Source organism: Tiliqua scincoides, chromosome 8 (genome assembly GCF_035046505.1).
Source record: "Tiliqua scincoides isolate rTilSci1 chromosome 8, rTilSci1.hap2, whole genome shotgun sequence".
NCBI classification, from domain to species: Eukaryota; Metazoa; Chordata; class Lepidosauria; order Squamata; family Scincidae; genus Tiliqua; species Tiliqua scincoides.
This window is the reverse complement of record NC_089828.1, coordinates 30799064-30869571: the sequence shown is the minus strand read 5'-3', so window position 1 is coordinate 30869571 and position 70508 is coordinate 30799064. Positions and strand designations below refer to the sequence as shown.

The following is a 70508-nucleotide window of genomic DNA, read 5'->3' as shown; positions in this document are numbered from 1 at the left end:
GCAGGTTTCCATTGGGGTTTCTGATTGTGATTGTTGGAAACAGGATGCTGAACCAGACAGAGCCATGCTCTGATCTAGCAGGGCTCGGCTTATGATAGTTAAATGAAACCTCCATATCCAAAGGCAGTGTACCACTGCGTACAAGATTCTGGAGACAAACAGCAGAGGATTATTTTTCCTGGAGATACCTGGTTGGCCATTGGGGCAAGCAGGATTCTGGGGTAGACAGAGCTGTTTTGTTGTGGTTGTTATTCTTATCATACAGAAATGTTTATTTTCAACTTTTCCGCCTTCCATGCAAGAATTGTATTAAGGTAGGATGCGCCCCCTCCAGTCCTCTTCAGAAGTCACTCCTCTTTGTGTGTCTGCCAAGGGCTGTTAAAGAGAAGCAAAATGGAAACAGAACATAAAAACCATTAGAACCTTCTCTGCAGGCCTGACCACGGGGAACATCCTGCACCTCCTACCCAGATCTTCCTGAAGATCTAAGTGGGGCCAAGCTGGTGGATGCAACTGGAAGAGCCAAGATGGGCTAGATCTGGCAGCCAGAGAGACTGGAATGGGGGAGGAAGGTTGGAGAGAGAAAGAAGTATTTTAAAAAGAAATACTCCATCTTAAAAATACTCCATTTTAAAAAGCAGCTCCATCTAGGAGGGTCACCTGAGGACAGGGACACTCTGCAGAGTACAAGTTGTTAAGCATCTAATGTTGGGGGCAGAGTGTGTGGAGTGGGGGATGGTCCAGGAGAGGGGCATTCCAGGACTCTTGTATTCTCTTACCCTGCAGATGCCTGATCTCGGAAGCTAAGCAAGGTTACGCCTGGTTAGTACTTGGATGGGAGACCACCTGGGAATAAGCTGTAGGCTTATACCATAGTCTTTCGAGACTGAAGGTTGCCAACCATTTGTATTCTCTTGCCAGTTCTGGATGAGAGCCCCTGAAGGTATGGGAGTGAGTGAGAGCACAAATCAAGGGTGTTTAATATACCTGCTCTTGAGATGTATGCACTGGAGAGCTTTTCTCTTTTTCTCCTTTGTGACAGATGAGGATTTCTCCAGCCTGGCAGGGATACAAGATACAAACTTGCCTGTGGGATTTCTGCTCCTAAGGTGTAGGAGCCTAGCTAAATATAAAATCAGATGCCCATCAGAAAGCTTTTCTTCATTCTGGGATTCTGGGAAACTGTCGCCATTTTGGAGACCTCCCAGTGATCTCAAGCCCCAGTACCTCTTATTTTCAAAAACACAGTGGCAAGGCCACATCTCAAAACTGCTCTGCACAAGCGTATTGGCCCAGTTTCCCTTTCCCTTTGGTTTTCTTCCTCCATTGTCAAAATGTTGATTGGATGCATCATGGGGCAGGGGCTTGTTTTCCTAGCGGTGGTGATGTAGCCCCATAAAGTGTCATGTCTGTTGATCGTGCTACACAAATGAGAGTACGCAGAATGGAATTCTGTGTGTTCCCTTGTCAGGAGTGGAAAGCAGCCTGTTGTGTTGGAAGTTAAGTCTGTAGAGGATCCATTGACCAGAGGGCATCTTACCCCACAGGGTATGTTAGTTGCTTTGGTAAACCGGTCATCTGTATTTGTCAGTGGTGGCTAGAATCTCACCAGAGTTCTCATTTTTCCCCAGACATTTGGGGAAATGATAAGACCCGGCTTACACACACAGGAGAATAGAGTAGTAGAGTCCAGACATAGGAGAACAGACTGCTACTTCAGGGTGCAAGGCTAGACCATTCATGAAGCTATCTGAGGCAGTCACCTCAAATGCTCAGCACCCACCTCCACACTTTCTCCTCCTCCTGTTCCCTGGATTCAAAAACAGAGTGGAAGAGGGAGTGTGGAGAAGGGTGGTGGGCTAGAGTATTGGAGACATTCTAGCCCATGACTCTCCTCTCCTCCACACTTCTTCCTCTCTGTTCCCCTCTTCCTTTTCAAATCCAATGCATGGGGGGGGGGGCACAGTGGTGGCAGCAGCTGGTGCAACACCATGAAAGAGCCGGCTGCCTCAGAGACCAGGAGGTCTTGTACTCTTCATGTGCAGGTCCACAGGCCATCACAGTTGACCAAATCAGCACACTAGGCAAAGGCCTGTGCTATAGCCTCTCATTTTCTGCTTCTAGGGAAATCTTTCTGTACAGGAGCATTCCAAAGTGGTATATATCCCACTCACAGCCTGAAGTGATACAGGCCACTCAACCACCTCAACATGACGGGTCTGATTTCTTTCATAGCTAGCTTAACAAATGGTTTCCCACACATCCACAGGAAGTGACCATGTGGCAAACGGTTGTCTGTATAGCGTGTGTGCATGAGACACGAATCTGGCTGGGTGCTCAACAGTGACATGGGTTGCTTTGGAGAGACCCTTCAAGTATATGCACACAGGCTGGATCCTGGAGTCAGTGGTGTAGCTAGAGAGGGTGCAAAGCACTAAGTTTTGCAGGGCGCCTCACCACAGTGAGCCAATCCCAGTGAGCCAACCCCAGTGAGCAGGGGAGGGCACCAGGATGAGGTCTCTTGTTATCTGGTGTGCTCCCTGGGGCATTTGGTGGGCCGCTGTGAGATACAGGAAGCTGGACTAGATGGGCCTATGGCCTGATCCAGTGGGGCTGTTCTTATGTTCTTAACTACAATTCCCAGGAAGCCTTGCATGTCTCTTGTTATCTGGTGTGCTCCCTGGAGCATTTGGTGGGCCGCTGTGAGATACAGGAAGCTGGACTAGATGGGCCTATGGCCTGATCCAGTGGGGCTGTTCTTATGTTCTTAATCCCCTTCGGGAGCCATTCCAAGCAAGGGGGGGGGTGGGGAAACAGAGGCATTCACCTGGAATGACTCCAAAGGGGAGGGCCCCTTGCACACTGCCATGAGGTGGCCTGCAAAACATAGTGCTTTGACCCCCCCCCCTCTAGCAACGCCACTGTCTGGGGTTCCCAGGTAGCATTCAGGGGGGGCAGAAGAGGTCAGAATGCTTAAATAGCCCTCCGAAGGGCCACATGGAAGCATGAAAGGCTTGAGGTGGGGCAGGAGAGGCAGCTGCACCCTAAGTGTGCAGGAGAGCTAAAGGGGAAGGAAAGTTACCCAACGTCTCCAAGAACGCACAAAGCGGTGCTTTCCCTGACTGGGCGGCGCACAAGGGGGGGGGGCTGGAGATCTTCCCTCCTCCTGCCCAGAGGCTGCTACTTTGGGGGTAGTAGTAGTGTAATAGTAGAATAGTGGTGTAGTAGGGAGGTGCAGTAATAGCCACCGCCTCCAGGACTCCCTAGAGGACGCCTGGCTCAAGCACAGACGTGCAGGGAAGCCGGGGGCACGTGGCCGCGGGAGCGGAGGGGGCGAGGGGGAGCGGGTGGAAATTTTTCCGAGGGGCGGAGCAGGCGGGGGGCGGGTCCCGGGAGCCGATTAAGCCTGGGCAGCGGCATCGGGTGCGCTGCGTAGGAGGCGCGCTGCGGACCGGTGTTAGAGTGGAGTGGAAGGAGCGCAACGGGACCTACCTGAATCAGGCAGGCTACTGCGGTGGGCTGGGAGGGGCTGAGCGGACGCCCCCTTCCTCCGGGGCCCCCCGCCTGCCCTTTGTCCTTCCACTGCCCTGGCTGGAGCCTCCTCCTTCCCCACCCCGCCGGCTAGGGCTGGAGTCTGGTCGGGCATCTGTAGGTGTGGGGGGTTCCGGGAGGGGGATCAGGACGCCCGGCTTCATTGCTTCTCCGCAGGGGGGTGGCTCCTGGCGGGTCTCCCCCGGGGTTCCTTCCTTGAACTTGAAAAGGGGAGTGGGCAGACCTGGGAGCTTTTGCGGACAGAACTGCGGCGGAGGGAGGCTTGTGTTACCTGTGCCCGGACGCCTGGGTTCTCTGGTTAGAAAGGGGGTGTGGCCCTGGAGTGGATGCTCTTGAGAGCCAGCCCTCTTGGAGTCTTTCTCCAGATCTGCAAAAGTGGCTGTGGGTTAGAGTAGGAAACAAGCTACCTCTGCTGGGGGGTGGGTGGGCGACTAACCTGGTTGCCTGCCTGCCCGACTGCCCTGATCCACTTTCTCTGCCTGGGACTGTGATGTCCTTTCCTTCTCTCCTTCTAACCCTAATGGCCATCCTGCCCTGCTTCTGTTGAAACTGGCACAATCCTGGAAAGGGAAGTGTGTGTGTGTCAGTAACATGATTTTCTGGCTTGCCTGTTGTGAGAAACTTTTATTTTTAAAAAAAATAGATCAAAAATATTGATTCCAGTACATGGAGGAAGCAACTCACTAGGTCTCTGGATGAGTCTCTGTTAAGGCCCTGCCTCCTCCCATGCAGGTTCTGTTGAGAACAATTAAGCCATTTCTGCCCAGTGTTGCTTGTACGCACCAGGGATCAAATGTGTACACCTGTGGGCTGGGCAGAAATGGGTTAATTATGCTTGTGCCTCTTATGTGTGTGTTGCCATTCTTGATGTGTCCCTTTCCAGCTGGAATGGTAACTCACCCAGAGATGTTGCAGTGCTCCGATCATGGGTGTGGTGTTCTTCCACGCTGTGGAAGAATAAGTTGGTTATAAGAATGAGTTGTGTCTTTCTAATCTTTTTTTCAGTGTGGCTATCTAATTTCTCTCTTCCCCCTCTCCATCCAGAGCAAACACCATGGCTGCACCGTTTGTGGTAGAGAGCCCTGATGTCAGGTACACCCAGGACTTCATTGAGGCCAAATATACCTATTATACTACGAAAGTGTGCCAGGAGAATGGCATCAATAAGGTAGGGGCTGGCATAAGATTGTGGATGCCTCTGAAAGAGGTGAGGAAAGAAGCAAATGTTACAGGAAGCTGAGACAAAAACTCAAAATTGTTCTTTCTCTCTGCTGCTGTTGATGTTGTGAAGTACTTGTGGCAGTGAAACCTCCTGAATGGATTGGCTGAGCTGCTGTGATGGCATGAAATGCTCATGACTGTTCAGAGAGCAAAACTGTTGGGACACTTGCAGTCAGATTGCCATGAGGGAAGGGGAAGTTTTCCACCTGTGTAGTAAGTTAATCCCACACAGACCCTAGGGAGGATAGCTATTTAGGGGTTAGGAAGATCCTGGGGGTCTGGAAACAGTGGGATGGAAGTAGAAGCAAGGTGTCCGAAGGAAAGGTACCAAGTAGGCTAAGAAATTATCATCCAACCAGTAATTTCTTTGGCTGCAGATTTGTAAAGAGAACTGTGGTTTAATTTCCATAAACCGGCCTGGAAATGAAAAGAACTAAAACTCTGTTACCAGGTAATCCAAGTTCTGAGCTGAGAAACTCCATTCTGCAGTCTGTATACAGTTACACAAACTGGGTAGCCTTGTGTAATTCTATTCTGAAGTGAGGGGGGGAGGCACAGTATTGTATAGTTTTCTAAAACCTTGGTCCAGAAACCATTGGAGAACTAAGTTCTACCACCCTTCCAGCTCCTGGAGATTTCAGTAGGGTTACCACCCTCTTTAAAGTCTAAACATCTTAGGGTCCGGGAGTTGCTTTTCAGGGGGGAAAAAATATGAGAGTAGCAATTTTCAAGGAAGATGAATTCTCTACCCCAGTGTCTCTCAAACTATGAGTCAGGACCCACTAGGTGGGTCACGAGCCGATTTCAGACAGGTTCCCATTCATTTCAATATTTTATTTTTAATATATTAGACTTGATGCTACCATGGTATGTGACTGTATTTGGGGAAATTTTAAACATCTAACAATCTACTGTGTATATGCTTTTGACAATGATAATAAATGGGACTTATTCCTGGGTAAGCGTGGGTAAGATTGCAGCCTAGGATTGTGAAAAATTTCCCTGCTTGATGATGTCATTTCCAGTCATGACATCAATTCTGGCGTGTCCTGACAGATTCTCATTCTGAAAAGTAGGCCCCGGTGCTAAACGTTTGAGAACCACTGCTCTGCCTCATACCAAAATCTATGCTTTTCCTTTGCTTTCATAGCAGAATTTCTCAAACTGTAGGTCAGGACCCACTAGGTGGGTCACGAGCCGATTTCAGTCAGGTTCCCATTCATTTCAATATTTTATTTTTAATATATTAGACTTGATGCTACCATGGTATGTGACTGCATTTGGGGAAATGTTACAGACCTGTACTTTTAATAAACTACTATGTATATTTTTTTAACAGTGATAGTAAATGGGACTTACTCCTGGGTAAGTGTGGGTAGGAAAGCAGCCTAGGATTGTTCACAATTTCCCTGCTTGATGATGTCACTTCCAATCATGACATCACTTCTGGTGGGTCCTGACAGATTCTTATTTGAAAAATTGGGTCCAGGTGCTAAATGTGTGGAAACTACTGTTTCATAGAATTGCAGTATACACACAGGTCTGTCAGTTGACGACTAGTGGAATTTTCTTGGTGAGGTATGGGAGAAGATTTGGGGGAAACTTTTGGAAGGAGTAGAGCTAGGGCTGGCAGGAGATGAACTGGTAGGCTCCAGCTCTGAAGAATCCACTGTGTCCTTATTGCATGGAAGGGAGCCCATGGACTTGATTCTTGTTAGCACCATTCTTAAGTAATAGTAAGTAGGGGTGGGGGATGAAATCAAAAGTAGACTGGAATGGCACTGTTACTGGCACAAGTACTAGGCAAACTCCCAATCTTATAATGTTACTCTGGTGGGGGGGTCCTACAGGTTAAGCCGTCCTCCATCAAACTCGCCTTCTGCACAGAGAAACAAGTTCCCAAGCTAGGTGTGATGCTTGTTGGATGGGGAGGGAATAACGGCACCACAGTTACCGCTGCGGTCTTGGCCAATAGGCTGAGCCTCTCGTGGATGACCAAGACTGGCCAAAAGGTGAGCAAGCAACTTCTCTCCTTCATCCTGCTGTGGGGAGTGGGGACGTTCCTCAGAAGAGGGATAAAGTTGTGTGTCAGAACTTCTTGATCTAATCTAATCCAGATCTAGTTAATTCTTGTCAGTCAACTTCTATTTGTGTACTTTTTTCTGTTGATCATCCTTGTATAAACTAGGTTTATTCTTCTATCTGCTGCATTTTCATTTATTTATTTTTAACTGATGTTGCTGTCTGTCCTGACTTCTGTCTAGTTCTGTTACTCGTAGCATTTTCAACAATTTGTCCTGAGATTGTGGGTAGTCAGTTGCTTTGGAGGATTTTTGTTTCAGACCGAAAACCAGGGTAGGACTATGTGATTTTTTTTTTTTAACCACCAGGGATATAGCCAGAAATGGTTGGCCAGAGGAAGACAGCCTCTATGTAGGGAGGTTCCATACAGCTGTCATGGCCAATAGGCTGCTCCTTCACCTCCATGAATTCTGTAAATGCCATCTATCTAAGCTAGTGGCCATCCCCTCCCTATAAAATGATACATGGCAGTAGAGCAAAGTAGATACTTTTTCAGTAGCCAAAGCAATGCAACATGAATGCATTTCAGCAGGATAAGGTTGGAAAAATTCAGCTAGAGTTAAAAACTTTCTGAGAAAGTCAGGACTAAGCCTGTGTGTCTTTGGGGGTGTGTGTGCGGCTGCTGTTTAATCTTCGTGCCAAAGGGTTGGGATTACTTCTTCAAATGTGCTGCACCTAGTAGATGCTCTGTAGGATTCACACGGTGGAGGCACCTGAAGCAGGCCTGGGAACAAAGCTGCCTTATTTTTGCCTTTTCTGTGCCAACAACATGCTGATAGCAGCTTTCCAAAGCTGCTGGAAGAGGGAAGAGCTTTTTTGTTGTTGCTTGTTCCCAGCCTTTGCTACCAGAGAGCCCTTTTTAAGTGGAGACGCCAGGGACTGAATCTACACATAATCGACTTCTTGAATTCATTACATGAGCACAGCTGCCCGACCCATTTGCAACAATCCAGTGGAAAGGCATAAGAAAAGTTCTTCTGGATCCAAGCTAAGGTTCTTCTAGCCTAGCACCCAGTTTCTGACAGTGGTCAGCAGCAGATGCCTTTGGAAAATCCATGAGCAGGGCCTGGAAGCAGCAGTCCTTCCTGTTGTCTGTCTCCAGAACTTAGTATTCAAAGATAGGCTGCATCTGTGCATGGAGGTTCAGCTTAGCTATTGTAGCAAAGAACGTTATTGTAACTAAAAAGTGTTCCTTAATGGCTTGTTCGGTTGAAGTATAAGTTGTTGAATCTGACCACTGACCCACCTGGATTGGTATTGTCTCCTCTTGACTGGCTGTAGCTGTCCAGAGATTGCAAAAAAGAGATGAACCAGGGATCTTCTGCATGCAAAACGAATGCTCCATTGCTGAGCTACGGCTCCTCCAAGCTCCTCTCCCACTGAGAGAAATCAGAAGGTGATACTGTAAATGGCCAACTATCTCATTAGAGGTGCCACCTCTCTCCTTTTCCCTCCTCAGCATGCCAACTACTATGGCTCCCTCTTACAAGCGTCCACAGTGTCCCTGGGCACTGGTCCATCAGGCGAAGTCTATGTTCCTTTCCGGGATCTACTCCCCATGGTGCATCCCAATGACATTGTCTTTGATGGTAGGTGCTTTGCATGCAAGGAAGGAGAGGCAAGGCAGGGAGTTGAGGATGGTTTGGTGTGGGAGGAGGAGCCTGTTTGCCTTGTACAATGGGCCCTCTGTTCAGCACCCATGGATTTCACCTAACATGGGTGCTGAGTTCATGTCTGGAGGGCCTCAAGGACACAGGGAACGAGTTCCCTGTCAATACTGAGGGCCCACTGTAGATAAGATTTAACTGGTAGACAAATTTACTGATGATGATGGGCAGAAAACCCATGACAGACAGGGAAAGCCCTCCTTTTCAGTGCATGACTGATCTATGGAACTTGCTGCCACATGTTGTGGTGGTGATCATTGGCTTAGATAGCTTTAAAAGGGAATGGGACAAACTTGTGGAGGAAGAAGTAACATCAGTGGCTGCGGCTTGTTTGCCTCTCTGCCAGGCTGGGACATCTCTTCCATGAATCTGGCCGACGCCATGCAGCGAGCCCAGGTCTTGGACTGGGGACTGCAGGAGCAGCTCCGTCCCCACATGGTGGGCCTGAAGCCTCGGCCTTCCATCTACATTCCTGAGTTCATCGCGGCAAACCAGAAGGCAAGAGCAGACAATGTCCTGACGGGAACAAAGGCTGAACAGGTAGGTGGCTAACGGCAGAGCAGAGCGTAGGGGGCTGCCTTGGACAGAGCTGGACTGTTGGGCCATTCAGTCCTGTACCAGCTCCTCTGATGGGTAGCAGCTCTCCAGGATCTCAGCAGAGACTTTTCCCAGCCCTGCTATCTTGCTATCTGAGATCTTCCAACTGGGGGTTGTAACTGGAACCTTCTGCATGCAAAGCAGGTTCTCACCCCCTTAGCTTTAGAGCCTCCACCCACATTTTTTGTGACTTGGGAAAGCAGCTTCAGCCTGGCTGAGGAGCACAGGGGTTTTTTATGTGCAATGGTTAGAGGCGTTTGAAAATGGTTTTATTTTTTCACAGATTTCATGATTTGAAAAAAATGAAAAAGGCAGAAAACTGTTTTTATTCTAAGTTCTCATTCCAAGTTCTCATTTTTATTAATTTAAAATGCTTTAAAAATGTACTAAGTAGGTGATATAGTGTCAACACACACAGCCACAGCTGGAAAAGTAATCTTTTAATTTCTGGAAAATATCTTAAACACCAAAATGCAGTGTTTTGTGTTTTATGTTATCAACAAAAAACAAACACGTCTAGCAAAGGTGTTTTGGGAAGCCAGGAAGGGAAACCTCTCTGGGCATGATTGAAAACCCATTTCAGGGGTTTGCTTAGAAACTATTGGGATTATAGGTACAGAAAGTGTGATGGGAGTGAGTGGGTAGTTGCCTGAACCTTCCCAATTAGTGAACCCACAATTGTGTTTTATCTAGTGCTTTTCCTGTGTTCAAAGCATATCTCGTACAGCCCTGTAAGGTAGGCTGGTATTATTATCCTCCTCTTACAGATGTCGGGGAAAGCACAGGCAGGGAGAATATTGCTTGTTGGATGCTACCTGTGGCTGAGGAGATGTTGTACTCTGAGCTTGTTTCCTTAACTGCTTGCTGTTTATCTTATCTGGCCCAAACTGTTAAGCAATTGCTCTCAAAGGGTCTAGGAAACATTGGAAAATTTGGTATATAAGTGATCTTTTTTCCCCTCTGCCCAAGTGCTCTTAGAGACAAGAGCTGCAAGTGTGGGTAAAGCAGCTGCTGAACCCAAGCCATCCCAAATGCAGAGTTCGCTTTTCTCATAGCCTTTGGCTGGGATCTTGGCACTTTACCTGCTTTCTCCCCTTTCCTTTCGTTGCCCTGAAGATGGAGCAGATCCGTCGGGACATCCGGGATTTCAAGAACTCCAGCAGAGTGGACAAAGTGATTGTCCTCTGGACAGCGAACACAGAGAGATTCTGTGATCTCCAGCCTGGAGTGAATGACACAGCTGCCAATCTGCTTCAGGCCATTGAGGTGCGATGCTGGTATTCCTTTTAGTTCCAATTTTGTCTTGTCTTTTATTATTTTTCCTTCCTCTCTTTCAAATTGTTTAGGAACAAGGTGGTGCCAGGCTGGAAGGGGGAGGAGAGGAAATGGGACATGAAAGAGGTGTATATAACACTGCAAGTTGTAAAGAAAGTTGATAGTGTTTTACCCTCCCTCTCTCAGTGCTTTAACTTGGGAGTCATCCTGCAAGCTGACTGGCAGGAAATTCCAGACAGGCAAAAAACTCTATATGACACATAATTTGCAGAACTGCCTGCCACAAGATATAGTGATGGCCACAGGTTCAAGGGGCTTTAAAAAGGGATTAATCCTCCTCCATGCATATGTCTGTGTGTTGATAGCTCTTATCCATGATAGTTAAATTTAGCTTAGCTAAACTGCATGGCCAATCTTTGGAAAGATCTCCTTTGCTCTTCCTGTGCCCCCACCATCAGCTTATCTTTCTGTCTGTCCTCACCCAGAGAGGCCTAGAGGTGTCCCCTTCTACACTGTTTGCTGTTGCCAGCATTCTGGAGGGCTGCACCTACATCAACGGCTCCCCCCAGAATACCTTTGTGCCAGGGGCCATCGAGCTGGCTGTCCAGCGCCAGGTCTTCATTGCTGGTGATGACTTCAAGTCTGGCCAGACGAAGCTCAAGTCTGTCCTGGTGGACTTCCTCATAAGCTCCGGGCTTAAGGTTGGTGTGGATGGTGTGACAGGATAGCTGGTGAATAGTTTTATAGCCTATGCATGAGCTCTACATTCCAGGGACATCTCTGCTGCATTGCATTACTCCAGTACAGCAATGGTTGTGCTGCACAATACTGCTGTACAGCGTTGGAGTAATTCTTCAGGAAAAAAATATTTTGAGAAGCAGAACTGGATAAGCTTTCTGGCTATAGGAGGCCTTTGCTGAGCTTCTGCTAGTGGGGCAGACAGCATTGGGCTAAAGCAGTGGTTCCCAAAATTAGCCGGGTCCTCATGCCTCCACAGCCTCATCTTCCTGGCTCAGTCAGGTGCTTCCATCTTGGATCTTGTGAGATCAAGATGGCGGCACCCAAACCTTATTTCATGAAAAATTGTGAGATCCAAGATTGTACTACCAGGGAGAACAGGTAGAAGGGGCTACCAGGGACATCCCATAATGCCCCTGTGAGTGTGCCACAACACCCCAAGGCATTGTGATACACACTGTAGGAACCCCTGGCCTAGAGGAACCATTCCTTCACCTTCTTTCTTGCCTGCCAGATTCTTTGTAGTGCTGTTGGAAGAGCGAGGGAAGGGAGGATTTGTGAACTGCTATTCCAAACTGGAATAGCAGAAATGTCTGCTAACCAAGGTGAAGGAGCCACTGCATCCTTCTGGCTTCTCCTCTATTCTTCTGGCCCAGCCTGTGTCACCTCTTGAAGGTCTGTTTGCAAGGGGCAGGGCTGCCCTGGTGTTTGACCTGAGAAACTGCAAAACCAGTGCAACCTGTTTCAAAGTGGAGGGCGATAAAAGCCCTCCTCTCCAACTGGGGCAAGGCAGCTGGTGTCTGCCTAGAAAAGGGTCCAAGACATTTTTCCTGCTAGAACAGGGGTGCTCAATAGGTGGATCGCGATCTACCGGTAGATCGCGAGGCAAAACGAGTAGATCGAGGAGTGCCGACCCCCCCCTTCAGGTGCCTCTGGGAGGAAACGCCGGGAGTAAGGCCCATTGTACTCAATGGGGCTTACTCCCAGGTAAGTGTGGCTAGGATTGCAGCCTCACAGCCTAATCCTAGGCATGTCTACTCAGGAGTAAGTCCTGTTATACTCAGTGGGGCTCAAGGTACACCAACATACACTGAACACATAAATGTTATATGTTATGATGGCGCGAACATTGTAAAAAAAACTCTGGTAGATCTCCGGGCCTTGCTGGGTTTCAGAGTAGCTCTAGAGCCAAAAAAGTGTGAGCACCCCTGTGCTAGAATGAAGCTGTAGGCACCCTTCCACCCTTGCTCCCTCACGTGACTTTTCATGTTTTTCTGCAGATAGTGAGGATTTGGTGTCTGGGATATGCATGTATGTTTTGAATTCTGTATAAGTTCCTTCAAGCCATGTTGGCTCTGTATGAGTAAAGTGTCACTCTTTTGAATTTTTTTTAAAAGAAATGTTTGAATTCTTGAAGAGTTGCTTCTAGTCAGAGTAGATAGCAGTGAGCTTGAGGGTTCAAGAGCCTGACTTGGTCAAAGGTGACTCCAGATAGCCATGTGATTCTTACCTTTGCCAGTAAAACTTGAGGACTAGAAGCTTGAGTGTGCATCCATGCATGTTTAAACAAGGCCAGTAAATTGCTTTCTTCTGTCCTTGCAGCCAGTCTCCATTGTCAGCTATAACCATCTGGGCAATAACGATGGGTGTAACCTCTCTGCCCCAGCACAGTTCCACTCCAAGGAGGTCTCCAAGAGCAACGTGGTTGATGATATGGTGCAGTCAAACAACATCCTGTACAGGCCAGGAGAGCAGCCAGATCACTGTGTTAGTAAGAGGTGGTGGAGGTGGGGAGGGCTGAATTGTAGACATGCAAGGGTAGGCTGAGTCCTCTCTTGAAACTGTGAAGAAGTGAGTGATTGACCTGTCTGCTCATGGAAGCTGCTTTCTCCTCCCGCCCCATCAACAGGTGGTGATTAAATATGTACCATACGTGGGTGACAGCAAGCGGGCATTAGATGAATATACATCTGAGATTGCATTGGGGGGCACCAGCACCATCGTGATCCACAACACTTGTGAGGTAGGTGTTCATCCAACAAGCCTGTGGGGAGGGTGGGGTGGGCTTTTGCATTCATGTTCCTGAATCTCAATGGCTTAAAGTAGCAAGGAAAGAAATAACAATAGTCCAGACAAAGCGGCCATCTAGCCCAGCATTCCATTTTCAATAGTGGCCAAATATTTCTGGGAATCTCACATTATGGGCACAAAGGAAATGGCGTTCTTGTTTGTTTGGGTAATCGGATGTAGACTGCCTCTGAACATGGAGGTTTCACATAGCCGTCATGATTAATGGCCATTGATAGACCCATCATCCTCTGTGGTGTTGTCTGATTCCCTTTTGAGAACTATCAAAGCAAGCAGCCATACATACATCATTGTAGCAAGGAATTCCACAAATTTTGTATCTTGTAAAGTCCTTTCTTTTGGCTATCCTGAATCTCCTGCCAATCTGTTTGATTGGTTGACCCCAGGATCACATGTGTTGGCAGAGGGAGAAAGTACTTTCTTGACACCAGTGTTTCTCAAAGTGTGGCTCAGGACACACTAGGTGAGTTGCGAGCCAGTTTCAGGTGGGTTCCCATTCATTTGGATATTTAATTTTAATATATTAGAATTGATGCTACCAGGGTATGTGACTGCATTTAGGGAAGTGTTACAGACCTGTACTTTTAACAAGCTACTATGTATATTCTTTTAACAGTGATAGTAAATGGGACTTACTCTTGGGTAAGTGTGGGTAGGATAGCAGCCTAGGATTGTTCACAATTTTCCTGCTTGATGATGTCACTTCTGGTCATGACATCACTTCCAGTGGGTCCTGACAGATTCTCATTCTAAAAAGTAGGTCCCGCTACTAAATGTGTGAGAACCACTGCTCTACGCCATACATAATTTTCTCAATCTCTTATTTGGCACATCTTTGTCTTAGGGGGCAAACCATGTTTCTTTGCACTTTAGATGTGGATGGTATTTGTAGTTGAACTTGGGAATATGAGGACATACTTTGCCCAGCAGGAATGAGGCGCTGGTGAGGAAATGCCCTTCAGCATCTTGCTACTCCTTCTTTGCAGGATTCCTTATTGGCTGCCCCCATCATCTTGGATCTGGTGATCCTGGCTGAACTCTGCCAGCGGATCCGGGTGGTGGTTGAGGGAGAGACTGAGCCCCAGCAACTTCACAGTGTCTTGTCGCTACTGAGTTTCCTGTGCAAGGCGCCGCTTGTGCCCGACGGCACCCCAGTGGTCAATGCACTCTTTCGCCAACGGGCTGCCATAGAGAACTTGTTCAGGTAACTATGGACATCTTCTCTTCCTTGGTAATTGATCTACCGTATCCAATTGCAAGGTGGGAAATCCTAAACAGTGTTCAAATACTGTTTGCTTTGCTGTGCTTTAACAAACCAATTATATTTTACTTCAGTGGCATTCACTCAGACAAAAGAGGAGGATCCAAGATTCCTGAACTATGTCTATGAATCTAATGGAGAATTACCCCTCCTTTCCCCTCTCCAAGAATGCCTGCACTACAGGAGCTTAGGCTATTTGCCAAATCCTGGGATATCTCCTGCATCAGACTAGTCCAGAAGTGATCTTTCAGTTGTATGTGTAAATGGTGGGGGGAGGAGTGATTAAGTACTTGCATGTATTAGGCCTACATCTGTCTTTTTGTAAGGTATCTAGCAGGTTTTAAGGATTCAGAAACCATGTTCTTGCAATATGTACGGACAGAACCATTTCCTTTTGGATAACAAGGGCAGGTTCACACGTTTGCCTGTTATATGCCTACTGATGGCCACAGCAACAAACAGTCACTTTGCATGTCTGTCTGAGCCACTATGGCTCAAAGCCACAGTGAAACACTTCCTGTTGCAGGGCTTTCCATTTAAGGTGGCTTACAAACTGAAGCCATCAAATTTTATGTACATTGCCTTAGAACTGATCTCCTGCCTCATGGACTGAATCCAATTCCACAGGATGCCAAGGATTGTATCAGATTGGCTATGGCATGTGTGAACCAGCCCCTAATCAGGCCTGGCATCACGTAACAGCCTGCTAGCAAATGATGCTCTGGTAGCCATGGAAACCCCTACACATCTTTTAACCTCCTTGCCAGTATGAGTTGCATAGGTAGCCATGACAACCCCTACTAGTGATCCCCAAGGTAGCCATGGTGACCCCTTAACTCCCTACCATGGTTAGTAATGGTTACTATGGTAACCACTTCCTATCTGGACCTTTAGAGTACTAAATTTGGGTCTCCATAGTAACACTGTCTGGTTTTTCCATTGGGGTCTGATTTTTTTCTCTTCTCCCCCCCCCCCCCCGATTTGTAAAACCCTGATTTGTTTGGCTCCATCAAACCAGTGGTTCACCTAGACCAGTATCCTGCTTCCAGCAGTGGCCAGCTGGATATGGGACATGGGGGCTCCTATTTCCCCTCTATGGATTTTGTCATCATACGTACTGTCTGAACACAGATACTCCATTGTAGCTGGCTTAGCTGAAGAAAAATAATCTCTCTTGCTACACAAGTTAATCCAATTCCTTTTGAAAGATGCAGTGATGGCCACTGACTTGTGAGAATGATTTCCACAAACTAGTTCTGTGCTGTGTGAAGAATTCCTTCCTCAGTCTGTTGCCCATGAATCTTAGTTGGATGACCCCCACTCTTAGAGAACATTTTTCGCTCTCATTTGTAATACTATCAACACCTTATGAGAAGGAATTAAAGTTGAAGTTGCAAAAACCCCAAAAGTTCCAGTCTCTCCAACTCCCTGATTGTTTGCTTTCCTGTCTTCCACAGGGCCTGTGTGGGCCTCCCACCCCAGAACCACATGCAACTGGAGTACAAAATGCAGCAGCCATGGAGCTTCTACAAGCATGCCCACTCCATCAAGCCAGCCCAGCCGGTTGCTCCCAAGAAGCCAGCCGCGTGCCTGAATGGCTTCATGTGCCCCCTAGAAAGCAATGGCCACCTGGGTACTGACTCCCACAATGAGCTACTCAACCAGGGGCACTAAAAGTCTAATTGGCGGGGCAGGCCACTGGCACCAGATTGTGGTGCTGCCATACCAATTGTTTGGACTGTTCTGGGGTGGGTGTCTTCTCTCTCATAATTGGATTGCCGCATTTTACGTTCTGAAGGGCAGATAAACCTTCTTCTCCCTACCCCCAATTTCAGAGGAAATTTTCATTCAGAAACTGTGAATGTTTAAGTTTGAAATAAACTGTGGTTCTAAGAAGTCCCATTCTTCAGTTTTTAAATTGGTGGTAGTTTTCCTGCATGTCCTCTAAGGAGCTCAGAATGGCAGAGTTCTCCCCTCCATCCTTTTTATTCTCGCAACAACCCTGGGAAGTAGGCAGGACAGACAGTGGACCAAAGTCACCCAGTGAACTTCAGGGCTCAGTGAGAATTTGAACTTGAGTCTCTCCAGTCCTAGCCCAACCCTGTAACCATTATACTGGTGCTCAGTTGCCCCCTTGATTGGCAAATGTGCTCTTTATAATTAGATTATATAGTGCTGTCTCTTGCAGAGCCCTATTATAAAAGTACATGTACACAGGCCCCTGCCCTGAGGGGAGGGAAATGGAAGCAGGGTGAATTGGGAGGGTGGGATGAGCAAGCAGATGGTCTATGTGGTGATTTTAGTACTTGAAAATGGGTCCCTGCCCTGAGAGTCTTACACTCTAGATCAGGGGTGTCCAAAGTTTTTGGCAGGAGGGCCACATCGTTTCTCTGACACTGTCGGGGGCCAGGGGGGGGAGAAGTAATTTACATTTAAAATCTGAATAAATTTACATAAGTTTACATAAATGAATATATTAAAGATGAGCTTATATGAATGAATGAAGGTCTTGCAATAGCTCAAGGCCTATAAAAGGCCTTGCACAAAGCAAGGCTGGCCTTTCCTTTGCTGCTGCTACTGCATCACAGACGTGAAACAAAAAGCAGTGGAGGGAGCCCTCATCCCACAGCTCACACAAGAGGTCAAACAGTCGCCCTCATGCTGAGAGCAGTTGTCGGGCCAGTGCGGGCTCCAACAAATCTCCGGAAGGCCAGAGGCTCAGTGGAGACTGGGGGCTCCCTGAGGGCCGCATTGAGAGGCCTTGAGGGCCGCAAATGGCCCCAGGGCCAGGGGTTGGGCACCCCTGCTCTAGATCAAGGATGTCAAACTTGTTTCATACAGAGGACCAAAGTTATCTATGGTGCCTTACTGAGAGCTGGAATTGACATCATTAAGCAGAAAGTGACATCACTAAGCAGATGATGGCCAGAAATAAGCACTTCGTTCTCACAAAAACTCATTAGCCGCAATGACAGAAGAGAAACAGTGCAAATCCTGTTCATATTTTTAAGATATGAGACAGCCAAATTATAATGGGGCTAAATATATTGCTTTCAGGGGCCACATTCAGCCTACAGGCCTTATGTTTTGACCCCCCTACTCTAGATATAATGAAACACAGTGAAGACAATACAGGGAGATAAGGAAGGGTAGAGAGGTTAAGAGTGTTTTTTTTCTTAAGAATCTGAGGGAAAAGTCTTTATAGGTCATGACCCACCATCACCACCCCAAAGGGAAGGCTTGCAAGTTTGGGAGTGCTCCTGGACCCAGTGTTGCTTTTCATGTCTCTAAAAATGCTGCTGCTTTTTTAAAAATAATGACCAGGATCAGGAGTGTATATTAAATTGACAACTTGCAGGGCTGCTCTTATGGAACAGCAGAGACTTATTAGTCCAAATTTGAGCATTTCTCCTCTGAGGCAGTGAACCTCTTGGGTGCTGAAGGTGCAAGGCTGTTGCCTTTCTGTCCACCTAGTGGGCTTCCCAGAGAAATCTGGTTGGGACAGTCAGAAACAGGCTGCTGGACTGAATAGACCCAACCTAGCAGGGCTGCTCTTGGATTCTCAAAATGTCAGTGCAGGCCTACATCTCAGCAAGGAGACATAGGTGTGATGCTGTGTGAGCCTTGAATAAACCACACCTATTTCAGCTTTTTTAAAATTCAAATTACATTTGTTTGATGCGAGCTGTGTGATTTCATCAGCAACTTTAAAAATCCAATGCTGTCCCCAAAAATGTTAGTGGGGAAGGGATTTGTATTTACATAGAATACCCATTTCTCCCCAGAGCTGGTGCTGCAATCCTTTTGGATTAGAAAAGGGACAGCGAATCCCTCCCTTCCCACACATAAACATCAACAAAGCTGCCCAATCCCTGCCCGCTACCATCTTCCCCCCCAAACCGGAGGTAGAGCATCCTATAGCAGAAGAATTTCTTCTTCTTTCCCTCCCACTCCATTTCACACTCTTTACAATTGCATGGAAATCACACACATCCCAAAATTAAAAATATGAGTTAAAAGAAGAAAAGGGGAGGTCTATACAACAAGGGATTAGGAAAACATGGGGGGGAGTGGAGTTACATCTGCAATGTAGACCTGTTCTTGTATTTAAATGTCCTTAATCATTAAAAGGTTCATGTGGACTTGCCTGTGACCATCATTGCAAGTCTATACAGTTATATTAGAGGAGGGGGGAGAGGCATACCCTTCCCCCAACATATCTTACAGGGGTGGGAATTCATGTTGCCAAAAAACACTTTCTTTTTTTTTTGTGGGGCTGTAACATTTTGCAAGGGAGTTTTGTGGCTTTAAAAAATTATTTTTGTTTCTCCTGCTCTATTTGAATTCTTTGGGCTTAGATTGCAATGTGAATTGGTGATGGATATAAAAGAGGCTACTCTCTTGTTCAGAGAGAGGTCACAGCTGATGGGGGGGGGGGCTGACAGCATCATCTCATTTCCTCCAGATGATGGAACACAGGCTATGTGGTGGGGGGAGAGAGAAATAAAATCCAGGATGAAAAAGCACCCCCTGGGGCACAATGGAATCTTTCCATATCCAGGTAGCAGTAGGGTTCGTAGGGGCTGCAAAATATTTGTAAGAAAAGGCATGAAGATCTGAGAAACAGAGGGTGCTATAGAGGTTCCTTATTTAGAAGAGAATAAGAGAATTTAGAAGAGAATAAAACCTGATTTAGAAGAGAAATTCTCTCCCTGCCAGTTTTGTACCATACCCAGCAATTGCTGATGGTCCAGTCTTAGCAGACTCCAGGATGCTGATATAGAACAATTCTCAGCTAGGACTCAGTCCTGTTGCATTTGCGCCAACCCACCCTATATATGCAGGAGCTGGAGGCTGCTGGGTAGCTCCTTGGTCTTGGTGCACCCCCTCCTCAAATGAGCTCAGAGGTCAGTTCCTAGTCCTGATGGATGCTCTGCACCTGGCACATTTGCAGGAGAGAGAAAACCGCATTCCCCTTCTAACCTGCTCTACATGCCAGCAGTACTTGAATTACATGATGGGGGAGAGGAGCTCCTGTGGGGACCACAACCATAACCAAACCATTACCTGCTATAATTTATACTGGGAGGAGAATTGGGGTGATGCATGTGGAGTGCATTAAGTTCTCCCCCCAAACTGGAGAACTGCATCAGAGCCTGCTCATCCTTCTTTGCCCCCCCTTTTGTCCAGGCTTACAGGCCAAGCCCCAAAGCAGATGCCTCTTGTATCCCATTTTCCCCAGCATAAAGAGAATTTCTGAAGAGTGCTTCAACGGCTTGGAATGATACTCCACCCACCTGACACTGCCACCATTCTCGGGCCACAGCCCTTTCTCCCACCACTACCAATGAGCTTCCAAAGAACAGTTCCAGCTCCCTTACCCCACCCTCCCCCCACACAGCATGCTCCAGCCTCACATTGCTGAGGGACACACCAACTCTCCAGCCCCACCCCCAACCGCACCCCCGCCTGAGAAGAGTCCAGAGGAGTCCAGAACACGGAGGAGAGGAAGCCGTTTCAGGTTGCCCAAGACTCCCAGAGTGCTGTGCCAACCTCCCAAGGAGAGGGCAAGAGTCCAGCAGCAGCAGGGCATGGCTCCTGGCCCTTTGCATGTCCAATTGTGCCATGTGTCCATGCATGCCAACCATGCAAAGTCCAACAGTTTGTGGATTACCCATTCCTAGCGGGATAGGAGGTGGGCAGGGGCCAGCCATTCAGGCTCTGTGGGGCGGGCGGCAAAGGGGGCAGTTTATTAAATAGGCTTAAGACCCGTGGGGGGCGTCAGGCTGGCTCCGCTGGACATCTGGGCCACGTCACACGCTCATAGTCATGGTGGGCGAATACTGGAGAGACAGACAGATGGGAGACACCACAGCGTTAGAGGAGGGGCGCCCTCACAGCATGGGGAAGCTGCCCTCTCTTCACACCTCCGACAGCTGCTGCTTCCAGCGTGAGACGTCGTCGGCTGTGGGCACCGCCGGCCCAGTCCTGCTGTGCCAGAGGGTGCCCCGTCCCCCACGCGCACCCCGCCCGCCCCGAGACCCCCGCCCCCGCCGCGGCCGCCGCTCCACGCAGGCCCTTACGCTCTCGCTTTGGAAGGGGTTTAAGAAACTGCCGCTCATCTCGCCGCTGCCATCATCCCGAGGGGTGCCCGGCGGGTTAGTCAAGCCCGCCATGCTGCTAGGTGAATTCTTGAACACCAGTGGAAGAAACAAGATTAAAAAGAGCCAGTTAGAGAATAAACAAGCACCCACCAGCTCCACACATTTCAAAGACAGCGTGGGATTGGGCACAGGATACAGCTTCCAAAGAATCTCAGTTTAATTTTAAATCAAGTTTGCAGAGATCTGTTCATAAGAGTAGGGGCAATGCCAGGAGGAAGCTTAGGAGAGGGTGAGTGAACAGCATTTGCAGTGACTGGGAGAATGAGTTGTTGCTCCTATGACTAAGGGCACAATCCTAACCAGGTCTACTCAGAAGTAAGTCCTATTTTGTTCAATGGAGCTTACTCTCAGGAAAGTGTGGTTAGGATTGCAGCCTAACAGATGCAGATGCATGATGGTAGAAAAAAAAATGCAGATGTGTGATGGTGATAAAAAAAAAAAAGGTAGAATAAGAAATGTTGCCTAATGTGCACAGGTTGTGAAGTTTAGCTTCTCCTGGTGCAGAATCTGGATTCTCCTGGTCAAAGTGCGCGCACACACTAAAACCTCTGTCACCCCCAACCCTCATATACATGGGCATGATCCCCTCTCAGATAATTCTCTCACCACTTCAAACACTCAAACCTCCTAGGATGCTACAGCACTCATGTCAGTCCTGATTGTGTGCACGCAGCCTGACACAGGCACTCACCTTGGGCATCCCATCCATTTCACCAGAGCCTGCAAGAAGAATCAGAACAACTAAAGAACCAGATGACAATAGATTGAGCACATCTAAGCCATCAAAGGAGTCAATTCTCACCAATATATGCTTGAGCCCTGTGCCTATCACCATCCTTCCCCACCCCCACTATCTCCTTTGAGTCAATATCTCGATTGTAAGCCTCTTGGGGCAAGGACCTCTCTTTCAGTATTATATAAAGTGCCATGTTAATGGTGCTCTGTAAAAATAAAATGATACCCATTACCACTTTTAGGCAGTTGCTCCTTTACAGGCTGAAATATATGAAGCCATATTATAAATGCAACAAACCTGTACAGTTTCCCGAGAGTAAGCCCCACTGAACACAGCAGGACTTACTTCTGAATAACATGCACAGGACTGCACTGTTAATACTAAAATGTTAATATAATTCATATAATACAATTAATTTTGTGAGTATTATAATAATTGATTCATTCAATAAATACTGTAGTTATTCAGTCCTTAGGAGAGTGAAAGTTAGGACAGAACAACCTCTAGCAATAAAATAAACTACTGGTCAGAACATGGCATGAGATACTGTAGCAAAGACTCATTTTACAAAAGGAACAAATCACCTAAAGGGTGATATAGGTCAAGGTTAGACACGCTTTCCTGGGAATAAGCCTTACTGAACACAATGCAGCTCACTTCTAAGCAGACATGCCCAGGACTGTGCTATAAGAGACAGGAACTATGAAGAGGCAGAGGCTGGCCCTGCAGTGATGGTTCTTAGTATAGCATATCTGTGTGGACCCGCAGGGCAGGAGAAACTGTCTTGCAAGCCAGAAGGCAGCTATGAAGACTAGGAGAAGCAAAACAGACAGAAGTTGTCCTTCCTAGAACAACCCTAAATCCTCATTTGTTTGAGGAGAACGATTAAGTCCCTTGGACAAAAACACTGGCACTATTGCACAGCACCCAATGCTACAGACTTAGTCTTAGCCTTATTTACATGTTACATATACACACATATAGCAATAGCTGGCATTCACTCTTTTCCCCTCACCCACTACAGTAGGAGAGGTCAAATTTTTCAGCCTGAAGGACACATAGGGGTACCGAAATAGCAGTGAGGGCCATAAAGAATTGAAATCATCATTAGCTTTGTAAATAAATATCTTGCATTCCATTCATTTGAATGCACAACATTCACTTTTCTTTTATTTCAGTGGTTCTCAAACTGGTGGGTTGTGACCCACCAGTTTGTGTAAAGGGTCCCCCATCACTTTAAGGGGTGTGAGAGGGGGTGAGGGCAGCGACGCGATCCGTAGGAGTGGAAGGGGAGTACTTACAGGTGGCTGCAGAACGCTGCTGGAGGTGCAGGGAGCCCCATGTAGCCCTCCGCAGGGTTCCCCAATGCTTAGAACATTGAAAAAAGTGGGCGCAAAGCACTTCCTCTTTGCGTTTGAAAAAAGTGGGCACATAGCACTTCCTAGTTGCAGAGTTCTAAGCATTGGGGAGCCCTGCTGAGGGCTGCGTGGAGGTCCCTGCATCTCCTGCAACATCCTGCAGCCACCTGCAAGTAAAAGTACCTTCCTTCCACCCCTGTTAGCAACACTATCCTGGGGATTGAGTCGCTGCCCTCATTCCCTCTTCACAAAGACTTACCTCGAGAGTAAAACTCCCAAGAAGCCTTATTTATTTTATTGATGGCACTCGTTTTGGAATTGGAGGGATGTGAGAAGGGGAAAAAAAAAAGATGTTCTCCCTCTCGCTCCCTTGTTTATGGTCAGTTCTTTTAGACCTGTGCTGCTCCCAGGTAGAAGACACACTGGCCTATGCACACTCCTGGCATGCACTCTTCTGCCATGCGTACACATATGCACCTGGAAGCAAGAAGGCTACATCTGCAGAGGCAGAGTCAATGTCATTGTGTGCATGTGCACAACAACAAAAAGGAAGAGTTAAGTTGTCAGCCATAGGATGGGAGCACTCAGAGGGTCAGACTGGAGGCTGTCATGGGCTAGCTCTGACCCTTAGGCCTTACTTTGGCCACCTCTATGCTACAGAAAATGCTTCACATCATAAGAGTATGAGCGCATGTTAATTCCCCTTGCCTCATTATCTCTTTCCCTCTCTTACTTATTGTAAGCCTCTCAGGGCAAAGATCTGTTTCTTTCTGCTCAGCATAATTTGCAACATAGCCATGGACATCAAGTTTGCTAAAGAAATAAATCGTACAAGAATGGGGGAGTGGTCCAGAGGCTTCCTCCGTTCCTTTAAATTGTACATTTACTCTCTAGTTCCACTCCAGTGCAGCAGACCAGGATTGTCTGGCCCTATGAACAATTCCTTAACTCACCTAAGGATCCGTTCATGTGATGTGGCTCCATGGCGCCCATCCCGGCCATTGGGCCTTCTGGACTAGGTCCCATAGAGAACTACGTATAGGGGCGAAAGACACAGAGTAATACTGAGTAAAGCTCATAGCTAAGGTTGTGTAGGAAGTGGAAGGGGATTAGCAGAGAGTCATGAGGAGATGAGTCACTCACGCTGGGTCTGCTCCCAGGAGGGCCAATGGTATTCATCAGGTACATGTTTTCACTGGAGTTGGTGGAGTCTGTGGGGGCAAGAAGGGGTCATAAGAACATAAGCAGGGCCTTGCTGGATGGGACCAACAATCTATCTAATTGAGCATAAAGGAGTCATTTCTCTCTGGTTGTTTCTAAAATCTGGTATTCAAAGGTAAATTGACTCTGAACATGGAGGCTCCATATAGCTTCCATTAATAATAGCTATAGAATAGATTTCTATACTGCCTTTCCTCTTAAAAGAGAAGTTGTGCAAGGCAGCTCCTACAACTGCTAGACTATAGCAGATCACCCCTTCTTCCCGAATGTAGCTAATCTCCTTTTAAAGTTCTCTGAGCCAGCGGCCATCACTATTGTGGTAGCACCACAAAAAGATCACATGGAGAGCTTTCCATTGCTTTGCCGAAGTTATATGGGATGGGGGGCAAGTTTCTCCCCCCCTAAGGACCTCATCCATGCAATGATTGGCAGTTAATCAGCCTAGAGACACTTTAAAAAGTATCTTTCCAACCTTCACAGAAACTGGTCCGGAGATAATTTATGGGTATTCAACAGAACTGTCAACACATCAGAATATTTTTTTTAATGGATTAACCCATCTGGTTTTCAAAATCTGTTACTGTCTGATTCCTGTTTGGTATTTTCATGACTCTGGCTCTTTCTTGTACAGTTGTAAAAACCATGCATAGTTGTTAGGTATCTTACAAAACAAAAAAAAAAGGGAGGAGAGATAAACAGCCTTACACAAAACCAACAAATTGATTATATTTAAGGATATGGTGGAGAAAAGCCCTTGGTTTTGCAGTGCCAACCTAGTAAGCTTATTATTAACCTGTTGTAAGTTGTCTTGAGTCCCTTTGGGGAGAAAGGCGGGGTGAAAATAAAATTATTTTTTATTATCACAGGAACCAAAAACAAAATGTAAAGGAACAGGCCTGGCCAATGAATAAGGTCTGACTGAGGCAGTTGCCTCAAGCCATGAATTGGCAGGGGGTGCCCATCTCTAGTTGCTGGACTCCAGCCTCTCTGCTGCTTTTCCTCCTCCTGCTTCCTGGATTTGAAAAGGCAGGCAGGACTGGAGTAGAAGAGGAAGTACATAGGACTGTTGCAGTATTCTGCTCTCCTCCACACTTCCTCTTGATTTCCTATTTTTTTTCTTCAGATTCAGGAAGCAGGAGCAGGAGAGGCAGAAACTGGCATGCTGTTGGGTGCACATTTGGTGTGTGCTTCCTCAGAAAGTCTTGGGCCAGCCTTATGCAGAAATTTATCCTTAAGTGAAAGATTTTGGTTCATATGAAAACCATTATGCATGCATTTTTCTTTTTGGGTTGTCCAAAAACACTCACCTCCAGGGCTGGGCATGATAGGGGTCCCAGGGGGCCCTCCGCCTCCAGGAGGGCCCTGAAAAAAGAAGGGAGAGAGAAAAAGACAAGATTACAGAGAAGCTGGATGCATTTGTATAGTTGGAAAAGTCATCGAACATTATTCATAATCACTAGGTGACACTTCCAATCTCATCCCAAGTTTCCTAAAAACTCTGCATCTGGAACTTTGGTCACACAGAGAGTCTACCCCACATCTTTACACAACTTTGTAGCCAAACTTACCCCGTAGCTGCCAGGAGAAGATGAAGAATAGGAGACCTAGAACGAGGAGTCAAGGTGGGAAGAGAGAAAGAGAAAGGAACTATCAGAGTGCTAGGAAACTCTAAAAGAAACTTATCTGCAGAGATTAGTGGGGTGGGAAAGAGTGATACTATATTTTGCACTTCAGAACTAGATACAGAAGCTTGAGCTTGCAAAAAAAATTCAACCTTGTGGTTTGTTTAAAAAAGCAAGATACTAGTCCTTAAGACTGAGAGGGCATGCTCAAAGAATGCGGGCAACAGCTTGGTGGAAGGGATGTGATGGTTCAATACAATTTCCAGGGATCAGTGGAGCAAAGGGTTTTGCGCAACTGTAGAATTAACAAAAGTATATTAAAATTAGCAAAATGGGAAGATTTGCTTCCCAATTGCATTGGTAATAATACTTTAAAAAATGTTTCTTGCAATTTGCTTTGAGCCGCCCAACATCATAACTAGGAAAAAGAGGGTGCAATCCTAATCCCTTAAGTCAGTGCTTTCCAGCACTGGCATAGCGGTGCCAATGGGACGTGTGCTGCATCCTGCAGTTGGGTGTTACTCACTGAGGCCTCCTCAAAGTAAGGAAATGTTTGTTCCCTTACCTCAGAGCTGCATTGCCCTTATGTCAGTGCTTTGCAGCACTGACCTAAGGGGTTAGGATTGCGCGGTGAGTCATTTATATGAAGAAGAAAATATGTTAGTTTCATTTGCAATGTTTTTGTAGAACCTGAAGGATTTAACTTACTTTGGATACAAAAGGTTAACTGGTATGTGCATGACTTGTAAAGTTTCAAGACAAAGAAATAAACTTTTTTCTCTTTTTCTGTAGGAGACCAAGGCTGCAATCCTAACCACACTTTCCTGAGAGTAAGCCCCACTGAACAAAACAGGACTTACTTCTGAGTAGACCTGGTTAGGACTGTACCCTAAATGTATGTTGCAGGGTTGCTGTGTGGTTACGTTAGGGGCAGGGATGAAACAAACTGTCCTGGTTTGCCTTGACTGGGGAGGGGGGAGGCTGAAATACAAATGTATTCAATAAGAGTAGCAACACTTACCGAGTTTGTGTTCATGTTTGGCCATGGCCCTCGTACTCCTGGACCCCTGCAAAGAGAAACATGACTCACTGATGCCCCACATCAGTGGAGATTAGGTAAGGAGATTGGCTGCCTGTCCCCCATGGCTTCCCTGGTCAGGTTGAGTAATTATTCCTCCCCCAAGAGGCTCCCCCTAAATGGAAAAGGAAGGGTCCTTACATGTTCATTGGCGGCATGCCAGGCCCAGCTAAAGAACCAGGAGGGGGCCTCATTCCTCCACCGTAATTCTGGAAGAAAAAAAGAACAGGCCTGAAATAGGTGAAGATGCCCAAGGGATCCTTTGGCATCTCACCCTTTGCTGCATGAGACTAGAGAGACTTCCAAGAAAATACTCTGATTTCAGAACTCGTTTCCTGGGAGAATCACCAGGCAGCACCATAACTATCATTTAGATGCCAAATCATATTAACCCCACGCTATCAACACTTTTAACATTGGTATTTATGCTGCAAAACTTGTTTTTGGTTTTTGTTAATTATTTGTTCTGAAGATGCTAGATTGTTTTCATTGAGGTTTGTTCACCGCCCGGAAAGCTGTTTACAGTGGACAGGACTTAAAATTTAATATTAAAAAAAAAAGAACACACAGCAGTCCAGAGCTTCAGTTGGCCCTCCAAATCCATCCTTGTACCCTTTCCTTAAAGCCCCCTTGCAACTAGAAGTTGGGGAGACCACAGGCTTAAATGGATAAGCAGTTATACTGCCAAGTGGTATCTTAAGAGGCACATTGGCAACTGGTATCTTGCATGACCAAGAGCATGCAAGATATACTGTATTGTGCCTTGCCTATGAGTGATTAAGTATTATTTATTATGAGGTCCAGGCAGTCCCCCCTACCCAAACCCCTCTTCCAAGACACCGACCTGGCTTCCAGACCATTCATTTCACATCCCATTCAGAACTTTGTGATTTCTAGATGTTTCATGACGCTTACTCCAGGTTGAAGGCAAGGGCTTACCTGGGGGGCCATCCCTGTCATGCCACGGGGTGGAGTCATGCGCTGCATTGGGCCCATGTTGGGGTGTCCTGTTAGGAGGTGGATAAGAGAGGGGGCAACACAAAGACACACATTTCATAATTGATTGCTCCAGAGAGTTCAGAACTAAGCTGTAGACAGAAACTTGGTTCAAAGCCATTCATTCGATGAGGTCACATCAAGCAGGGCAATAGCCCCAAGGAGAGTAACAGCCCATTTGTATTGTGCTGTCTTTGACTGACTGCTGTCTTTGCACTTTGCCAGCTATGTGCTGCAGAAAACGCAGCACCAACATGCAAATGCAATGGGTGGAAAGTAGCAAGACTCTGGTGTTTTTGTCTTCTTATGTCTTGTCTTCTTATGTAACTAGTCCTCAACTAGTCCTACCTGCACTGTTAATGAATATAAAATGGCTTGATATAAATTCCTAAATAGATGCTTGGTCAACAATATCTGAATTCTTCTATCCTTGATCAATTCCTAGATGGACTCCCCTGCTTTGCTCAGAGGCCCTCTTACCCAAGCTGCATTGCCCCCACTCCACAATCAGTTCAATTACTCACCTTGTGCCCGTGTGGCTGAATCCATAGCATTGGGCATCATAGGCTGGGAGCCAGGCACATTTACAGGTGGCTACAGGACAAAGAAAAAGGGAAGCAATTATCAATGATTGGTGAGAGCAATGGCCTACTGAGGGTCAACCCTGTATTCTGCATGCAATGTTGGTGTTCAGCTTTGGAACATATGATATAGGCCCAAACATATCTGAGCATGTACAAAGTGCATTTTACTCCTTCAACAAGGTAAGACACAAGCTCTCTTGTAATCTTAGGGAGTTATTTAAACGGTATCTTATTCTTAAAGTTCTTATTTAGAATAAGGAAGCTAAAGAAAGTGCTAGGAAATCTTTTAATGTACAAAAGAGGATTATCACAAGGTAATAATCCTTGTGATAGCATATATATTGCACCCTGCTTGTGGTCATTTAGCTTAAGTATTAGAGATTAGTGCACTGTGTATATCCACGTAAATAGAAATCAAACTAAACAAAGAAATCTGTATGATAACCTCTTGTCCAACAGGCAAATGAAAAACAAAATGTAAGCACTACACAGAATGCATGGGATTCTGTCTGAAAAAATGCAGCTAAAAAACAAACCTCAAACCCTTAATGTGGTGTGCGCATATGGACTTACCTGACTTGGCATTCGTAATGAAGATCGAGGTCCACCAGGAAATCGTGAAGGCATAAAGGGCTAGAGAGGAGAGAAAAAGAGGGATGACCACTGCATAGCTCAGACCCACAAGATCTCCAGCTGAGCCCCCCCCCCCAGGACTAACTTTTGCAAAGGCATGACTTGACCCCTGGCAATGAACCAAAGAGTTGGATCTCCCACATATCCATTTATGAAAATTAGCATGGGATGAGGATGAAAATAGAGATACTGTATACACAACTAATTTTGTTGGTGGACATGCAGCAAAAATTACAGTGTGATTTAAAAATTTTTTAAAATAGTTACCTTAAAACATGCTTTAAAATAAATAGTCATTACCATTCTTTTAAACTTAAAAATAATATGGGGGGGGGGAGAAACGATACTGAGATGGCTCTATTTGGAGTCTTCCCCCTCCCTTAAAGAGTCAACCCTTACCCAGGGTCTTACCTGACCATGTGGCCCCATCATAGCGGCATTAGGGTTGTGCGGTGGCGGCTGGGCATGTGGGGATGGCTGGGAACCTGGAGGTCCCTTTTGTGGGAGGAGAAGCAGAAACAAGGTTATGGGGTGGGACCCTGGCTCATTGCTCAACCCTACCCACCCCAGATGTTCCAGGTCACTTCCCCAGCAATCCAGACAGAACTGACACAAGTTTAAGGCTTGCAACAACCAACATGGAACAGGAGCATGGCTTGGGGGGCACAGGAAGATGGGAGCCACACCATGAATTTGATTAGTGCTATGGAGAGATGAGGCAACTCATTTTGGACACTAGGGGGAGCCCTTGACTTAGACACATGTACCCAGGGAAGGGATGAGACCCTTGCCTTGTACCACCCCATCATCCATCTAGTTGGGGGCTCCTCCCCCCCCCCCGCCTCCTGGCACTGATGAAAAGAGGTCTGCTGGATCAGACTAATGTCTGTCTTATCTAGCATCCTGTGTCCAAGAGAGGCAGATGCATCCAAGTACACTCACAAGCAAGGCCCTGTTGATCAATCCAGCAACTGATATTCAGAGGTCTATTACCTTTGTACATCGAGGTTCTATTTATATTCAGAGGTATATTGCCTCGTACATGGAGTAGCTGCAATGGCCAACAACTACTAATAGACTTAAGGCACAAGCCTATGCATATCTTCTCAGTAGTAAGCCCCATAGTGTTCAGTAGGGCTTACTCTCAGGAAAGTATACATAGAATCACAGTCTTTTATCTATCATTCATCAATCTGCTTAGTCTTCTTTCAAATAATTTAAGAGCCTACTGGATCAGCCCAAGGTGGGTTCATCTAGGCCAGCATTCCGTTTCCCACAGTGGCTGGCCAGGTGCCTCCTGGAAGCAAGCATGCAGAGAATGAAGGCAATAGCCCTTCTGGTTTGTCCCTCAGCAAATATAACCCAATGATACTGTTTCCAAACATGGAGGCTCCAAAGAGCTATTACAGTTAATAGCTGTCAGTAGATTTCTCCATAAGAACAGAAGCCCTACTGGAACAGACCAGGATAAGGTTTATCTAGTTCCTTATATCCAACACTGGTCTCCAAGGAAGGCGCTGCCCCCCGACTCCCAAGGTACCTGGAAGAAACCTGATGGTATAGGAACAGTGGGCATTGCGTCACTGGGGGGCATATTGGCCATCACAGGACTTGGTGCTGCTGCAGAGCTCTGTAGAAAGAAGGAAAGAGAGAACCAGGTTAGGCTGATGTGCCCCCAATGACATGCCATCCTCTCCCTGGCTGTGCCAAACCTTAGCTGGGCCAATTTGAAGGCAGCCAGATAAACAGGCTAAGACAAAATACGGCATCAGTGCTGCTACCTGATGAAAAGCAGAGATTATTGGGGGGGGGGGGTACCAATGAAACTGGGGAGAGGGCACAGAACATTTCTGATTCCAGACAGGAGTTGGAAGGAAGCTGCCGGCACTGCTCTGGGGGGAGCCATTAAAACACTAGAAATCCACTGCCTTTTTTCACCATGGTCCCTCCTGCCATCTCTGCTCCAAGTGGTTTTAATTTGCAAGGGGGGGGCAGTGAAGGCCTGCAGCATTCCCCCTCCTCACTGGAGGAGGCCAGGCTGGGGCAGAAAATCCAGTTTTTCCCAACTTTGAAAGCAAGACTGATACACAAGACCAACAGCATGCCCCCCCCACCACCACTAGTGTTCATTCCTCTCTTTTGAAATGATCTATCTGACTGACACCCCCCGCACACACACCTCAGATTTGTAGAGGCTGAGACAGGGCTGGTTTAAGCCATACTGAGGCCCTAAACTGTGTCAAGCCTAAGAGGCCCCATCCCATAACACTGCCCCCAAATATTATTCTAATAGAAAGGACAAAGAAAATGGAAATATTAAAGTGTTATATTTGCACATTTTCATAGGCAAAGGTGCAATGAAAAATCTGCTAAACATAAATACCTTGCACAAACCGTATTTGCATGATGAAGTGCTTTCTAGTTAAAATGCTTCATTGTCTTTACAATTAATTAGCATATATAAAAACATTTAATCTACAGCAGGGACCCCACACAGTGTGAGGCCCAAAGTGGTAGTTTATGTAACTTATGCATAAATCTGGACTTGTATTGGGACTGGTCTGACAAAGAGAGAGATACCAAAACTGGACAGCTAATTGACAATCATGGATCTCCCCGCCCAGACTTTAACCTAACCCACACAAAAGCAAGCAATGATTTGATGTTACAAGTATCACCAACAATGCAAGAATAGCCATACTGGATCAGAGCCATGTAGTCCAAGATCCTGTTTCCAACGGCTGGCATCTAGATGCCTCCTGGATACCCACAAGCAGAGCATGAAGGCAGTGGCCCTTCCTGGTTGTTTGTTACCAGCATTTGGTATTTGGGGATAGACTGCCTTTGCACATGGAAGCTCCATTTGGCACCATGCTTAGCTAGCACGGTTAATGTTAGCCGCTCATAAGCCTCTGTATCATGGATTTTTACATCCCTCCATTAGAACACTACGAGAGCCCTGAACATACACAGTTGCTTTCTACTGAACCAGTATTCCACGTAGCTCTGTAATGTTGTTATTGATTCTCGGTGGCTGTTCTCCCTCCTGTCCTGGCTGAGACCAAGGCAGTTCCTGCTAGTCCAGCATCCTGCTTCTAAAAGCAGACAACCAGATGAAACTGAACACAGGTATGAAGGCAATAGCCCTCCCCTCTGCTGCTTCCCCTAAGCAACTGATATTCAGAGCTGTGTTCCCTTGAAAGGCAATAACATGCGCAGATTAAAATAGTGCATATTTACATCATATTCAAATGCGTTTGGGGGGCTGTCAGATTTAAGCTCTATTTGAAACACCAGGAGAAATGAATCAAAATCCTCTCCTCTCCCACCTCCATGCCAAACACTATCCAAAACCTCCTTCAGGGTCACAGAGTGCCCAATAGGAGGAACAGATTGGGATGCTCAGACAAGCCTTCTCACAACGCCCTCCCTTAAATGCAGTGTTCACATTGCTCCACAGCACTGTGGCTCACGCTTCCCATAGGGCCAGGCCCGACCTTGCTCTGTTCTGGCTCCTGGAGCATCATTTGTTTTCCATGCACAGCTGCGCCTGAAATATTAATACACAGGGAGCCTGCCCAGCTCGTGGGTAGCAGCCAGCACGTTAACCCCTGCTGGCCCGTGGGCAGTGGCAGAGTCAGACAGGGTTCAGGGCTGCAGGTCTCAGTGTGTAGAAACAACAGTGGTCCAGAGAAGATGCTGTTTCCATAGAAACAGGCAGGGAGGGATGCTGGATATGCAACATCGGCCACAGACCAAAAGGAGAAGAAGCAGACAAATGCTGCACTGATTCCTCTTACAAAATATCTCTCTCTCTCTCTCTCTCTCTCTCTCTCTCTCACACACACACAGACACACACACACACACACACAGTGTCCATAGTACTTTGAAGCAGAGAGGAGGGTGTCACCCTCTGTAGACAAACAATTCCTCTGCCCTAGCCATATCTGCACCCCCCAATCCTATATGTGTAACCTATATGTTTAACTTTTGTTTAAAGTGGGGGCCACTCTAGAAGCTTCCAAATGGAAATCTTGTAGCATCCTTTCGGTTCCAGAATATCTGCACCAAATATGATATACTGTATAGCAAAATTAAAAGAAAATTGACAGTGTGTTTAATAGGAGAAAAAAATTCAAAATTAGACAATATAAAAAGTGGACATTTTCTACTTGATTTAGAGTCCTTTACACAGGTCTGGTTCCCAGTTCCTTATTCCCAGTACTAGTTCCTTATTCAACACAAAGCTGTGAGAACACTCTTCCACTCTTGATTCCGTTTCCGTACTTTAGCCTAAAATAACCCTTTGGGCTACCTGATATCACACAGCTCCACAATGAGGTGTCTGTCTCCTTCAAGATGCACAAGTATCCCATCCAATCCAAAGCATTTTTGTCCTGAATAACACACTTTCACACATGGTACCTAACCCAGGTTGTGCTGGCTAGACAAATAGTGCATAAGAACGAATTTAAACTTCATCTATATCCATGGTGTTGAAGCAGGACAGAAAGTTAAGAACAGAATTTAGATCAGTAAAGGGGTCTGCAAGATGACCAAGTTATTTATTTTAAAACATTTATATTCTGCTTTTCCCCTCTAAGAAAAAGGCACCCAAGGTCCCTTATCCGCTATTGCACACTCTGGGGATTAACAGAAGACCAGCTCAAGCCATTGGGGGAAGAAAGACCAAATGCACAGAGGAATTGACCATCTTCCATCCCAAGGTGCATATATTTGGGGTCACAACAAGGCGGGTTGCATGATCTGAAATCCAATTCCCTCCTCCTGCCACCTCTTTCTTTCCGGCAGAGTGCCCAGTTCACTTCACCAATCAACCCACAGCTTTTGGGAAACTGGCTGCCAAAGGCAACACTCCCCCCCCCCCCCATTTTTCAACCCAACTGCAGAATCTTTAACTCTTTCCTGCCCTAGTTTGGAGAACCTGAATCTCCAAATCTGCAGAACATCTTGCCCACAGATACCTGTTGTGAACACCTGGACTCCGGAATGGAGCACTCAAATCATAGCAACAAAGAAGAGAGTATGACTGAGCACATGCGTCACACTGACATCTAGGATTCAGTAGCCATGTTTTCCAGCAACTTCAAACTCTGGATCATCACTGCTCCATGTTCAGAGGCAGTATACTTTTATTTACCAATGTGGGAAGATCAAAAGTGGGGGGGGGGTGACTTTATGCCTTCTCCTTGTAGATTTCCCAGAAGCATCTGGTTGGTCTCTGTGGGAAGCAAGATGCTAGGTTTGATGCACTTTTGGTCTAATAATCCAGCAGGGCTTTTCTTATAGCTACAAATGAAACCTTCATGTTCAGAGCCAGTCTATCTCCAGGTCTCAGTGGCTAGGGACAAACACCAAAGGAGGACTGCTGCTTTAAAGGCCTTGCTTGTGAGCTTACCACTGGGGCACCTGGCTGTCCACTGTCGAAAAAGGATGCTGATGCAAATGGACCTTTGCTCTCATGCAGCAGATCTTTTCTTAGGACCTTATGCCCCTAGATACTAAACACAGGAGGATGGAAGACCAGATGCTATACTCACGTAATCGTGGAAGGCCTTGGCCTCACTCGAGTGCTCACACGTCTCTCGCCGGTCAGGTGCTGCACAGTAAAGATCCCAAAAGACACTACACGGTGGTAGAGGGGAGGAAGAGGACAAGAGACAGGTCATCAATACAGTCCTTGCCATGTCTGGAAGGTTGTTGGGAGGCAGCAGATAAATGAACAGATGCAGCTGCCCTTCTACTGTGTTGGTCCAGTCAGCCAGTACTGTCTGCTCTGACCAGCGGTAGCTCTTGGGCAGAAGGATGCCTTGGACAGCACTGCCAGAGATGCTGGGGCTGATGCCCTCGAATCTTCCACATGCAAAGCAGATGCTCCTCTATCGAACTAGAAACAGGGCCATCCATGAGGCCAACTGAGGCAGATGCTTCAGACAGCAGATTGGTGGTGGCGCCCACCTCCCCTTGCCTTCACTGCTCTTCCTCCCACTTCCTGGGTTGAAAATGTGAAGAGGTGGATGGAGTAGAAGAGGACATTTGAAGGAGAAAAGAGTGGTGGGCTAGAATGTCAGTGATGCTTTACCCATCGCTCTTCTCTCTGCCTCTTCTGATCCACCTCCCTCTTCCTTTTCCAACTCAAAGAGTGGAAAGAGTAGAGGCTGGCACATTACTGGGGGCTGGGTGGCGGGTGGTATTTGGCATACTGCCTCATTCACCAGGAAAGGCCAGCACTGCCTATGAATTCATCACTATGAACCACCTCTCACTGAGTCAGATTACTGGTCCATCTAACTGGCAGCAGGTCTTGGTGGTCTTTTATAGGAAGGGACATTTCCTAGCTCTCCTTTCTGAGCTGCTGAGGGCTGACCTTCTGTAAGCAAACACATGCTCCGCTATGTCACTGACATTTCTGATGAATGTACGAAGCTGTCTTATCCCAGATCTGAACTCACTGAATAGTCTCCTCTGACATTACCTCTCCAGGTTCATTCTCAGTTCTGTTATGCGAAATCCTTTTAACTGGGGGCTGAACCTGGACCCTTCCTCATGCTAAACAGGTTCTCTGTCACTGTGCTACGAATGCCGCCAAGGAATACATGAAGCCATCTCCTATAGGTCAAGCCACAAATCCATGTAGCTCCCCACACCTCCAGGACCTTTCTTTCGATTCCTGGAGGCTGCAATGAACCATCCAGTGGCCAAAGTCACATATGCATGCAACTCGGCAGCTGGCAGTCTCCATCTAGTGCCTGAAGGGTTAAACCTGGCTGCCTGGACCCCCCTTCCCCCCTAATAAATCAGGAGGCTTGTCGGGTTTCTGGGAAGGAGCTCCCCTGGCGCCATGGAGAGGAATCACGTGGGCAGGGCTACCGCACAGGGCCTCTCCCCTCATGGTCTCTGTGTAGGCTTGCTGTGGGGGAGAGAGAAAAAAGGGGGGGCACAACCATTCAGTTTGGGGCTGCCAACTATTCACTCCTGCCAAGGATGTATAGAGGGAGAGGGAACTAACCCCCCCCATCTGGTTTTCCATACATAGCACATACAGATCTAGTATATTCCGGGGAACAGAAAAGAGGAAGAGGTTTGTAGGTTGGGGGAGGGAGAGGGTGAGTTGCAAAGTTCCTCTATCGCCCCTGATCCCAATCATTAAATCTTAGAAGGGGACACAGAGTCTCACTCTGGCTGAGTCTGCATTTGGGCCCATTAAAAAGCATCACATTGCACCTTGAAACTCTGGGATACTCCACATCAAGATCTCAGCCAGAGCTTTTGCAGAAACAAAACAGGTAGGGGGCCGATGACTGAAATCAACAGCCATCACTGTTCTGTTAGTTGTTTCATTTTCAATTCGGAAAAACAACAATATATAAATACACGGGGAAATGTTTAGGCTGCAATCCTAGGCAATCCTTACTTACTCTGAAGTAAATCCTACTAGAGTTCAATAGGACTTAAAGTGGATAAGTTTCTGGCCATAATTGATCAAGCACCTGCTTTTTAATTAGGAAAAAACAATCACTGAATCCAGGGAACCACACTGAAATAAATGCACACCTTACCAAAATATATTTTTGAGATACTGGAGGATGTGCAGGACAACTTGACATTAGTTTGCATGTCAAACACAAAAGAGATACCAAAACTTGTTCAAAGGAACAGCCAATTTTCAAGACCATGCTCTGTTTTATTCCTTATTACAGTAGCATACAAGGATCAAAACACCCTCAGGTGACAAACAAGCCCTCCCTTACCTTTCAACTCTCATTAACAACAGTCTGATACGTATTAATCCGCTAAAGGCTTCAGAGATTGAACAATTTCCGGGGAGGGAGGACGTATGCTAGATCTATCATCCAGAATACTTCTGTTGGTGAATATAATCTTTTTTAAAAGAGTGAGAAAGTAAGAATATTTGGGGGCCTGCCTTTAACCAACAGGGGCTTTCCTCATTCAGTGGTAAACATTTTACAACACAACACGTTGATCCTTTGTTCACTTTTTCCTGCACAACAGGAGGTCTCCTTGTAACAAAATGATTGTGTATGTGTCTTTCTGTGTGTGTGTGTGTGTGTGAGTGAAATAAAGGCAAAAAAATTACTGTAAGGCAATAAAATAAAAGTGTGAAAAAGAAAAAGAAATTAACTAAAAGACAGAAAAAATGATTGGAAGAAAGGATGGATGCAGAGAACAGAAAAGAAATAATGAAGGAGGGAGAGAGAGAGAGAGAACCAAGGGGAGAAAAAAAATAAAATGTCCCTTGGAAAATATACTTGGGATATGGCTGTGGGGAGAAAGTAAGGGCATCCCTGCCTCAAACAAGCCTCATTTATCACAAACTTATGAATCCAGCCAAGTTTCAAGACTCCAGCAGGAGGAATTGGTATATTAGGGGTGTAGGAGGGAGGGAATGCCCTTCACTTCATTTATCATATGCTCCAGGCCCCCTCTCCCCACTGTTCCCCCCAGCCCCACTACATGCGATAAGAGCCAAAGGGGGTGTGCATTTCTCATGCAAAATCTCCGGCCTCTCCCCAGAATATTCTGCCTCTGAATTCCACCAAATCACATCCATGTGTGGGAGCCCAAGCCAGACGCTGTGAAGGGCAGGAGGGGTTTCCGGGAATAGAGGGGGAGGGGAGCACTCTTGAATGCATTCCAGTTGCGGTCGTAGCCATTGCCAAGAGTTGGGGGTGCTGTTGCAGTTGGGAGAAAGACCAGCGGCTGAGATAGACTCAGGAGCAGACCCCCACGAGGGCCATTTATCCCTGTAGTTTATCAAATGTCCTACCTTGCAGGAAAAAAAAAAAGTTTGCACCTTGATTTCTCTGCCAACTTACAGCCCAATCCTATGCATGTCTACTTAGAAGTAAGTTCCATTAGAGTCAATGAGGCTTACTCCCAGAAAAGCGTGGACAGGATTGGGCTGTAACTCCATGCTTTATCAAGGATTGGCTTCCCAAAGGCATCTGGGTGATCACTGGGGGAAGAAGGATGCTGGATTAGATTCAGCAAGGCCTTTCGCACATTCTGAACTCTTTGGCGATGGGGGAAATTCTGCCATCTCTCTTGAACACCAAATTCCTCTTCAAGCTAGTTCAATGCGATGTGATACTCTGAAAAAAAAATCCTGTCCCTATACCCTTGATAATGTTGGCTTGGCATTCACACTGCAGACCAGAACAAACCGAAACCAATCTGAGCCTCTCAAAGACCAGTGTGGCCTTAGCCCCACCCACTACCTCCCAAGGACAGTTCTCCCAACTCTGCCTTGCAAGAAACAAATTAATGAAATAGTTTAAGACTCCCATCAGCCCAAAGCACCCCATCAACAGAAGAGGCTGACTTCTGCATCTCTGCATGAGTTACTGCTCAGCCCCACCTCCACTAGAGATGCCAAAGGTATCACTCATGTCCAGAGAGCAGGGAATAAACCAGACCAGAGCTGAATGCCATCACCACATGCCTCCCCCCCCAATGGGGGGGGCACACGACAATTCCCAATTTGCTCCTTCCTCTGGGGTGTTTCCTAATGCCATATATGCAATTAGTGCCTGGTGGGGGGGGGGGGAGAAGCAAAAAGTGCTGCTGGTGCCATCTCCAGCACAGAATATCTCACTCAGGCTTGCTAGCATGCAAGCCACTCACCAGGATATGAATGGTACTCACCACCACCAGGAGTGAAGGAAACCAGGTGGTTCACCCAATGTAATGTTCTTTTCCCACCGGATCTAGGGAAGGAAACAAAAGAGTGTCAGTTATGGGATACACACATAATGTCCATCAAAACTTGTTGAAGATGGTTGGGGGCTCTGGAACGCTCCAGGAGATTTTTTTTTTGGGGGGGGGAGAGGTGGCGGCAGGAAAGAATAGAGGGCAGATGGATGCATTCATTTTCAACTGACAGAGAAGCTTCTTCAAGGTAGCACAAAACCTTTGGAACCCCCTGCTTAGGGATGTTCTTCTTGTTCCTTCTGTTTAGGCCACTGGGCCCCACACCAAAACTGCTGGTCCAGACGGCATCTGAAGCCTCTTAACAGCATCAAGTTCTGGCTGGCTTGACATTTTAACATTTGGGTTTTTTTTAAAAAGTCTCCATTTGTTTCAAGTTGTTTTTCTGATGGTTGCTTCATTAGCCTGCATTGGAAGCGGCCTAGCAGTTCTTGATTGGAAAGGCAGGAAAAACCAATATATTAAATATAATTAACATATTGATTAATAATAATAAAATACAATTATGCTGTATGCTATTGATCTTTAAGTTTTATATTTGTTGCCCGCCTTAACAGGTTGCATTGAGGGTTTTCTTTAAGGTGCTTTGGGGTCTTCTTAAGACAGGAAGATGGAAGATCAATAGATTTTATTAATTAAATATATACAAAGAATGGTTTACTGAGAAGAACCAGTAAATTCTTCTCAGAAGGAGGCAGCAATTGCCTAAGGGTTGCCAAGTGTTGCTCTCCCCACTGCAGCGGCCAATCTCCCTCCCTACTTGCCTCCCATTTCCCCCCCCCCCGCTCCCATTCTTACCTCCGAGAGGAAAGTCTGTGCAGATTTTTGGGCCCCAATGTGGAGAAGGTATTCATACACATACAGTGCCAACCTGAAGGGAGAGGAGACTTGGATCAGTTCTGATATTTTGTCCACACCCCAAAACACTTTCTGCAGACTCCAGCAAGCCTCGGAGTTTAAATGAGGCTGCCAAATACCTGTGGTGTTTGGGAAGATTTCGGTTTGACACCCTCCCTATCTGCTGGAGCAAAAGAGCAATCTTGGCCCTATCTGAACGGTTTGCACTTATGATGTTGCATGGTGATGTCATGACTGGTCAGCCACAGGTCTTATCCTCAGAGCAAATTGACACATTGGAAGAAACTCCTTGTTGGAACAGTTAAATCTTCCACGCTCAGAGATATCGCAGAGGACTTGGACCAGGACTGGTTTTAAACCAACTGGATCAATTGCTCCCAGTTGCGTCCCGCATCTAAGGAAGACTTGCGCTAGGGTAAACAATTCTTGTATGCAATTTTATATGAAAATGTTGTTAGATCCATTTAGTCCATTAACTCACTCACACTTTTAAAGCAGACATTTTAATTGCTTTCCATTCTACCACAGAGATACTGAACATCATCTAATACATTTTATGGGTCTTTTCTAGGTTCTACATTTCTAGGTCTCAGGCACATAGAAAAGCCCTTCCCAGCCCTACAACCCAAGACAACGAGCAATGAACCAGGAACCTTCTGCAATACACGAGTTCCATCACTCAGAGACCTGCCCCTAAACATAAGATGTTGCTGTATATCAAATCAGACCAGGGTCGGCCCATCCATTAGACCAACTGAGGTGGCTGCCTTAGGCAACAGCTTGGCAGTGGTTGCCAACTTCCATCTGTTATTTTGCCTCCACTGCTTCTCCTCCTCCCTCTCCCTGGATTGGAAAAGGAAGAAAGGGTGGAGCAGAAGAGGAGATGTGGAAGACATTCTCCTCTTCCTTCTCTATTCCAGGGAGTGGGGAGCAGCAGAGGCTGGCATATCAAGCGAAGGCAACATCTGGCAACATCTGACATCTCAGGAAGATCCTGAGCCAGCTTTGAGTCAGTCCCTCGATTCATCAAGCCCAATGTTGTCCACCACACCAGGTAGCAGCTCTTCAGGATAACAGACAGGAGATTATGTTCATCAACAGGAGACAGTGGGACTGCAGCTGGAACTTCCTGTATGCAAACTGAGTACTCTACTACTACAAGATGAACCTTTCCCAGAAAAAGACAACACAAGATGGTGTAGTGGTTTGGGAATTGCACTTAGACCTAGAGGATTCAGGTTCAAATCCCCACTCAGCCATGCAGCATCCTACACAACCTTAAAACCAGTCACTATCTCTCAGCCTCATCTGTGTCACAGGATTGTTGTGAGGGAGGGAAGGAACCATGTAAAGCACCTTGAGCTCCTTGGAGGAAGAACAGTATACAAATGTGAAAAATAAATATTTTTAATCAGGGCATGAACATATGAAGCTGCTGGCCTGAGTCTAGCCCAGTATGGACTACTCTGACTAGCAGTGGCTGTTTCCCATCATCTTCTACTTGAGATCCTTTTAATAGGAGATGCCAGAGGTTCAGCCTGGGACCTTCTGCAGGGAACGCCTGTGTCCTATCTGCTGAACTACAGCCCTATCCTCCAGGCCTGAATCAGAGAGAACAAGGCCCAAGGAGTTCAGTTCAGCCAGGCGGGAAGGAAGAGCCATAAAATATAGATGGAGCCAGATGCGGCCACAAGGAAACTTCCCATTAACCCTTGCCCAGCCGTGTTGTACAGATCCATGTTCTCCAAAGGATCAGGGAACTCCGTAGCGTGGAAACCGGCTACAGTTCAAGTTGCTTGGAGCTGAACTTCCTAGCTGGAAGAAGAGGCCTATTTCTTGACCCAGTGCAGAACACCATTCCCACCCACTCTCCAGGGCAGATCTCAGGCACACTTTTATATCTGCAAGATGCAAGGCCATGGGGGAAGGGGGGGTGCTGCAGGGTGGCTAAGAGTTCCAAATCAGGAAATCTGAATCTCACCTTTGCCATTAAATCCTCAAGTTTATCCCTTAGGGAAGTTATTCTCTCTCAGATCACAAGACTGGCCTACCTTACAGGGTTGTTATAAAATTCACAAAGGTAGTGAATGAAGCACATTGGGCATTTACATGGCCACTGGGAGGAGGGCCTCTGCTCAGCCCGTCTTATGCCACACACAGAAGGCTACATGCCTGTCACCCACCTGCCATCCTAGTTTTGGCTCTGTCCAAGAAACACCCCCCCCCCAGTCCAGAAGCTCCTTTCCTATTATGCTAGGTAGAAGGCAGCTGCTTGTGGTTAGTGACTAAAAAGTACTCTGCATATGCTTCAAATAACTCTCTTTTCCTGTCACATTCCATCCAGTCAATAAACAACTTTAAGGCACAAGTTGACCCTCACCAGAACCGCCTCTTTTTCTTGGTCAAAGGAATTCAAACCAGCACATATCAAGAAAGTATTAGGCTGAAGAGCTAAATGTTCCCAGTTTGATCCTGGGTTCTGGCAACTGTGCTGAGAGTCAGACCATTGGGCTTGGACTAGGGAACATAAGAACAGCCCCACTGGATCAGGCCATAGGCCCATCTAGTCCAGCTTCCTGTATCTCACAGCGGCCCACCAAATGCCCCAGGGAGCACACCAGATAACAATAGACCTCATCCTGGTGCCCTCCCTTGCATCTGGCATTCTGACATAGCCCATTTCTAAAATCAGGAGGTTGCACATACTCATCATGGCTTGTAACCCGTAACGGATTTTTCCTCCAGAAACTTGTCCAATCCCCTTTTAAAGGCATCCAGGTCAGATGCCATCACCACATCCTGTGGCAAGGAGTTCCACAGGCCAACCACATGCTGAGTAAAGAAATATTTTCTTTTGTCTGTTCTAACTCTCCCAACACTCAGTTTTAGTGGATGTCCCTTGGTTCTGGTGTTATGTGAGAGTGTAAAGAGCATCTCTCTATCCACTCTGTCCATCCCCTGCATAATTTTGTATGTCTCAATCATGTCCCCCCTCAGGCGTCTCTTTTCTAGGCTGAGGAGGCCCAAACGCCATAGCCTTTCCTCATAAGGAAGGTGCCCCAGCCTAGTAATCATCTTAGTCGCTCTCTTTTGCACCGTTTCCATTTCCACTATGTCTTTTTTGAGATGCGGCAACCAGAACTGGACACAATACTCCAGGTGTGGCCTTACGATCGATTTGTACAACAGCATTATAATATTAGCTGTTTTGTTCTCAATACCTTCTCTAATGATCCCAAGTATAGAATTGGCCTTCTTTACTGCCACCACACATTGGGTCGACACTTTCATCAACCTGTCCACCACCACCCCAAGATCTTTCTCCTGATCTGTCACAGACAGCTTGAGTCCCTCTGGGGAGAAAGGCGGGGTAGAAATAATAATAATAATAATAATAATAATAATAATAATAATAATAATGACGACAACAACAACAACAACCCATCAGCCTATATGTGAAGTTTTGATTTTTTTGCCCCAACGTGCATGACCTTACACTTACTTACATTGAAACGCATCTGCTATTTTGCTGCCCATTCTGCCAAGGGAGAAGGGGGTTTGGATTCCATTCAACCACAAAGTTCACCTGGGAACAGTCACTATCTATCGACCTAGCCAAACTTGCAGGGAGGTTGTGAGAATCAAGCAGGGGAAAGTCCCCTGTACAACACAGGCACCACACCAAGGATGGGTCCCAAGCACACATCCAATCTCTGTTGGTCACAACAGGCTTGTTGTCATCTGTATCCATTTCCACTTATCAGATGCCAACTTTTCTCCCTGGATCCTCTTCTGTGTCTTTAAAGATTTTGGACCCTGGGTATAGCAAACACCAGATGAGTCTATCAGCCTACTAAGATCTTCAAGGAGGGCTCTGCTTCTTGCACCATAGGTTGCTGAGACTTGATTGACCTGACTGCAGGACAGGACCTTCTCTGTGGTAGCCTCCCCCTTCCAACTCCCAGCTGCAGGGAATTTGGACTGCTGCCACCCTCCCCAGGCTTCCAGAGGGTTTGGAAGACTTATTTGTCTGCGAGTGAAACAAAGGTTTGGGGTCTGTCCCAGAGAGCCTCCTTCTCCCCATGTACAGACTGCAGACGGGCAGGAGGAGGGGCAGCCAGCACTGGAGGACCAGCCTCCAAGCAGGAATCCCAGGCTGGGTCTATCAGCAGATCACCTGGGCCTGGCAGGCACTTCTCCCTCCCTGCAAGGAAGCAGCCACCTCCCGGCGCTCCAACCTGTGAGCACGTCGAGCCCCGCAAGGAGCGCATCCTGGGTGGGCAGCGCAGCGCTCATCTCCCCTCCACCCACCACCCCGAAGGCTTCTCAGCCACAGATGCCCTTCCCTCCTTGCGACCCCCCCCTCGCCCAGACGGGGCGCCCCCAAGCCCGCCTGTCTGCCTCCCTGTCCGTCTGTCGGTCAAGTTCGCCTCTCCAAACTTTCCTGCCCGCCGCGCGCACCTGGAGAGGGACTGAGGGGACCCCCGTCGCTCCCGATCTTGGAGGGGAGCCCAGCCTGAACTGGAGGGGGTGCAACTCCAGCTCCAAAGTTTTAGACGGGGAGGGTGCGCCTTCTTGGTGGGGGAGGGCTGAGGAGGGTGGGGGTACCAACCAGCCCCACTTGAGGCTCCCCCTCCCCAAACACCCAGATCTCCAGGGAAGGGACACACACACACTTACTTCTCGCGGGCCTGGCCGTCGGAGGGCACGCTGGACCCCTTGCCTTTGGCGTACATGGCTCGGGGGACGCCCCCGTCGTGGCACCTGCAGTTAGAGGAGGGCCGGGGCTCGGGATCGGGGCCGCTGCCGGGCGCACCGCTGCAGAGTCATCGCGCCGCCGTCGATGCAACCAGCCAGGCGCCCAAAGCAGCCTGCGGAGGAGAGCGCGCCCGGGCAGGCTTGACGCGGCGGTGGTGATGGCCCCGCGCTGTCCTCCGGGGAGAAGAGGACTCCCGGAGACCCTCCCCCTTGCTTTCTCTCTCCCCCCCCTTTGGGTGGCTGTTCCACGGAAGAGGCCGCCTCCCTCTCTCTGCCGCGATCGTCTGCGCTCTTAAAAGGGCAATGCCTTCTCCGGAAGGGAAGGGGAGGACCAGGCACAGACGCGCGTCCCCAACGCGGCTTCACACGTGTATTTGTGTGTGGGAGGGCCCTCTGTAGTCACTGCGGATCCCTGGCTCACGTCTGCACACTGAGGGGGGCTTGAGAGCTGCAGCGTCCAGCGATGAGTGGGGAGTCACTGGTCTGGCCAGTCACCCACTCAACTTCCCTGAACCTTTCATACGTTCTGTGTGGTTAGATGTTAGTGATACATTGGATCATTTACCCAACATGTGATTAGCCTGTGGATCGCCTTGCCACCGGAAGTGGTGATGATGGCATCAGGACTAGATGCCTCTAAAAAGGGGACTGGATAAATTTCTGGAGGAAAAGTCCATCACAGGTTACAAGTCACCATGATGGGCATGTGCAACCTCCTGATTTCAGAAGTAGGCTACCTCAGAATACCAGGTGCAAGGGAGGGCATCAGGATGCAGGTCTCTTGTTGCCTTATGAGGCATCTGGTGGACCACTGTGAGATACAGGAAGCTGGACTAGATGGGCCTTGGGCCTGATACAGCAGGGCTCTTCCTGTTCCTATGTAGTATGTTGTTATTGTGACATTAGTTATATCACAGTCTTACACATGTTTACTTGGAGAAAAAATCCCACTGCGTTCAATGGGACTTACTCCTGAGTAAGTGTGCATAAGATTGCAGCCTTAATGAACTGCCTTGTGATAATGTTGTTATTAGCATTTCATTTTCGTCTAACCCTAACTCTGTTTTTGTTAGTTGCTTTGCACCTGATTTTTAACTGGGAAAGACAAGATCTAAAAAAATAAGTTGATCATTCTAATTAAGAGCTTGTCCTACATAAGAAACTGAGCTGAAAACCAGACTTTTCCTGGTTTGACTCTGGCCTCTCCCATGAACTCATTTAGTGGCTTCAGGCAATCCACTCCCATATCAGCCTCTGTTTTCTCCATCTGCATTATGGGGATAATAATAATAAAACTTCGCATGAAGAGAACTGGAGGTTGTCCTTTGTGTACCTTGGTTCAACGATCTCCGACACTCTTTCTCTGGATACCAAGCTAAACAAAGTAAAGGTAAAGCAGCTACCACATTTTCCAGACTTAGAAAGAGAGTCTGGTCCAACAAGAAGCTGACGGAACATACCAAGATCCAGGTCTACAGAGCTTGCGTCTTGAGTACACTTCTGTACTGCAGTGAGTCATGGACTCTTCGCTCACAACAGGAGAGGAAACTGAATGCTTTCCACATGCGCTGCCTCCAACGCATCCTCGGTATTACCTGGCAGGACAGTTCCAAACAACACAGTCCTGGAACGAGAGCTGGAATCCCTAGCATGTATGCACTGCTGAAACAGAGATGCCTGCGTTGGCTTGGTCATGTCATGAGAATGGATGATGGACGGATCCCAAAGGATCTCCTCTATGGAGAACTCGTGCAGGGAAAGCGCCCTACAGGTAGACCACAGCTGCAATACAAGGATATCTGCAAGAGGGATCTGAAGGCCTTAGGAATGGACCTCAACAGGTGGGAAACCTTGGCCTCTGAGCGTCCTGCTTGGAGGCAGGCTGTGCAGCATGGCCTCTCCCAGTTTGAAGAGTCACTTGCCCAACAGACTGAGGCAAAGAGGCAAAGAAGGAAGGCCCATAGCCAGGGAGACACACCAGGGACAGACTACATTTGCTCCCAGTGTGGAAGGGATTGTCACTCCTGAATTGGCCTTTTCAGCCACACTAGATGCTGTTCCAGAATCATTTTTCAAAGCTGGATACCATTGTCTTCGGAGACTGAAGGATGCCAATGAATGAATAATAGAACCTTACAGGCTTGTTGTGATAACTTCATGATAACGTGAAGCACTTTGCATAATCAAAAAGCACTATACAAATGTTAATTACAGTTAATTGCTGTTTTGGTTTGAACTTCACTTTTATTGTTATTGAACATTTGTTGTTTGCTTAATTATTGTTAAGAACATAAGAACAGCCCTGCTGGATCAGGCCATATGCCCATCTAGTCCAGCTTCCTGTATCTCACAGCGGCCCACCAAATACCTCAGGGAGCACACCTGATAACAAGAGACCTGCATCCTGGTGCCCTCCCTTGCATCTGGCATCTGACATAGCCCATTTCTAAAATCAGAAGGTTACACATACACATCATGGCTTGTAACCCGTAAGGGATTTTCTCTCCAGAAATTGGTCCAATCCCTTTTAAAGGCATCTAGGCCAGATGCCATCACCACATCCTGTGGCAAGGAATTCCACAGACCAACTACACACGCTGAGTAAAGAAATATTTTCTTTTGTCTGTCCTAACTCTCCTAACACTCAATGTTAGTGGATGTCCCCTGGTTCTGTTATTTGAGAGTCTAAAGAGCATCTCTCTAGCCACTCTATCCTTCCCGTGCATAATTTTGTATGTCTCTATCATGTCCCCCCTCAGATGCCACTTTTCTAGGCTGAAGAGGCCCAAACTGTAGCCTTTCCTCATAAGGAAGGTGCCCCAGCCCAGTAATTATCTTAGGGCACAATCCTAAGCAGGTCTACTTAGAAATAAGACCTATTGTGTTTAATGGGACTTACTCCCAGGAAAGTGAGGTTAGGATTGCAGCCTGAGTCGTTCTCTTTTGCACCTTCAGCAAAAACACTAGTCTCTTTTGCACCTTGTTCAGCAAGCAACGTGTTGTTTTATTTTATTTTATGGATTTAGACCCTGCTTTTCACTCGCCAATAACCAGGCAACTTAAGAAAATATGACAGCAATAACCAAGCACAGGCAATAAAAGCAACAGCAATCAATTGGAAAGAACAAGGCAGTACTACTACCTCCCAACAGCAAGACAGATGCTACAACCAGAGGATAAAATCAGAGTCCAGTCATATTTCCAAAACAGGAAAGACATATCCATCTGTCTTCAGATGGAGGCATGTGTGTGGTGGGAGGTAGCGTGCCAGTCTGATTTCCCTGGGAAGCAAATTTCATAATTGTGGTGCCACCACAATGAAGGCCCTATCACTGGTGCTAAGTTCCTGTTAATAGAAGACCAAAGAGTAGGGCCCCTACTGCCAATCTCAAAGGCCAGGCAGGTGTATGGAAGCCAATGGTCCTCAAGGCAATGTAAGCTGCAGTCCTATATACACTTACTTGGGAATAAGTGCCATTCAACTCAGTAACACTTATTTCTGAATAAACATGCATAGAAATGTGCTTTTAGTCCCAGATTGCTCAGAGCTTTAATGCCAACACACCAGAATTAAAATGAGTGAGGGCCTGTGTGGCTGAAAGTCAGAGCCTCTCTTTTTGCATGTAGAAAGTCCCCCAGTTCAATTCTTGGCAGCATCTCCAACCTGTAGGGTTGGGAAACACCCCCCTCTGTTTGAATCCTGGAGACATCTATAAGCACTTGCTGCCAGTTTATAGATTATATTGAACCAGATGGAGCAAGGGTCTGACTCAGTATTAAGGCAGCTTTCTGAGAGACTGAAAGCTTTGATGCCTGGCAACTGAGCACGTAGTTCTTGATACTTAGTAGTTCTACAACACTTGGAGTTTAAAAAGTGCTTCACGGGTATTATCTTGATGTCATCTTTACAGTGACCCTGTAGCTATTATTACCCCTAGATTGCAGCTGAAGCTGAGAGGGAGCAACTTGCCTAAGGCCACTTGGTGGCTTCAAGAAAATGGTGAAATTTGAACCAGTGAAGTCCTGATTCACAACTCAGTCTCTCAGGGCCCAGTCCTATCCAGGATTGGGCCAACTGCGGAGGGGTCAGCAACAGCGAAACAGAGTTCTGCTATCTTAAACTGGCTTCCCATTGCACACACAGCACACCAGCAGAGGCCATTTTCCACATGTGGCCGCAGCTGAGGCAGGTTCGGTGGTACTTGTATGTGCCAATATGCTAGCCCCTTCCCTCTCCCCTTCCACCACGCTACATGCCTCAGACCTAAACTTGCAAAATAGCTTGAGGAATCCCAGGGTAAGTCTTTTTCTGCGTTCTTACTAGTACTGTATTCTTGGGATGGTTCATACAGCCAGTTTTATCATTGGAACATTAACAGTGTGCATGAATGGAACCGCATAGTTATTGTAAGGCCACAGGGTCAAGCCCATGATCTGGTGCCTGAGCCAGCGAACAAAATGTTCCTCCCTTACCTGCTTCCCTTCCTTTTCCAATCCAAGGAAATCTTTTGGCAACTGCTTCAATGGGCCATATGAATGACCAGCCTTGAATGGAACTTCTTTATCTGAGGTCATCTCAAAGGCACTGCAATGCTCTATAAAGGGCCAAATTTGCACATTCAGCTATAGAGAAATCAGCTTATGTGCAAATCTGGCCTTAATTACTGGCATCTTGACTCACTGCTGAGGTGAGACTGATGCTGCCTTACACTGAGTTAGATCATTGGGTCTCTCCACTCTAATATTATCTATTTTGAACAGGAAACTGAGCTTCTAAAATTTTCCTGATTGGAATTTCAGTCTGGTTTTTACTGACACATTAGGAATCCTCCTCTTCATATCAGCGATTTTCAACTTTTTTAATCTCATGGCACACTGACAAGGCACTAAAACTGTCAAGGCACACCATCAGCTTTTTGATAATTGCCAAGGCACACCATGCTGCCAGTGTGGGCCTCACATCCCTATTGGCCCTATTAATAAATGACTTTACCTCAAATTCCTGTGGCACTCCTGTGGACCACTCGCAGTACACCAGTGTGCCATAGCATAGTGGTTGAAAATGGCCGCTTTATATACTTGTGTGTGTGTGTGGGTGGGTGGGTGTATGAAACTTGTGCAAATCACTATGCGTGTGTGATGTGCCCTCCAAAATTCACCTTGAGTTGATTTACACCTTTTCCCCTCCTCAACACTAATGATGTCCCAGGTACATTCATAAAATGCCACAGAAAGAGGCCCAATCCTGTCTGACTACATCAGGATTCTTTCTGGGTGATATTTTAGCAAGAGTGCATGTGAGCATTAGTAAAACAGCACACAAAAAACCAATAGCAATGCAGTCATTCATATGTTCACATCCAGACTGCTTTTCACCAGTGTTTTGTCAATGCACCGTGTCCGTCAGCAACACACAAGAGAAAACTACCTGAAATGTATCTTCCAATTCTGGAATTAAGCTCAGAAATTCTCCTAGTTAACCGAGCATGGAGGAAGAGTGGAACCCAGTGCAGAACCCAGTTCTAAAACAAGAAAGGAACAGAGTTGAGGTAATCCACCCATTCCCTTGCTTGGAAATAGCGACCTACATGCTCAGTCAGCTGGCATTTTGTTCAGGAAACATGATTAAATGTGACTTGTCAGAAGGACAGAGAGCGCCTTGTTGTCCAGGATGCAGAGAAGCAGGTGGCATGCTGGTGTGTGTGTGTTCTCCCTACCCTCCCAATACTGTGTGACAGGGAGCTAGAGGGGGGTCCCAGTCACCAAAACCATTTTAACCAGAGCAAGAAGAAAATAAATCTCTCCAGCCCAACAGAGAGAGAGAGAGAAAGAAAGAGATAACACTTGGTCAAACTAAAATCTGCAATTCTCACATTTGCCTGTAGATGGCACTAAAATGCTATTGAAGGGTGTGAAGAGGGTTTACCTGCCCACTCCCTTGTCTGGTTGTCCCAGTGCTGCTGAAAGTTTGGAGGGGGACCATGTAGGAAACACTGATCTTCCTCTATCTCCTTCTGAAATCTTATCTCCCTATATGTCTCACCTTCACACTTCCAAAACAGCACCCTCCGGAGTTAATAAGAACAACTTTGCCAAAGCAGAGATGCTGGTTTGAAGTGAAGCCCTTTGCAAGACATCAGCATCTCCTGAAAGGAAGCAAAAACTTAAGAAAGGTCCTGTTGAACCAGAGCGAAGGGTTCATCTAAATTAGCCTTCTTCCCACAGCAACCAACCAGACGTTTCCAGGAAGACCACAATCAGGACTTGAAGGCAACAGCCCTCCCCTGTTGTTTGCTCCCCAGCAATTGGCATTCAAGGGTAGGCTGTCTTTGAACATGGAGGCTCCATTCCATATTGCCATAATGTTTAATAGCCTTTGTTAGACCTCTCCTCTATGGTTTGCTTAATCCCCCTTGAAAGCAATCAAATCCAGTGGCCTCATCTTGCACTTATGGCACACCATAAATTAATTAAGTCCTTTTTTTCCTGTCCTGCCTCTGTTGTCCATTAAGTTCACTGAATGACCCTTGAGTGCTATTCTTATCAAAGGAGAAAAACTCTCTTTCTTTCTTTCTTTCTTTCTTTCTTTCTTTCTTTCTTTCTTTCTTTCTTTCTTTCTTGCTTGCTTGCTTGCTTGCTTGCTTGCTTGCTTGCTTGCTTGCTTGCTTGCTTGCTTGCTTGCTTGCTTTCCATTTCCCCCAGCTATCTTTCAACTATGATCTGTTTCCAAAGCCTGCAGCAGCTCTTCGACTAGAAGCGACTGCAGGCAAAAGAGAGAACTCTTCTAGAAAGTAGGCCTCTCTCCTCTTAAGGACAACTAAGGTTGCAAACCTATGCACACTTACCTAAGCCCCACTGAGCTCAATGGAGTTTACTTCTGTGTAGACATGCACAGGATTGCACTGTTAGTCAGGCCTCAAATGATGTTGTATGTGCACAAAGGACAGAGAGGAGCTTTGCTGCTTTGGAGAGCCAAAACCCAAGGCAAGACTGGGTGAGTGGGTGCAGGGTGGTGGGTAGAGGAGGAAGGGGATGTGGAGGGGAGCTGCAGCTGCTTAGCTCCACTGAGGGTTTCTGCTGAAAGGGAAGTAACGTTCATAAACTGCTGCATAAGAGCTGCCTTTGCGGCTTTCAGAGGAAAGAGGTTCAATTTCCCAAAGAAGTTCAATTTCCCGTCTTGTTCCGAATGCGAAACTCAGCAGTGTGTGTGTGTGCGGCAGGAGGAGGCACACAGAGCCACCTGGCACCCCCTCCTTCTACCCCTTATCTTGATAGATGAATCATCTCCAAAGCTTGTGTTGATTCATAAGCAAGGTCAACTATGGTCTGTGGGTTCAGGTCAGACAAAAGAAAGAGTCCCTTTCATCATCATCATCATCATCATAGTTATTATTATTATGCTTTTCAATGAAAAAAGTTCACAAAGTGGTTTACATTACAAAATAAATCAATAGACGGTTTCCTGTTCCTAGAGGGCTCACATCTAAAAAAAAGATGCAGAAGAAATACCAGAGAACAGTCATTACGAAGGATGTTATGGCAGGATGAATAGCCCACCACACCTAGTTAACTCATGAAATTCATTCTGGCCAAGGGCATTGATGATAGTCAAAAGAGTCCTGGATGAAGGTCTTCTGAAGGTCTGTGGCTGTTGACTGCAAAAGCTAAATGGAACCTCCATGTTCAGAACAAGTCTACATCTGAATGTCCATTGCTAGAGGACAAACAATGGGCAGAGTTGTTGCATTCATATCCTGCTTGGGAGCTTCCGAGATTGCATCTAGATGGTCACTGTGGGAAACGGGATGGGGGGGCTTGATGGCCCTTGAGGGGCTCCTCTTTCATTTCATTTTCATTTCATTTAACCTTTATTGGCATAAACAATATCCAATAAATGACAGTGGGGCCTCCTTATTTGTGGGCTTGGCATCCACAGATTTCAGTATCCACGGATGCCGAGCCCTCTGGATACTCAGAAGGCCTCCCAGACACCTGCTGGATATTCAGAAAGCTTCCTGGACACAACCGCAGGTTTTATTATCTACAGAATTTGGTATCCACTGAGGGGGGCAGGTCCTGGAACGGATCCCCCATAGATATTGAGGGCCCACTGTACTTTTCTTACATATTTTACATAATTAGATATTTTGCGCATTTCTGAATGAATTAAACAATATATTAGAAGAATATCATTCCTTCTACTGGTAGTTAAATTCCATTAATGCCACCCTGTTTGTACCCCCATCCCTACCCAACCAGGCAATTCTGTCTCTTAAGATCAGTCTATCCATGAGATGACTCAGGCGGTCAGCTCAAGCAGAGAGGACTGGCAGAGGCTGCCTGCCTCCATTGATCCTCCTCCTTCCAGTCCCTGGATTGAGAAGAGGAAAAGGAAGTGTGGAGGAGAGGAGGTTCCCATGTGTCCAACTCCACCACTCTCCTCTACACTTCCTCTTTTGCGCCATTCTCCTCTTTTCAACTCCAAGGAGAGGGACAAGGAGGTGTGGCAGCATCAAAGCTTGCAGCTGGGGTGGGTGGGGGCATTTGGCATGCCATATCTAGTGCAGCGCCTGGAGATCTTGGGCTGGCCCTCTGGCCTCACCTGACGGCTCACGTTCTGCCCTGACGTGGGGATGGAGGTGGAGAGGAGAGGCCTGTTCTTTCTCCTATCCAAAGTTCACAGCCCTCTTTCCAGGCTGTATTAGGCCATGAAACTAAAAAAATGCCCTCAACAGCACCAGATGGTTTTCATTGCAAACTCGGAGAGGAATTGAGCAACTGGGCCTTTCCCCAATGCAGCCTTTCTTCCTCCCTTCCCTCTCACCCTCCGCAACTCTGTGACAGAAAGGGAACTGCAAGTTCCCTTTTCCCCCTCACAAGCAATGACAACTCCCAGAAGTAAGTTCAGATCTGCTGAGACCCAGTGAAAGTCTTCAAATCAAAGGTACAAGGGCAAGGGGGGGGGGCCTCAGGTGTGTGTGTGTGTGTGTGTGTGTGTTGTGGTGGTGGAGAGTAAGAGCATCTAAGAATGTTCCATGTGGACTGGCAGGGATGAGCACAGGTTAGGTTGACATAGCTTGAGGGTGTCAGAAGTGTGCCAACATCCCAAATACCCCATAGTGAAGTAGAGGTGGGGGGGATAAATCTGGTTCATGGGAATCATGGGAGAAGTATGGGAGGCCAGGAACCCCCACAACAGTTTTCTTTTGTCTGCCATTTTCCCCATCCAAGATTCTGTTTCTGGGCTGGATGATTAGCCCAAAGGAGAAATTAACCAACATTTTGACTAAACTGTCCAACAGCTCAATCCTATTCAACTTTTCAGCACCAATGCAGCTGTGTCAATGGGGCTCACATTACTTTCTGTAATGAGGGGCAGTCATGGAGGCCTCCTCAAGGCAAAAAGAATTTGTTCCCTTACTTCAGGGCTGCATTCAGGTTGCAACGGCTCTGGAAAGTTGGCTAGGATCGGGCTGCAAGTTTATCATGTGGCTCTGCTATCTCATGCTCATTTGGATGTTCAGATCTGGCTAGTCACTCCCTCTCTCTTTGCCCATGCCCAGAACCAAAAAGAAATTTTGACCCGTCCCATTTCAAAACTCAGTGCAATTCCACATCCACCTTTTGGAGATGTCCAAACTTTGGTTTTGAAATTTGGGTGTGACATACAGAATACAAAGGTTTTAAAGAAAGGCTTTGGTTTTTCAGCCACGCTGATTGCTTTAAATGTGAATCACAATCGTGTATGTAGAAGCTGACCTTCAGTGGTCCCTGTCTTGGGCACAAATGTAAGAGTACAGTATTCTAATCACCTGCTGGATCTGATTCACAAACTAAATTCTGCCCACTTCTACTCTAGGAAGTATAGGAGAGTATAGCCTCTGGGTTGACCCTACTTTCCGTCCACACATTCATTGTGTCTTCCGCCCAAATTTGTACCGCTTCAGGATGTGGGCGCTGCCAGCCACACTGCTGCTCTTGCACATCGCTCACCTCTCTAGTGCCGAATGCAGTTCAACAAAAGTTAACAACAATCTACTGAACTTGGAAATGCTGAACAACAGCTCAAAATGTGTGAATGCTAGCAACAAAAATATCACCAAGATAGAGGGCAAACTCCCACAAAGTATCACAAAGCTGGATCTGTCGCATAACAAACTCCAAGAGATACCACAAGAGTTCTTGAACAGCATCCCAAACCTGCAAGAGCTCTACCTGAATGACAATGAGCTGAAACAGTTTCCTTCAAAGTTCTCATCAAACAGCCTCAAACTGCTGAGGCTGGAGGGGAATCAACTTTCGTCCTTGCTCACAAATGATTTCCCTAAGTCCCTGAGGAACCTCAGTGTGGACTGTGAGTGTGAACTGGTGAATACCACTCTTGTCCACTGTGGTAATGATTGTGTGCTCAACATTGAGTGCCGGAAATCCTCTGATACTGGACTCACCAATGCGCAAGAGTTCTATAACCAGGAGTGTGGTAAGCAAAAGACTGCAACCAAGCCCATTTTGATTGCCATTGTGGTCTCCATCCTCACTCTACTCCTAGTGGCCTGTGTGGCCTATGTCCTCATCCGAAGGAAGAAGAAGGGGGCCACCTTTGGGCAGGATAAGCGAGCATCCAATGCTTCCGATGCCACTCATGGGCAACCACGGTATCACACCCATTCAGGCCCTCAGGACCCGGGTACAGGGCAGCATGCCAACTATGAAAATGTCTTCATTGACCAGCCTCAGGAGGCAAGAGGTGGGTCAAATGACCATCGGGCCCAAAGGCAGTCAAAGAGCAGGTGAGTGACAGGTGACAACGGTGAAAGGGCATGATCAGGTGTGTCCTTTCTGAAGAACTGAAGGAGCGTGCTGTCAAAATGTCCAGCACATATGGGGTGCTTTGGGGAGTGGGGACCATAGCAGACTGGTGGCTTTGCATGCAGAAGGTCCCGGTTCAATCTGAGCATCTCCCATGCAAAAGGATCTCAGTCAGGTAGCAGGGCTGGGAGAGAACCCATTCTCGGCTGAGAATTTGGAGAGTTGCTGCTAGCTAGAATAGGCCATATTGGCCAGGCACCTCAGTGGAAGTCCAGAGTTCCCCAGAATTCACTTTAAAAGAAAGACAAATGTGCTGCAATTGGCTGATTGAGTAAACACAAGCCAGGGCTCACTGCATAAGCAAATCTTTCTGTGGAAGGGAACCGGGGAACTCTGATTTTTGTCTCCCCTCAGGGTCAACACAGGATAAAGATGGAAATGGAAATCAAGAGCTTGACAAAGCAATGACTTATAATAGCACAGGAAGCTGTCATACTGAGTCAGACCCTTGGTCCTTCTAGATCAGTATGGTCATATCACTGACTGGCAGCAGCTGCCCAGGGCTTCAGACAAGGAACGTTCCTACCTCTGCAGGCTGCAAATGTCTCCACAACTCAAACTGCACGGAGAGCATGGGCTCATGTCACTGAGTGGTAGGGCTCATGCACTGCAGGCAGAAAGCCCCAGATTCATGTTCCGGCGATATCTCAAGTAGGGACGGGAAGCACCCCTGTCAGCAGTCCTGGAGAGCTGTTGCCAGTCAGTGCTGACAACTTGAGGGACTTTGACCAAGAATCTGACTCAGTATATCGTGGAGAAGGTGGAAAGAGATGGGGTTTCAGTCCTCCCCCCATCATCACAAACTCACAAATGGATTTTGTACAATGGTCCCTTTCAGATTCTGCTGCGTCAACCAGCGCTGAACAGTTGCGTCACATTTCTTGTGGGTGTTAGAAGTGTACCTGATATGTGAAAGAGCGTCTGTGTGAAAGCAGCCTGTGAAGTGGTGGAGGAGAAGGGAATTGCCTCCTACCCGCCTCGCCACAGTGTTGGATGTGAGGGCACCCATTTCCCACCCCACCCTTCAACAAGTGACTCCGTTTCTGTGCTTGCCAATTGGGCGAGGAGACAAATGACAGTGCTGTGCCCTGAGCTCTGAGACAAGAGCTTCTGGGTTGTGTGCACATCTGATGCAACACAAAACCCCAAAGGGAGGGGACCCACAGGATCCGCAGGAAATCACAGGGACCGCAGCAAAGAAAACAAACCAGATCCCAAAAGCATGACAAGAGGAAGGCAAACCCTTTAATGCTCCATGTGTGAGATACATAAGGGTGGAATAAATACATCAAGGATTGTAGAGCTGGTATTCCCCTCTGCATACATTCCACACCTTGTGTTTGTTCTTTGTGGTGTGTGATGTGAACCTTAAAGAGGTTTAAGTCCCACACAAGACTAGGGCTGCTAGCCTTTTCACAGCCCAACCACTTACCTAATATCTGTTTGGGCAACCTTCCTCTGTCTGCTACCAGCCAATGATCAGAAATCTAGTCAAAGTCAAAATCGTTTATTGTATTAGCTAATAGCCATCACAATGAAATAAAATATATATAAGTCCAGGTGTACATCCAAATACAAACAATGATGGAATAAAATCAAAATCAGATACAAGGCACCTACACCCATCATATTAAGGAATCTCCTGAGAAATCTAGTCAAGGAAAATTCTTTGAGGTCGACACAATTCTTGTTCCAAGAAAATCCATCCTGGGCAGATCTGTGCCCAGTTCATATAGTAAAGTTGGGGACATTTTCATGCCAGCTGAGATGTCAAAGAAGCTGTTTTCTTGCCATGTACATTGACAGCAATTTTTGGAACAATTAGATGCATCATCTTGAATTGGTAAATTAACCAACAAAAAGATAGTTGTTGGGGCTTTAATTTTTCCTTCAAACAAACTGATTTTCTTCCAGACCAGAGCCACAAGTTATGGCTGCATTGTATGCACCCCTGTATGGAGCAAGTCCCATGGAACCCAGTGGGATATATTCTGAGTAAATGTGGTTAGAATTGCACTGCACTTACGTAATTTTTTTAAATTTTGTGACCTGCTTTTTTCAATGAGTACAGGTCACAAGACTAGAATAAAACTTATTGCAAAAATAAAACTGATAATTAAAAAACCGAACAATATAACAACGTAGCACAAGAATTAAGGAAAAAGATAATTATAGCATCCCACAACAAAAATGCATGCTTCTTAGCTGAAATATGTATGTGAAAATGCAAGTTTATAATGGATTTCCCCCCCCCCCTAATATTCTCAGTTGAGTGGGTCTAGGGGTGATTTTAGAGTATAAACAAGGAATAAGAGCATTTAATTGTGCGAACCAAACATAAGACGATTGACATAAAATGCATCAATTAGATGTAGGCTGAATATGGATTAAAAGTTTTTTTTCAGATAACTCAGGATAGTTTGAGGGTGCATATCTTGTAAAAATGCGCTAATTAGTAGTGCTGCAACTTTGCACTTTTAGGGTGTTATGGACACATTGGTCCATAACAAATCCAAATTTTAACCAGATGCCATGAATTGTTTATTTTCTGTGAATAAAATCTACTTGGAGTCAGTTGTAACCCTAGTGAAACTCAGAATCCTTATTGGGGTGCAAAAACTACCCCAGCATTATTTTCAGTGCTGCTGTTTTTTTTCTTTTAATCCAATGTGACTCTGAAAGGTATTCATTGACCTACCACCAATGAGTAAGCACAAGAAAAACATATGCTGCATTTCTGAACCAATGATCTGCATTTCTAAGTAGGTAATATCAAAGCGTGTAAAGACCTAAGCAGTACTATTAGAACTTCATGGTTCAAAAACATGTTTTCAGAGGTCCAGAAGTAAGCACCCAGCCTTGCAAATCAATAAAATCTATATTTCTAATAAAACAAGAAGGTCGTGTCTGGACAGAGAGCAAAACCAGGGACCTAAGATGATTACTGGGCTGGGGCACCTTCCTTATGAGGAAAGGCTACGGCGTTTGGGCCTCTTCAGCCTAGAAAAGAGGCGCCTGAGGGGGGACATGATTGAGACATACAAAATTATGCTGGGGATGGACAGAGTGGATAGAGAGATGCTCTTTACACTCTCACATAACACCAGAACCAAGGGACATCCACTAAAACTGAGTGTTGGGAGAGTTAGAACAGACAAAAGAAAATATTTCTTTACTCAGTGTGTGGTTGGTCTGTGGAACTCCTTGCCGCAGGATGTGGTGATGGCATCTGGCCTGAATGCCTTTAGAAGGGGATTGGACAAGTTTCTGGAGGAAAAATCCGTTACGGGGTACAAGCCATGATGAGTATGTGCAACCTCCTGATTTTAGAAATGGGCTATGTCAGAATGCCAGATGCAAGGGAGGGCACCAGAATGAGGTCTCTTGTTATCAGGTGTGCTCCCTGGGGCAATTGGTGGGCTGCTGTGAGATACAGGAAGCTGGACTAGATGGGCCTATAGCCTGACCCAGTGGGGCTGTTCTTATATTCTAGCAGCTGTAACTATAGCAGTCTTCCCTTGGGTATTCCTGTGGTCAGTTTCTATCGGGTCAATTTCACAACAGAGAAGACTTTTGCTAGAAAGCAGAGTGAAAAGGAAGAGTGTTTCAGAATATTTTATCTCTGCCTAAAGCAGGGGTGCCCAAACCCTGGCCCAGGGAACATTTGCAGCCCTTAGGGATCCCCAATCTGAGCCATGGGGAGTCCTAGTATCCACTGTGCCTCTGACCCTCCAGAGACTTGCTGGAGCTCATGCTGGCCCAACGCGACTGCTCTCAGTGTGAGGGTGACTTTTCAACCTCTTGTGTGAGCTGTGGGCTGAGGGCTCCCTCCACTGCTTGCTGTTTCACATCTGTGAAGCAGCAGCGGCAGTGAAGGAAAAGCCAGCCTTGCTTTGTGCAAAGCAGTTTATGGGCCTTGAGCTATTGTGAGACCTTCATTCATTCATGGAAGTTCCATCTCTAATATATTCATTTGTGTAAATTTATTCAAATTTTAAATGTAAATTAATTCTTCCCCCCCCCCCCGGCCCTCAACACAGTGTCAGAGAGATGATGTGGCCCTCCTGCCAAAAGGTTGGACACCCCTGGCCTAAAGGAACTGAGTCCCTAGCTAGCTGTGGGTCCCTAATATGCACAAGAAACTGATGAATTTTTATTCTGCATTTGTTTTCCATAAAAAGATCTTCTCATGGTCAAGCCCTAACCAAACTGACAAACTTTGCACCGGGGTTGGAAATGAAACCCACTTTTTGTGGGGGGGGGGGAATGTCTTGGAGCAGAAAAACACCCTATATGCAAGTCATGCTTTATGTGCTGCAATTGCTGAGGGTTAAGAATGCCTGTCTCACCCCCACCTCCATGTCAAATTTTAAGGAGTGATATTTGCAACTGCTGAAAAAAAAAATCTAGAGAAATGAATTTGCGACAGTGGGTTGAGTTTCCAGTTTGTGCAAAATTCCATTTCTGATGTGAGTTGCAAAGAAGGGAGGACCCAAATTTGAATTGGGGTCCTGGGCAGCTCCTGGGGTGGAGCTCTCTGAGCCATAGGGTGGATCCAAGAGTGGGCAGGGATGGGGGGAGACCAATAGCTCTTGATGCATTGGGGACAGAAGTTAACACAAAGTGTGTCCTTTCATCTGTGATGTATGACTTTTTTTAAAATTTTGTTTTTCTAAATGGCAAATTGTGGGGAAGAAGAACCATCCTAGCCCCTTGTTTATCTGGCAGCTGACTTAAAAGCAAAATAACTGATCCAGGCTGGATTTTTTTAATTTTTTTTAATAAATCCAGGTTGGATTTTTTCTGGTACGTTGGCAATCCTGGGGAGAAGATTTAAAGCCCTGCCCTCCCAAAAATAAACAAAACATTTAAAATATTGCAAAGCAAGCAGTCCAATATTAAAGTGGCTGTGAGGCCCAAGTGTACTGCAAACAGAGACCTTAATATAGCTTGTTGTTTTGTTTTCAGGTTGCCATCCAGTGCTGAGAAGGCCAACAACTCCCTAGCTGAACAGCCCATTTACGCCAACACTCAGGATGTGTATTACAACTACTCCGGTCAGACTGCATCAGAAGCTCCTGATGAAGAAGTCTACATTATGCCAGATCAATAACACCCTCACCATCACCCTCACGGCCACAGTCATTACCATTCCACACCCATCTCCTGTTACTTTTCCTTGCTTTGTGATATTTGCTATTCATAGGGAGGACGCAGAGAAAGAACACTGGTGTCCCCTTTCTCCTTATGCTCAGCGCAACAACCATGCTCACTTCTTGTGGACACTTATTACCCCCCTTCTTAATTTTGTTGCATCTGATCCTTTAAATTATGCATCCCCAAACTAAAGCCTGCAAGCCACAACTGAGCCACCAATATATTTTGACCAACCTGCTGAGCCGAATAGCATTATAATTACATGCAACTCCCCCCCCCCATTCCTTTTCTTTCCCCTCCATCCCTGCCTGCCACCATGTACCTTCTTCCTCCTGCTGGATGTAGCAGCTGCTGGGCTGGGTCGTTCTCACTGAGAGCCCAGCTGAGAGAGAGAGAGAGAGAGAGCGCAGTTCCACCACTGCAAACATTTTGGAAATATTTTCCCCCAGTTATGAGAATTCTTAGAATTATGTATTATATATAAATTTTCTATATGGCCCAATCTGACTCATCATAAGAGCTCGAGTAATTTGGCCCCGCAGCTGAAAGTTTGGGAACCACTGCTTTAAATTGTTGTTGGGCCATATTTCATTCTCACACTCTCAATCCAACATGTTCTGAGAATAATGCTTCTCTTGGCCTGCAGAGGGCAGCATTTCACTCCATTGGAGTGTGTTTTGTGTGTGTTTGCGAGAGAGCAAGAGTGAGCACAATGAGACTGAGATGAGATGAAACAGGGCAGGCAGAAAATTGATTAGGATCTACTGGTAGATCTCTACTGGCGATTTGTGATTAGATCAGCAAGAGTTTCTGACTCCCAATTATTTAATATAATAATAATAACAACAACAACAACAACAAAAGAACATTTGCATTCCTCTACACACTTTTTTGCCTGACCTGTGGATAAATTATCTCACTCTGAGTCTTAATCTTTCCCAGCTGCAAAATGGGACTGTAAGAATGCTGACACAATATGCTGTTCCTTAAAATTGTGAGTAAAATGAACATTCTCCACCACAGCCAGCCTTAATTGCCTCTCTTTCTGCTTCTGTGTTCCTTGCTTCTAAAATAGGAGTATTCACTGGTAGCCTTTTATGAGCTCTTTGTGCAGTTCTCCTGCCCTATTTTAGAAATTTGTGTTAGAATCTCTGTTCAGTAGTAACTCACATGTAATTATATTGTATATACATGACTCTACACAGATTCTATTCACAGGTATTTGTTTTCTCCTCCCTGTGTTACTAGTGCACAATGATAAAGCACAACCCACCGACCTCCCAATTTTGTGTGTGTGCTTATACACATGGTTACATTAAGATACCTTTGGGTGGCATTTTACCAATGTACACATGAGCACATTGGTCGAAAACATTGCACATAGAGAATCTTAACACAATCAGGGCACAATCCTAACCGGCAGTTATGCCGATATAGGTGGCCCTGGAGGGTTGCAAACGTGCCATAAAGTACGTTTGCACCTACTTAGGCGGGAGCTGTGTCAGCGCATTCAGATGTGCCAACATGCAGACGGAGGCAGAAGCCTCTGCTGCGGCTCCTGCGCCGCCACTTGTGTCGGCACAAGCGTGCCGACATAAGCGGCAAAGGTAGGCGTGGGGGGCGTGGGGAGGGCGGGGAAGGGCAGGCCTGGAGGCAGGCGCGTGGGGAGCCGGGGGCGGGGCTGGGTCCCGGCAGTTATGCCGAATCCCAACCCCCATCCCCGGGGCGAGTGGAGCGGCTTCAAGCCGCTCCACTCTCCTCGGACTTACGCCACCTCCGGAGGTGGTGCAGGTCCGAGGAGACCCATAGGGGCACGCAGCCCTTACCCACGGGTAAGGGAAAGAGCTTCCCCTTGCCTGTGGCTGAGCCACTGCTCGCTACAATCCCACGTTAGATGCAGCGCAAGCCTCCTGGCTTGCCTGCTCCAGTGAGGGTTAGGATTGCGCCCTGAGTTGTACAAATCACATTCAGTTTGCTTTCTTGTAGTGTTTTACCAATACACACATGTGCATCAGTAACACAGAAGGGGGATCAACAGAAGGAACTGAAAGTGGTGGCAAACTGATGCTTGAGCTTCAGAACTAATTTTCGAAATTCTTCTTGTTAGAATTCTTCTTGAACCGAAATTCAAAAGGAGTGGAATGCAGGGCAGAGCAGAATTTCAACACAATTAAGGTGCTGATTAGAGCCAATCTGTTGATCCCTCCTTATCTCTCCCTGGAAGGGGAAGGGAGGAAGGAAACACCACAAATTATAGCTCTGTGAAAAGAGACAGAACTACCTCACTAAACTACAATTCCCAGTAGCCTTTGGGGCAAGTCAGCACAATTCATTTAATTGGTAAAAACCAATATTCATTTGTAGTATGGAAATGCTTATAACATTCCACCATTCAAACCAGCTCAGATTCTCCACTGTTCCATCTGAGCAGGTTTAAGGTGCACCAGGATCTCCAGACCCAAATTTCCCTTATGTCATCAGCTGGACCTTCCCAATGGAGAAAGACAAAACCATAATTGGCATAATTTATTTCAGGTCAGGACTTTCAGCCTGGCAGCTCTCAACCTGGCCAGGGTGCACACACTGGGAGTAAAAGAGGAGGAGGGATGGAGAATGTGCCTGGTGTTAGCACCACTTGACCTTTGAACTCCTGGTTTCAGCAGCTGACATTGTACATTATTAATTCTGAAATATCTTGCTCTGTATTTATAGTGTAGTTTCCCTTAGTTCAGTGCACTTTACCTGCACTCTCTCAGTTAGCTTTATCATCCTGATTTGGCAAATGAGGGAGAAGACAGAGAATAGTATTAGAGCCATGGACTCAGTGGCATCACTAGGGGGATGCGGGAGGTGCAGGCTGCACTGGGTGACGCGCAAGGGGGGTGATGTGCACTGGGGAGGTGACACGCTAAAATCACGGTGGTTAGGAGTAATACTGTCATGTTATATACCATTGGATGCTGACTTTCCTCCAGAATGCAATGCAAAAATCCAGAGTGAAATAGCTCCTTTCCTTCAAAAGTTATGGCCAAAAAACCTGCAACAAAAAATGCATGGAGCCCTATGGAAAGTGAAACTGAGCCATATCGCGCGTTTACTCTCAAATAGGCGAACTTGCCTTAGTGCGTCGGAAAGGGCAGGCTGAGAGGAATCCAACAACACCAGAATGGTCCCTATCCAATGAATGCAGCCCCCCAAAAACACCCGAGAAGGAGGTTCCTCCCTCCCAACTGCGTATGTATTGAGCCCTATGGAAAGCGAAACTAAGCCACATGGTCACGTTTACTCGCGAGTAGGCAGGTGTGCCTTGGCTTGTGAGCAGGCCAGGCAAAGGGAAATGTGAGGACACTAGAATGGGCCTGATCTGATGGAACTGGAGTGCAACAAATGCTCCAGAAGGCAGCCTCCCCCTTCCCACTAAAAAGGACAAAAAAAAAAGAGGCTTCAACTGGTAAGGGGAATGTTTTCTATTTTGCACTTGTAAAGCCAGGTGGGTCTTTATCTTGATAAGCTTGAAACAGAAGAATTTTAAACTGGACACTGGGGAGGGCTAAAAATCTCACTGATTCTTTTTGGGGGGCAGGCAGGCTACAGAGAAAATACAGAGGCCTTATAGCAGGCCGGCTACAGAGAAAATTCACTTGGTGGAACAGGACTGGCTCCCCCTTATTTAATTATTTCTTTTATTTTAATTTGATTATTTATAATTATTTATTTTAATCTGCTTGATGATGTCCATGTCCACTTCTGGCCATGACATCACTTCCAATGGGTCCTGGACAGATTGTCATTCTAAAAAGTGGGTCCCAGTGCTAAAAGTTTGAGAACTGCTGCAATAAGTTGTTAGTAAGTTGACACAGGGTGTGTGTGTGTGACTCTACAAGTTTTCAAAAACACTAAAATCAGAGTTTGGAGGAATAATACCATCATGTTATATATCTATCAATGCATAATATCATGCAGAATGCAATGAAACAAACCACATTGAAATATCTGTGTTCTATCAAAAGGTACAGCCAAAAAACCAGTGGGGGCGGGGTGATGGTACATCACCATGCCCACCACCTGGGGTGTTGCCCCGCCCACTGCACTGGGTGACGCGTATCCTAGTGACGCCACTGATGAACTAAACAATTTTTGCCTCTGAATAATGATTTATCTCAGTGGTTCTCAAACTTTTAGCACCGGGACTCACTTTTTAAAATGAGAATCTGTCAGGAACCACCGGAAGTGATGTCATGACCAGAAGTGACATCATCAAGCAGGGAAATTTTTAATAATCCTAGGCTATAATCCTACCCACACTTACCCAGGAGTAAGTCCCATTTCTTAGCATTGTTAAAAGCATATACATAGTAACCTATTAAAAGTACAGATCTGTAACATTTCCCCAAATGCAGTCACATACCATGGTCGCATCAATTCTAATATATTAAAAATACAATATTGAAATGAATGGGGACCCACCTGAAATTTGCTTGCAACCCACCTAGTGGGTCCTGATCCACAGTTTTGAGAAACACTGATTTATGTTGTAAATCTCTCTCTCTCTCTCTCTCTCTCACACACACACACACACACACACACAAACAGAGAGAAAGAGAGCGAGCAAGCGCAGTTGACCTCTTGTTCAGGAACTGATTTCTGATAACACTTGCAAAGTTTATCCCAATTTGCAGAAATATTAGGGATCCAAATGTTGCCTTGTGCATGCTTAGTGGTATTTTGAAGCATGACTTATGTCGCAGAAGTGCCCCCAGGAGTATCAGATCACTTGCAGGGGAGTGGGAAATTGCTGGGGCCCAAAGATCTACTAGGTAGTTTGCACGTACCTAGTGGGATTTCTGACTTTAGTCTCTCCTTTAACTGCCATTTCTATTATCTGCCTTTGACACCATATCAGAAACTGACCTTGACATTCCTCAAGAGATCAAAAACAGTTTACCTGGGGGTTCCCTGAGTTGCTGAAGTGCATTTTGCTGTGGAAGAAAAACCTGAGCCCAAAGGGTGTGCAGACTGAACTGCTCAGTTGTTTGGCTCTTGCCCCTCGTTTGCAACACTTAGGGGAACACAGCCCAGAGGACGTGACACTCTAACATCTGGATACACACAAACATACCCGAACAGACATCCTGCCCCAGGCAGGCAGCTGTGATACTAAGCCCTGTGACCCCAGAAGGAAAGGCTGCCTTTGTTGTTGTTGCCTGGGACTTGTTTTGTCTCAGCTCCAATTCTGGCTTGACCAGAAATTCTAGGCTTCCAGAGAGGAGTGGCTGCCCCCAAGGGCTGCTCGCCTTGGCGATGGGGAAAAAGAAGACTTTACTTTCTGAGTTCCAAAACATATACTTTATCCCACCTTTCAGAAAAACCCTGAAAGCTGAGCTGATGTCACATAGCAGTGTGAAGAGGCTGAACAATGACTTGAGAATTTCTCATTCAAATCTTACTTAAGCCATGAACTTACTGGGAGTGCAATCCTAACTTGCACTGGAAACAGGCAGGCCAGCATGCCTGCGCTGTATCCAGCACATGTTTCAGGCAGCGTTTCCCATTACCTTGGGGAGAGCCGCTGCAGATGCGCACCATCTCCAGAGGTGGTACAAACCTGAGCAGGCCAGGACTGCCCTGGGCCACCCAGGAACGGGGTCAGGATCAGGCATAACTGCTGGGTCCTGGTCCCACCTCCTGCTCCCCGCTCATCCGCCCACTCTACCCCACCCCAAAACGCCTGCCTCCTCCCCACCCACCCCGACCCCTGCGTCAGCTGAGCTTGGCCAATGCAACTCACCATCTCCCTAGGGCCCACAGCGAGTGGGCCTATCTCCCCTGTGAGTGCTTTACAGCACTTTTGCAACACTACCGGGCTAGCGCAAGGGATGTACTAGCACACAGGTGTACACATTTGATCCCTGTTGTGTATATGCAACGATGGGCAGAAATGGCTTAAGCAAGGCAACATCTTTCCATTCCAGACCCTTCCCCATCCTTGTAACGGAATAGGGGGGCAGGAGTCCAGTGCCTAACAACCAACACTACCCTTCTGCTGCCCCCATCTCAGCATTTAGATAGAATTTAAATTAAAATGTTGACTGCAGCCACTACCCAAAATAAGGAGTCCCCGACAAAAAAAAAGGCCACCTGGGGAAACCTAAGTTATCGAGATCACAGAAATCCAGTGGTTTCCTGAAAATTGGGTAGTGGCTGAAGGCAGGCAGTTAAGAAGACAGGGCAAACCAGCTCCCTCCTGAGTGGATTGAGACCAGGCAAGTGAAACTCTTCAACAAAGGAATTTTGTTTAAAAGGAGTTGAAAATACACCAAAACAAGGGGAGGAGAACATGGAAGAAACAAGGGTGAGGCAGCTGCACAGGCAACAAGGTGGGCAGGGGCTAGGCAAGACTGGTCGGATGATGGGCAGGGAGGTTAAAAGGCAAGTGGAAACGATGACTACACAGGATGATGATTGCACTTTGAAGGGAAACATCTGGAGAAATGGAGGGTTCTATGAAATTTCTTCATAGAATAATACGTGTAAAGACCTTATTGAAAAAGGGGGTTTATGAACAACCTGGCTATGTAAAGTGCCATGAGTTTATGAAAGAGGCAGTATATAAATGCAGTACAGTAATAAATAAATAAAAGAAAACATGAACACATCTCTCTTAGCCTCTGTACTCAAGCTGGCCCAGGATCTTGGTTCCTGGCTGGGTTAGCAGGTGACCCTCACTGATGTATTTGATGCTCTGGATCAGGGGTGCTCGCACTTTTTTGGCTCGAGAGCTACTTTGAAACCCAGCAAGGCCTGGAGATCTACCAGAGTTTTTTTTACAATGTTTGCGCCATCATAACATATAACATTTATGTGTACAATGTATGTTGGTGTACTTTGAGCCCCACTGAGTATAACAGGACTTACTCCTGAGTAGACATGCCTAGGATTAGGCTGTGAGGCTGCAATCCTAGCCACACTTACCTGGGAGTAAGCCCCATTGAGTACAATGGGCCTTACTCCCAGCGTTTCCTCCCAGAGGCAGCTGAAGGGGGGGGTCAGCACTCCGCGATCTACTCATTTTGCTTCGCTGTCTACCGGTAGATCGCGATCCACCTATTGAGCACCCCTGCTCTGGATAATAGAGCAGAGTACAGTGAGGGGGGGTGCATGGCCCATCTTTTTATGACCTCTGGGCATTCACCCAGTTTCACCTGTTGGATCAGTTACTTCAGGTCACTTGAGCCCCTCCAATTTCCCATCTTGGGGAATCAGGTGGGCCTCATAGGCCAAGGAGGTGGCTGAAAGTAAAGTTCTTGGTTGCTGGTCAATGGGGTAGGGGGAAAAAGAAGAAAGGCAAATGAGAACCCTTGGGCCACTTGGCTACTGCCTTTGACAGACTCCGCAGCCCCTTCAGGATATTGGTTCTCAGTGACAGAAAGGTTGGGGGGATGGAAATCAGGGATTTCCACCACAATCCTCCATGTGGGGATAAAAACTATCTGCGGAGACTCCACATGGGGGGGGGCTACGCCTACACAAGGGTCCTAGGATTTTTGCATCCTAGATGATCATGCCCTGCTTCCTACCATCTCCCAGTAAGCCTGGCAGGCAGTACAGTGGATGTGAGACACCCCAAAGCTATAGCAGCAGTGGTGAAGGAGTATGCTGGTCTGCTCTCCACTTAGAATTCCCAGAGACTTGGCCTCTATCTGCTGCCTGGATCCTGGGCACCTTCGGGGTGGGGTGGGGCTAGCTGGCCCAAGCATGTGTTTCCCAAAGAATGAGGGATCATGCCATTGGGAGGCTCTCGCAAAGCTTTGTCCTAGGGGGTCACCAGAAGCTGGAGCAGCCACTGACAACTGGCCTCCCTTACAAGATTTTCGTAAGCTATGGACTCACACTAGGTGGCCCAAGGCAAGCTACACTCAGCCTGCACTCTCAGTGGCAAGAGTGAGGCTAGCCTACTTTACAGGATTGCTGTAAGAATTGCAATGAGACCATATCTGTATGATATTGTCTGTTTTCAACATTTCAGAGCACATGATAAACACAAATAATTATTTCTAATAAAATATTGGTATGTAGGCTTTCCCCATCTCACAGGTAAAATGTGAGATTTCCCCCAAACACAGGGGGAAGACGTGTGGATCACATACATTCCAATAAGCAAGAACTACACAGTGATTGCTGCATCTTCTTCCTTCCTTCCTTCCAAAATGTTGACTGATAACAGGAAAACATGCCTCCCTCCCCCCCCACCAGTTCCCATATCAGCCCGAGGGCAGCTTATCTATTAATGGAAATAAAAGCCATTGATAAGGAGGTGTGGACTGCATGATGTCCGGAGCAAACATTAACCAGAGAGGTATACACTAGAAATGCATGTCTGGGGTGGAAAAAGTCTGTGAGGTAGCAAGAAAGTGAGATTAGCATTTTTCCATGGGTGACAGGGCCTTGGGTGCAAATCCAATCACTGCATTTTGTGCCTTTAAAAACACCAAGCCAGTTACTAGAGTAAGATGAATTTGTGCTCAAGATACCACTCTGTGTGTGCAAGTGAGTGAGAGAGATGCACCTAAACCCCGAGGAAAATAGACCTATTATGGTGATTAGCCATGACAGCTACTCTATGTTCGGGCAGTTAACCTCTGAGTTCCAAAGACAGGGACGAGCAACAGGAGGGGACTGATGTCACTTTCTTGCTGCCTATTAACTGCTGTTGGAAACAGGAGATTTGACTAGATGTACCCTCGGACTGACTCTGTTCAGGACATTATGCTGAGCTGAAGTCTCCACTACTAAAACCCTGTCGATTTCAAGTATTACAACCCAGAATATGTTCGATCCTCTACATAGGCCGAACAAAGGTGTCATTAGGGCTTGTGTCACCCGGTACTAGAGCTCATTGCGTCACCCCCATGATGGACCACCTCCCATACCAAACCATACAGAATACATTACAACAGTGTTTCTCAAACTGTGGTTCAGGACCCACAAGGTGGGTCATGAGCCAATTTCAGGTGGGTCCGCATGCATTTCAATATTTTATTTTTAATATATTAGACTTTATGCTGCCATGTTATATGACTGCATTTGGGGAAATGTAGATCTGTACTTTGAAAGGCTACTATGTATATGCTTTTAACAGTGATAGTCAATGGGACTGACTCCTGGGTAAGTGTGGAAAAGATTGCAGCCTAGGATTGTTAAAAATTTTCCTGCTTGATGATGTCACTTCCTGTGGGTCCTGACAGATTCTCATTCTAAAAAGTGGGTCCTGGTGCTAAAAGTGTGAGAACCACTGCATTTCAATATCATGCATGCAACCTAGATGCAGTGGCATCACTAAGGTTGATGTATTCGCCATCAACTTTATTTATATTTATTTTAAGAAATAACAGTCCTGGTCACCCAAGAAATCAGTAACCAATCAAACACCAGCGGCTTGATAACACTCACGCAACTGAATAAGAGTTTTAATAGCTCTGCTACATGAAAATGAGAGCTGACTCATACTGAAGCCTTATTGGTTCTCTGTTGTGTCATAATAATCATTGGCCCTCAGCATAGTCAGTTCATTGGTCAGTTTTAAGTTACGGAAATCAACTTTTTGCTACACAAGGCAGTTGTGATTTCCTTTTCTGGTGATTTGGCTATAACTTTTGATAGAATACAGATAATTCAATGTGGTTTGTTTCATTGCATTCTGCATGAAATTCCACCTTGAACGATACATAGCATGATGGCATTATTCAAAAATACCAAGATTTTAATGATTTTTGCCAGCAGTGGTGTCACCCCCCCCCAAGTGCATCACCTGGTGGGGTCCGCACTCCCACACACATGCCTAGTGGTGCCACTGTGGCCAACTCCTCAATCATCCTCCAGTATTTAAGCAGAAATCCAGGGCTCCACCAACAACACATTCAGAAAATGAAGCAAAACTAAGTACAGTAAGCTGAAAATGTGCACATGTACAATCCACCTGTGGCCAGTAAATTTGGCTCAGCCAGAGGCAAAATGCCTCTCTGACCCCAAATATGAGAAGTGGTCCAACCCTACCCGTTTATCCTCACACCGCAGCACAATTTCTAGAAATGCAACCTGACCGTAGCCCACCTCCACTTTTATGAGCCCTCCAGCAGTCCCAATCCAGCAGAACCTATAATTTCCGACTTGGCCACTGTCCTTTTCCATCCAATCAGTGATTGAAGAAAAACAAGAGAGGATCCTCAAGTGTGGGTTCAAAGT

At 46.6% G+C, this 70508-nt stretch overlaps 3 protein-coding genes across 3 annotated transcripts; 2 read left to right on the top strand and 1 right to left on the bottom strand.

Annotated features, from left to right (window-relative positions):
* Nucleotides 1-3404: 3404 nt before the first annotated feature.
* On the top strand, nt 3405-16384 carry ISYNA1 (inositol-3-phosphate synthase 1). Its single transcript, XM_066636070.1, has 11 exons — nt 3405-3501; nt 4597-4720; nt 6624-6785; nt 8315-8444; nt 8869-9062; nt 10236-10385; nt 10880-11095; nt 12735-12899; nt 13042-13155; nt 14207-14424; nt 15939-16384. The coding sequence occupies exons 2-11, from the start codon at nt 4607-4609 to the stop codon at nt 16153-16155; spliced, it is 1680 nt and encodes a 559-aa protein (XP_066492167.1). The 5' UTR covers nt 3405-3501; nt 4597-4606; the 3' UTR covers nt 16156-16384.
* A 3554-nt stretch (nt 16385-19938) lies between these two features.
* On the bottom strand, nt 19939-44454 carry SSBP4 (single stranded DNA binding protein 4). The gene is made up of 18 exons (XM_066634969.1): nt 44163-44454; nt 39423-39495; nt 38562-38623; nt 34436-34520; nt 30414-30503; nt 29285-29368; nt 28814-28873; nt 28181-28250; nt 27600-27667; nt 26802-26869; nt 26604-26649; nt 25529-25564; nt 25268-25322; nt 23883-23950; nt 23693-23771; nt 21337-21365; nt 20565-20672; nt 19939-20324 (listed from the first exon to the last, which is right to left on the bottom strand). The coding sequence occupies exons 1-18, from the start codon at nt 44216-44218 to the stop codon at nt 20295-20297; spliced, it is 1167 nt and encodes a 388-aa protein (XP_066491066.1). The 5' UTR covers nt 44219-44454; the 3' UTR covers nt 19939-20294.
* Nucleotides 44455-53129: 8675 nt separating this feature from the next.
* On the top strand, nt 53130-61387 carry LOC136659171 (uncharacterized). The gene is made up of 3 exons (XM_066636270.1): nt 53130-53184; nt 54100-55030; nt 60078-61387. The coding sequence occupies exons 2-3, from the start codon at nt 54189-54191 to the stop codon at nt 60220-60222; spliced, it is 987 nt and encodes a 328-aa protein (XP_066492367.1). The 5' UTR covers nt 53130-53184; nt 54100-54188; the 3' UTR covers nt 60223-61387.
* The last annotated feature ends 9121 nt before the right edge of the window (nt 61388-70508 follow it).

What these genes read in the sequence shown, in the direction of transcription:
- SSBP4 (XM_066634969.1), bottom strand. Translation starts at nt 44,218, where the DNA reads ATGTACGCCAAAGGCAAGGGGTCCAGCGTGCCCTCCGACGGCCAGGCC. An exon ending in TGATGGGGCCACATGGTCAG is followed by an intron (nt 28,874 to 29,284) that starts GTAAGACCCTGG and finishes TCTCCTCTCTAG; the next exon opens with CCCTTTATGCCTTCACGATT. An exon ending in GGCATGCCGCCAATGAACAT is followed by an intron (nt 26,650 to 26,801) that starts GTAAGGACCCTT and finishes TTCTCTTTGCAG; the next exon opens with GGGTCCAGGAGTACGAGGGC.
- LOC136659171 (XM_066636270.1), top strand. Translation starts at nt 54,189, where the DNA reads ATGTGGGCGCTGCCAGCCACACTGCTGCTCTTGCACATCGCTCACCTC. An exon ending in CAAAGGCAGTCAAAGAGCAG is followed by an intron (nt 55,031 to 60,077) that starts GTGAGTGACAGG and finishes TTTTGTTTTCAG; the next exon opens with GTTGCCATCCAGTGCTGAGA.
- ISYNA1 (XM_066636070.1), top strand. Translation starts at nt 4,607, where the DNA reads ATGGCTGCACCGTTTGTGGTAGAGAGCCCTGATGTCAGGTACACCCAG. An exon ending in AGGAGAATGGCATCAATAAG is followed by an intron (nt 4,721 to 6,623) that starts GTAGGGGCTGGC and finishes GGGGTCCTACAG; the next exon opens with GTTAAGCCGTCCTCCATCAA. An exon ending in GAGAGCAGCCAGATCACTGT is followed by an intron (nt 12,900 to 13,041) that starts GTTAGTAAGAGG and finishes CCCCATCAACAG; the next exon opens with GTGGTGATTAAATATGTACC.